The sequence below is a fragment of the Haliotis asinina genome, chromosome 3 (assembly GCF_037392515.1).
Source record: "Haliotis asinina isolate JCU_RB_2024 chromosome 3, JCU_Hal_asi_v2, whole genome shotgun sequence".
Classification (NCBI taxonomy): domain Eukaryota; kingdom Metazoa; phylum Mollusca; class Gastropoda; order Lepetellida; family Haliotidae; genus Haliotis; species Haliotis asinina.
The window spans coordinates 34,051,457-34,123,545 of record NC_090282.1 but is presented as its reverse complement, the minus strand read 5'-3'; the positions used below and the strand labels follow the sequence as shown (position 1 = coordinate 34,123,545).

The window sequence follows — 72,089 nt, the reverse complement described above, 5'->3', positions numbered from 1 at the left end:
CTGTTTTTCGTTCGATAGTAATCGAGAGTTAAACAATTGTGAGAAGAGAAGGCAGATTATCATTAAGATTTTAATCACAACAAAGTTCTATTTACACCCAATCAAACAGTAAGGAACCTGTTTCAGCTTCACCCAACGTTCCTCACTAGATAGTGGACAGTTTATACACGTAAGCGTTACCCTGAATAACCTCCAACTTCAGTGTCTGTTAATCCACAGTCAGGCAACTCTTAAAACCCGCACATGTACGAGTAAGAGTCCGTGCCTGTAAGTATAATATATATACAATGTATTATGATATTATCTGGTATCTCGTACCTTTCGTAATCTGTATCATTGGACCTTGCTCTCTTGCGCACACTTGCTTGTATGGCACAATGTGATGAATGAGTGGCATATAAAGCGACTCATTCTGTGTCCACGGTGCAATGACCAGTCAGTCGTTGATTTCAAATTTGTGCGCAGCAAATGAAGAGAGCACATTTTTGTACATTATGTTTGTTATGTTCTTTTCACACTCAATTTCAAAGTTAAGGACTGGTCGTAATGACATTTATTTCCAGCAAAAAATAATTTCCAGTATTTACCGATCAAACTTTGATTACTAAAACAAACAATTACAGATTACTGCGTTTGAATGTTTCTGAACAAGTTGAGGTTTCAAACAGCGTTTTAGGCTGTCTTATGAAAATCTATCACATGTTGGATGTAACTTCTGATGTTGTTACAGTGAGACAGGGAAACGGCTTGACAAAAATGAATGGATACTAGCTTGCCTGCATGCTTATTTGGAACAAAACAACAAAACACGTGCAGGGATGCACATTCTGTCCTGAAAGTTTATTTACTGACCATCGAAACCCGTAACAATGAAGTGTGCACTTCCCCTTTCCCAAACGTTTTCACCCCATCTTTCTTAAAAAAGCTGTATCCGCCCTGCTCACTGTTGCCATTGTACAATCTCCCATCTTTACTTGTATCGTGGCGTCCCACAATACTTACACCTCCTCGCAGTCGCTCTCATATTACCTCATTTTATCAAACCAAAGCTTAAGTATTGCTTGCGGAATCAATGTAAATATTTTCCCCATTATATTAAGTAGAGACATACCCCTGTAATTATTCGGGTCATCTGCTGATTCTTTCTTATATAATGGAATTATCATGCCAACATTCCGACTGCTTGAACATGTACCTTTATCCAAAGTTACATTAAACAGAATTTCTAATTAAAATAAGGCATTATAAGTTGTGAGAGATTTCCTTAGTAAATAGAATTTATCTGTTGGTTTTGCTTAGGTTAAATACTAATCATGTACTATATTGAACATAGCGCAAAATGTCTAAATGTCTAAAAATATGTGAAATATTCTTAAAATTGCAGTTTTGTACAAGACTGCCATTGGACTTTACAGGCACCAACAATCACAAACATCTAGGTTCATGTCACCAACGTGGAAAGTCCCACCATCCAACCACCATGCCATTTGGCTTACCTTGAACTGTACGATGGTGAGGTTTATTCTGTGAGAATTACGCTCGTAAAGCCCAAAGCGCATCGTGCAAAGGTCGTAGATTGTATTTGTATTCTTGATACGGGTTTCATCATTATTAAGCTCTGATAACGTTAACGTTCGTCGGTTTGTTCTAACACAAGAGTGTCACGTTGAAGCCAAACGTCTCATTTTGGTATCAACAACGACAGAATCGAAAATAAATGTATGCACTTTGCCTTGGAAATATTTTACATCTACAGAAAGTTCACCACTTTAATCCTCTCAATGCTACCGTCGAACCCATTCGACAGGACTGCAGGATAATGACATCTCCAAATAAAACTTGCAATAATTATTCAACGAGTCGGATTTACGTGTCATATGAATTATGTATGGAGTGTACTAATCCTCACCTTTTTAAATATATAATGTTCAATACGTTTATATACCTTAAAACGAAACGCCCGCGAAATAAAAATGAGATCGCCGTATTTCTCGGCACGCAGTCGAAAATAACGGCCATTGTTGACTTCCAGTGCACCACGTCGTGTGGTACCCAGACTAATATTTTTTTCATAATGAAATATGTTTTGATAGTTTAATCAATATTTTTTGTTCCCTGACGAAGAGAAAGCCCACAAGTTTGCCATTTTCTAAAAATTGGTAACTTTCGGCTCAAATAATTATAAACAAAACCAATCTCAATGTTACATCATCGATTGGACGAACAGGAACGATCATGGCAACGGCGGTAAACAAACAACTCCACATGTATCGTGATGCCGAAGAAAATGTGCCATCCTTTTGACATATCCAACTATTTTATCTGGAATTAATTACACGGTGTGAATAGGTAAATGTTAATGTCTCTGCACAGAAATTACCAGATTTAGCGATTTTATTTTGATTTTGTTTGATAAACTTTCCAACATTCACAAAGTTGACAGCCGTAGATGACCCGAAAGGGCGTGGCCAAACTCGCGGTCTTTCTAAGTGACAAGATACGAAGGATGTTTGAAAATACGCGTTCATAAGCAGAATCTGAACACATATACATTGAAAGAAAACGACTCAATACCTATATAATGCAGATCATGAAACAATATCACAATATTTGTAATTGTACCCACCCTTGATGAAACCGGAAGCACGTACACGGCATGGCACTCGTGGAAGTAAAATATGAACGAGTTGGAAAACGACCATTGATGCATTTTCTAAACTGATTCAAATTCCCATACTATACACCAGAATTACCTTTCAGTCATCCTCAGTTATTTACTGTTAGTTGTGTTCAATAGAAGTTGTCATTTGTTGCGTGTGTTGTAGTATTTTTCAAGTTAGCCGTCGATGTGTTGATCTTTACTTTAGCAAATCCGAAGTCGATGATTTTCGCGGTCTATTTTTTTCAAAGAATGTTCTGACACGGGGAGACTTATAAATTGTCAGTGTGTCGTAACAATAACATTACACAAGAAGTACAATTTTGATGATTGAAGATGTCATGAAAAAAACACTTTTCCTTTTGCAGAAACGAACGAAACCAGAGCTAGTGTGAGAATGTAACGTACAGTAATTGTATTTCATAAAAATTAATTACTGTTTAGAAAACAACTGTCATCGTCTTTGTGAATCAGTATTTAATTTAGACATTAAAACAGCTAAACATCATATCTTTTGTACACGAATTTGGAGCAAAATTGAAATTATTTTGTTACTCCAAACAGCTGAGCTTTCGGTGTTAATTCTACCTATTATAATGCAGGTAATGTTTCAGATCAAATTGTTTGACGTGTGTGCATATTTGTATAAAAAAAATCATGTCGTGTGGCTCAGTCCGTGGCTCCATGCAGCTTTTAGATATTGCACTAGTGCAATCTGAACTGCAAAATGTACCTCATGTTTATGACCATACTTTTTACCTACTTGCAGTGTCTATGTTCATGTTTTACTATTACAACAGACTTCATCTGGGAAACAGACTGATGATCCAAACTCTTGGAGCAGTGATTACACTGACAGTGATTGAAAGACAGACTCATTTTTTCTTGTGATGAAATTTCATGAAGTAATATGAAATTATCATACCAGACCTAGAATAATTTTGTTGTAGTGATGTTTTGAATATGGAATATCAAAACTACAAGTGACAGATAATTAAGTGTTGAGCAGGAGGTGCAACCTGTGTTAGTCTGTGGCATCAAGGTAATCATGTGGTGGCACCAGGGACAAGTAGATTTCTTTTTTCCTAATACTGAGCTCTGCAGTGAGTGTTTTTTGTTGTCCAGTTTGGAGCTATTCATTATGATTTCAATTTAGATTTTTTTCATTGCCATATTTTTATAACAAAGACATTTATATCAAATGCTTCCAGATCTTAAACGAAAGACTGCTCTGTCCTTGGCATTTTGCTATTCAAAGAAGACTGGTCTTGATGTTTCTTGTTTTATGATGGTTTAGGCTATTGAACACTAAATAATTTTAGTATATCACCATCAGACACTTCAGCAAACAGAAACAATCCTTGAAATTTCGATAGACTCATTTCATATTGTGACATTGCTCCTAAACCCAGGAAAAGACAATAAGGTAGAATAATATATATTTACAGAATATGGAGCCTGTTTACTTTCACCAGAGACAATATAACTTATTATGCGTATATGGTTTCTTTTTTTATCAAATGATAACATTTTCAGATAAATATACTGTACTGCAAGAACATAAATGACATTAGTCATGTATGATTCAAAATAATTCAGTAAACAAAGTGGTACTGTTGAAAACAAAAAAAAGCTCATCACCCATTTGTATTTAATTTACATTTTGGCACGATATTATAAAGAAATAAAATACACAAAATAATATGTAACATCTATCCATATATTTTATGGCATACATGTAGTTGTATTAAAGAATTGTGTAAAATTGTCAGTTTTCAACACTACTGAAAGACATTAATTAAAATTTGGTTATTTACACGCTGCTAATGCATTGACAGACTTTAAGTGTCTTTGCCCTTGTCTATTTTGGAGAGAAAAATAATTGTCATATTATTAATATCAATTAACATATGAAAATACATGAAAAGATTTAAAGTTGTAACCAGTTATGAAACATAAGGCATTGACAAATCTATCATAAATATGCAACAAGAACGTTAATTCATTGCATAAAATTATGAATGTAATTCAACTTGTTCTGGATTTTTCCAATCGTAATATGAACACAATATTTATCAAATCATCTCCGATTTCATGTGAAACTATAACTGAAAATATATTTTAGTTTATAAAACATGTATACTGCAGTTCCTACTACACTAAGTCGTCACAAAAAGAAAAGCATGAATGTTATTTTGAAACACAAATGCCACGCCCATATCCGCGCACCTGTTGTTGAGAATGATGTTTGTAAACGTTTTTGTGTCGGACCATGTGAAAAAAAGAATAAGCTTGGATCAACATGCATCACACTTATATCTTTGCTATCTTTATATTCAGTGGACAATAAAGTAATGTGCCTAATATGAACAAAAATTCAAATAAAGATACTGAAAAACTTGCAAGTGCAGTGTTGATCGACTACTGTTTCCGGGTCACGGGAGCATACAAGGTCAAACTGGTTCGGCTATGTACGAATTATATAGTCAAAAATACACCAAGAAAATTCTATGAGCTCTGATTAATCATTTAAAACAGTTATTTGTGCTAAAGTTGGGTTTGTCAGACGGAATATCTCCAACTTTTCTGTTAATATTCAATAACAAATGAATTTCATCAGGCAATCCCTGTCTGTGACATCACATCCGGTGACCTTTGCATTTACTAGAAAACAACTTAAATTTCACGATCTTAATTTTCGTCTGTTTCTCGTCATACTAAACGGAAAGTGATACATGGAACACTTGTAGAATCAGAAATTCTCCCTCTTTCGCCAGGTCTTACACAGAAGAGTTCTGTAATGTTTCTTCTGACCAAAAAAGCTATATTTTATGTAGGAGCGCGCCATGTTTGTTTTTCGTACGTGTAACGCGATCTAACACGGTCTTTTTGCGGGTTTGTGCAAAATTTATTGAACCATAAGACTTGAAATTTGCACTCATGAATGTTTATAAATCATGTATTTTATTCTGCTATTTTCATGACATGACACGTTTGAATAGTGCCATTTCAATAAGACCTGTCATGACATCGAAAATATGATTTGTTTACGACGAACGTTTTCGATTATTTTATTTCAGAATTAATTTTTAAATTATCGTCGCGCGGATATCTGCTGATACAAATATACGAAATTAAAGTCAGATACTTATGAAATATCAGTAGTAAGAATATTGAAATCGGTTTGCGATAACTGGACAATCTATACGGCTCCTAATATAAAACGCATCCGGCTGTCAATCGAGCAGTTAAGTTAAATTCAATAAAATTTACTTTATTTATGTTTGTCTTGTAATTAATATCTGTACGTTTAAAATTATCTGGATATTGTTTTAAAATAATGTTTATTTTTGTATCTAGTATTAATGAGCTGAATATTTTTTCAGTTGTTCCTTATTTAATGACACACTGACTGTTTGAAATCACCCATCCTCTTTTCAGCGGCTTATGCTGAAATTAATTCAGCAGGCTAAAGGCTAAAGGATTTTTTTGTACTAAAATGTATAACAAGTTAAGAATAATGAGTACTACGAACTCATTGTCGTAAGTATGAACTTTAGAATTTCCGGTACTGCAGTTGCACTGATAATTTTATGCGTCTAGGTGACACTACTCTAGATAACAATGTCTCCACTACTCCAGGGAGGTGGTGTGGGATATCTGACAGTCAATGCGTCAGTTCAGGAAACTACAGATATGATGGATTCTCAGGCCTGGACGCATCAGTGGTAATGCAAAATAGTGTAGACTGAAATCAATGCAGGTTTAACGACGCTAGGAACGTTTCACATGTGTGACAGTGTTATCAGGTTATAGATAGCAGAGAAACTAATTAAACCACCTTCCGGATGTTTAACATTTTGCTGGTACGTGAGCATGGTGCTGAAAAACAAAAATCACAATCAAAGCTTCAAACCTGTGCTTAAAAGTAGCATAAGCAAGTCTTCATAACCTACTTTAGATCCAAGAATGTACTGGAATGTCTTCGTTGTGTTCACATTAAACAGAATCTTAGCTCGAGAAAGTGAAACTGTTTCCTGTAATATAGATACATGCATACAGATTCCATTCAAAGCGAGATATATTTTGAAACGATCATCCTCGTTTTTTATTATTTTTCCATACAGAGTTTGGGCTGCTTCTTTTCTCAAAACACGTTAGGTCGCTTAATGTTTCAATCCATTTCATTTCAGAGGACCCTATCTTTCCAACAGAGTAACCGATGTCCATGTCAATGTTTTGTGCACAAACATTTCGATGGGTTAGTAAAATTTGTATTTATGATTGTGAAATGATTTTATGCGTTTGTGGTCAGACTCTATGACTTGGTCGATACATGCCATTGTATCTCAGTTGTGTAGATCGATGCTCGTGCTGCTGATTACTGGATTATCTGGTCCAGACTCGATTATTTACAGATAGCCGCCATGCAGCTTAATTACTCATGATCCTATAACATTAATTTCTTAAGGTCTTCCTCCGCCCTTTCGATTTAATGAAATGACATTCAAGATCCCAAGCTTTGAATCCAACACGGCATATGGTGTACTAATCCGATAGAGTTATATCTCACCGTCAAGACGCACTACAGATGCGTCCACAACTAGCTGATGCATTGCAGGAAGAATAATGGAGATTTTCCAGAACGGAGATTTTGATCATTATAGACACCACAACCAATATTCACATTTTTCGTCTTCATATTAAGTGAATACGTTTTATGATCATGCGTAGAGTATGATATGATAACCTGGCAACGAATATCCAAACAAAGGTTTTGTAACTATCGCTCGAATGTAAGTTTTTCGATATATACCATTGTCACGGTTTAGACATTACCGTGATAAAAACTTGTGAGTCCCCGTCAAACCAGCAGAAAATAACACAGACGAGTCCATGATATTCAGTTGTACTTTTTTACATTGAATATCAATACTTGTGTGAGTTATTTTTAGATTTGTGATCCGATTTATTGTATTAGAATTCTGTACTGCCATTCATTGTAACCTTGTTATTGAACATTGTTGAAAGGTGTTGAATGTTCAGTGTTGACGACTGGCAGGTCTTTTTGGTGAGACGTCAATGTTAGCAGTCAAATGAGCGTAAATCCAAAGCAGTTCCACAGAACTTTAGCCAGGCTTTTTAACACTACGACCATTTAGAAATTAATGGCATCCCATAGTCGTACACCGGAAGCAAAACAAAGGAAGGTAACGCCAGCCTTCTCTAAACAAGTGAAATTACATAGCCTAAGTTTAAGATGAGAATTCAAAAACTGAGCGCTTTAAACGTGTGTAACCCATGAAAAACTAACAATTAACAAATATCGCATAACAACCAACAAAAACACATCCTCATAACATTGTAATTATACATAGGGAAAAAGGTTAAGCACCCCCAGAAGAAAATAGATAAAATGTCGTGTTAGTACTAAGCAATTGAAATATCACTGACTATATATACAAGAACAGTCTTTGGGCAGCATTTGACCTGTATGTTCATGGAAACGGAGCATTACTACTGAACACTTCATGTACATGAAGCTGAAGACCCATGACTTTTCCTACTTGCAGTAACAATTTCACTATTTAATGGGTTGTTCTGAGATGGTTTATCATTTACCTCAACAGGATCAGAAGCACAACGATGGCAAATTAACGGTCTTCGTGCAGCAGGAATGTCCTTCAAAGCAATCTCAAGGCAGAGTGGCGTCCGTTACACAGTAATAAGCAGATTAATTCGATACCATGCTCAAACCAATGAAGTCATGGACTGTCCATGCTCTGGACGACCTCCTGTGACGTCTCGTTTTGAAGACAGAGCGCTTATATGGCTGGTGCGACTTTTTCCATTTGCATCAAGCACAGTCCCGAAACATCAGTGATTACCAAATCACCTATTGAACGCTAAGAGAATCTACTTAAGGCTACATGACGTGCTTCTCGGAGAGTTATCAGGCGTCCCCAGTTGACAGATGACCATAAAAGACGGCGACTGATATGGTGTCAAGCGAGACGGTACAGTAATCTAAGGCCGTGCAGGAGGATCCATTGGTCCGATGAAAGTCGGTTCATGCTTCATGCCAAAATGGCCGAGTGCGCGTTTGGAGGCGTAAAAATACCGCCTGTAGTGTCAAGAACATCCTTCCCAATGTTCCTTTCGGTGGAGGCTCAGAAATGGTTTGGAGATGCTTTTCCCACGATTGTAAATTGGACCTTCGGACCTTCAGGGCAATCTCACAGGTGCAGGGTACATCCAGGAGGTGCTCCAGCCTCTCGTCGTTCCTGATTTTGATAACCACCCTCTGGCCTCAAGACTTGTGTTCATGGATGTTAATGCTAGGCCTCATCGATCTATCGCAGTGAACAACGTTATTCACCAGAATGCTGTTGAAAGGTGTGACTGGCCGGCTGTGAGTCCTGATCTCAACCCGACCGAGCACATTTGGGACATTATCGGACGACGTATGCAAAAGCGAGATAATCCTATACTGAACCTTCAGCAATTTTAGGCAGCACTGCACGAATAATGGCAGAGATTATACATGAATCAGTTTCAACTTCTTGTTAGGGGTATGGGTCGGAGAAGAGAGGCTGTCATCCGGGCAAATGGAGGATATGCACGTTATTGACTGTAATTTGTTGTAGACACCAAATGTGAGTTTGTTGACAAATGCCATCATCACATGGTCACCAACAGATATGCCAGCTTCATAGTTTCAGCCCGCTTTCACTTTGATGAAAATTCCGTCGTTAATTGCTATGACCTAAAAGCAATAAAAGGATTGTAAAGCAATCAGTCCAGGGGTATTCGCAAATGTCTGCTCTTTCATTGCTTGTTTGAGTCTCCTACGCTTCACATACCATATTCACTCAATAGGCGTTTATATCTTCCTCAACATCTGAAACACTAGGGGGTGCTTAACTTTTCCCCTATATGTACAAAAGTCGTGGACGGTCAAGAAAAAGTATTTACTACTATTTACATGACATATCCTTTCTGGAGGCAATCACGTGTTCGACAAGACGTGCTGTTAATCAAGCGTAAGCTCTGTCCAAAGACATCTTAATGGGTGATAAATCTCTACTGTGTGCTGGTTATGGTAAGGTGATTATATTCTCCTATGGAGGTACATCAGGAACTGTACGAGTACTGAATGCTCTTGGATAATCATCCTGAAACACAAAACAAAACCCAGACACAGATGACACAGAATATATGCCAGCATAAACATAGACAAACTCACAACAGATAACTCATAACTACAGTCCAACCCCATTGTCTCGAACTCGGTTGAGACGAATTCTCGGATGTGTCGAACTGACATCTCGGTCCCTGCCGATTTCCTTATATTTATCATTATTTTTACCCTGATGTGTCGAACTAGATGTGTCGAATTCCCGCTTGTGTCGAACTCATTTTAGGGTCCCCAAAGGCTCTAACAAGTACAAATTTACCCTTTTGTCTCGAACTGTCAAAGCTGGTTGTTGCAACTGAAAACTTCAGTCGCGCAATCGGAAGTCATCCTCATAAACGTGCTACCTAAAGATCAAAAGTAACGATTAACGGACTCAACAATCAAGTGACATGTTTAGCTACGCATCTATACACACATTGTCAGCACACTGTGTACGTTGTTAGAAAAGACGTATAAGTAGAGAAGTGTCTTAAGACAATGAATGGCTTACGAAAGACCATATGCTTTTATAGATATATTAGTATAATAACAACCGTGCTCGTGCATTTCCCTCAGTTATCTAATCATAAGAACACGTTTACCTACACATCACACATGGTTTACATAATCATAACACCCGGTTTGCCTAATCAGCACACAAGATTTCAGTAATCATAACCCATGGTTTTCCCAATGTTCACACCAGGTTACCTAATCATAACCCATGGTTTACCTAGTGATCACATCAGGTTTACTCAATGATCACATCAGGTGAACCTAATCATATAAACCTAAACTCTTGTTTTCCCATAATAACCGCATTTGAGTTTTTTGTTTATCAGGAACAGGTTTTACTTTCCGCTAGAAAGACCTCTTCCCAGGTTTTACTTATCGTCGGTAAGACTTCTTCCGAGGTTTTGATTTGTGCAATTATCTTTTCTAACTTTAAGTGATCATCAACATTCACATGATGTATGCATGTTTGAAATCAACCGAAAAATATCGTTCAAGATTAAGCTCAAAGTGCAAATGTTTTCCCTAACAAGATTGGAACTGCAATGCTCTGATTTATAGACCGACGCTCTATCATTGTCACTGAATTAATTAAATTGATTTTACGTGCGGTTCAGTTACTGTTATGAAGCTTCATTGAATGATCATCTGCATTGTAATTACCCATCGCTGACAGTGTATATGTTAGAGAAAACACTTCTCCTCGGTTTTGGTAGACCGTGTAAAACCATCGGGGTCGGGTAATCCCCCCCCCCCCCCCCCCCCCGGTTTTACACGGTCTAGCAAAACCTCAGAGGCGTGTTTTCTCCTGAACATAACCAATAATTTACCCAGTGGTTACATCCGGTTTATCTAATCATCACACCGGGTTTAGCTAATCATCACACCGGGTTTAGCTAATCATCACACTCGGTTTGCCTAATACTAACCCGGTTTACCTTATTTTCAGGTTGATTTGATGTGATATTATCAGTATGGTATATTATAAGTGGGTTTTATCCATGTAATTGACTACTAAATTGTGATATTTCCACCTTCACATCGTCAGAGCTAGGTGGTGCTCTTCTGAATGTACCCATCTCGTGGTGCAAACAGTATATTCAGTTTCACATCCACCCGTATTAAAGTACATGGAAATATCATGGAAAACAGAAAAAAACTACTCACGTTTCCTTCAGTTCCTTGTTAGAAACCAAATCTTATTCAGTGATATCATCCGCTCATTTGGGACAAATTTTAAAGTACTTAACCTTAACCATTCTGGGATTTCACTTTCTGAGTAAAGTACTCACACGACCGAAAGCTATGATTACACGATGCCATTTAGAAAGTGGTCAAATGCAACATGTCATATTTGGGGTTTCACTTTCTCAGTAAAGTACAAATTCTAGTACTTTTTTAGTTGAGTCCCATCCGGGATTCGAACCCGCACCCTCAGAGTCAGGCACCTAATCGCCAGCATACAAAGTCAGTCGTCTAGCCCGCTCAGCCACCGTGACTTCCACAAAAATGAAAGTCGGACAACTGGTAGTCTAGAATGCGTACTTTGTGTACCCCTCTGATAAGCGATAAGTACTAGAATTTCTACTTTACTGAGAAAGTGAAATCCCAAATATGACATATGTTGCTTGACCGTTCAAAGAGAACTTTCAGCCAAATTGCATAGTGTTTATAAAATCACGTCACACGTATTTCGATCATGTTTCACACATTACATCACAGCAATAATGAAAAACCACCTGCCTCGTTCGAATCCTTGAATTCTTCATATAGTTCAAAATAGATTTCCAATGGGTGTTTGTTACAAATACCGTGTGTCGGTGTGGCTAAAATATCTGATGCCGCGTTGAGAAACGGCCACTAAGTCTTGTTTGAAACGCAAAGCCAATCTCAATCTCATTTTACAATGTGTATCATTTTCTCATACTGTGAGAGGCCCGTTCGTCTACTCGATAAATACACATTCTCGTTTGTCTTAGAACATGCATGGGAATGGTATCGGAGCTAGAGATAGAAGTAGGTCTAACCCGATCATTTTACAAATCAATTCAGCACAATATAGTACAGTTTCCGTAAGCGGACTGACGTAAACTCGCACACAATGATGACGGTACTCCTCCTCATGTGTGACTATTTCCCTTAATCACAATGAAAATAAAAAGTAAACAACAACTTATTTCGGTACAGTTACATGTGACATTTATGCATGTACGCTGTTTGAAACAACGAAAGTTTCCTTCCTAAAATTCTGCGTACTCGATGTTGGTGAACACACCATTTTCATGCGTAGGTGAATATAACTGTACTTTTCATGTATAATGCTTTTTCGTCAACAGTCTAGAATTTTATAAGAAGCACGTTTACCAAAATCGATACTTAAATGAATATTTAATTTGTACAAAAGGTAAATGAATGCTTCAGGACGTAACAGTACCTTATTACAGGGGCTTGTAAATATTCACATTTGTGTTGGTACGATACACGCAGTCACGAAACAGTGTTATAGAGACTTGGAAATATTCACATTTGGGGGGTATGATGTACACAGTCACCGAACAGTGGTATAGAAACTTGTAAATATTCACATATGGGTTGGTAAGATGTACACAGTCACGAAACAGTGTTATAGAAGTTTATTAATACATGTGTATTCACATTTGGGTTGGTATGGCCTACACAGTCACCAATCAGTGTTCGGCAGGCTTGTTAATATTCACATGTGGGTTGGTATGAAGTTCGCAGTCACCAACGCAAAACAATCTTGTAGTGGCTTGTAACGGGGCCCTTGGTAAAATTCAGACCCGTTATTGTATACAACTCTCACATCTCCCTTACATGATTTTGCAACATCGCTCCTCGCTTTATGCTATTCAACGGGTCATAGAAGTCGTCTCCCCAGTCAACACTAGTACGAGGGACATAAAAAAGTTTTGAGTGAACAAGCAAAATTTTGGAATTCATACTGCTTTAATTTTCAACATAGTCCCCTTGCAACTTCACACACTTCTCCCATCTGGTTTGCCAATTGCTGATTCCTGATCTGAAGAACTCCACATCTTGGTCCCCTAAAAACCCTCCACATCAGCGAAAAGTTCATCATCATCCTGAAATTTCTGGCCCTGGATGTGTTTTTCTTTCGAGGAAAGAGGTGGACGTCGCTAGGGGCTAGGTCTGATGAATAGGGAGGGTAAGGTAAAATTCGTACCCGCACTCGCGCGCAGTTTCCATTGCAGCTCGACTGGTGTGGACTCGCGCATTGTCCTGGTGAAGAAGAATTCCTCGACGGATCTTTCCTCGCCGCTTCTCTTTAATGGACTGGCGTACCTTCTTCAGAAGGTTAGCATAGTAATCTCCATTCATTGTCGTACCATGAGGCAAGTAGTCGATGTAGATAACACCTTTACTGTCCCCCCAAAATAGTTGCCATAACCTTCTTTAGGGACCAGGTCGATTTGAACTTCTTTGTCCTTGGAGAGGTGACATGTTCCCGCTCCATTGACTCCTGCTTGCTCCCAGGGTCATAATGATGAAGCCAGGTTTCATCACAGGTTACAATTCTAAAGTGAAAATCTTCTGGATTGGCATGGTAACGAGTCAGCATCGCGCCACTGACGCTGACCCGAGAAAGCTTCATGTCATCAGAAAGCATCCTTGGGACCCATCTTGCACACACCTTGGACATGTGGAGATTGTCATGGAATATGCTGTGAATGGATCCGTATGAGAGCCCGGTTGCATCTTCTAACTCGTGCAGGGTGATACGACGATTTCCCATCATTAGTTGATGCACTTTGTCAATGTTTGCTTGGGTGGTACTGGTTGAGGGTCGCCCTGTACGGGGGTCATCATTTAAGCTCTCTCTTCCTCGCTGAAACTCTTTCACCCAACGTTTCATGGTTGCAGCAGAAGGGGAAGACTCCTTGTAAACAGCAGTGAGTCGCTCTTCAACCTGCTTGGCTGTGTTGCCCTCCAGGACAAGAAACTTTATTGAGTCGCCCTTCAACATGCTTGGCTGTGTTGCCCTCCAGGACAAGAAACTTTATTAACTGCTCTGTATTCAACCTTTTCCATTTTTCACATTCACTAGGGGGTATATCTCCTCTACAAGGCACTGCCATTGAAGAAATGCATCCAGCTATGTGATCCTACCGGGAATATGTAACCAGGACATTAACATGCGTAAGTTGCCGTGTCCATTACTATTTGTCAAGTATAAATATGCAAGGCTCAAAACCTTTTGATATCCCCTCGTATCTACCCTAGCCAGGTTCCCAGGGAACACAAGACAAACGACCTCTCTGAAGTTTGCAATAGATGCGGACACGCGATCTCTACATTGGATGTCTACAGAACAGAATCGTATTCTAAAAACGCTACAAAACAAAACAAGCAAAGAAACAAACACAACACAAAAAGTAATATAGAGATTTATCTGAACATACAGATACATATACGATTCGTTACCGTTATCTGTACAGACAATTGGTACAGTGACATCGTAATTGTATCGGTACAGGTTAGCAGTCATGGTGACAGTCGAATAGAGATAAGGTAAGAGAAAAGGAAGTCTACACCGAACGTAGATACGCGACCTCGTTATTTTTTGGGAAAAATCAGAAAACGTGATATCCGTCCTCTGATGGAAAAGAAATGTCAGGGTCAAAAGTCACACAAATGTGTCAATTTAGGCAAAAAATTAGGATTTAGAATTATATATAATTACACGTGGTATCTATATTGATAGAAGTAGTTTCCATTACATAGCTAACAATTGTTCGTGGCACATAAAGCTACTATACATTTCAGATGACGAGGCTTAGGAAAACTTTAAATAAGCACATGTACGACTGATTGGCAAATTTAGACCGTGTCAGCATGTAACTGTCATGGATATGATCCCATCTGCATGTAAGTGATATTATCTCGTGTCTCGTAATCTGTATCATCGGACCCTGCTCGCTTGTGTACACCTGCATATGTAGCACAATGGAGTGAAAGAATGATATATCATACGACAATTGCTGTCCGATTAAAGTTACTACATGCATACCCGGTTTGTGTTCACAGCACAATGACCAGTCGGTCATTGATTTCAAGTTTGACCATAACATATAAAGAAAGAATATTTTTGGCTATGTGTTGTTGCATAAATATGTTAGGAACCGCCGTATTGTCTCACTGAGCTTCAAACTTAAGCAATTCTGTCGGGACCATGAAGAAAGTCTTAATGACATGTTTACCAGCAATGTAACATGTTATTGATATTTACTTACCAAAAGTTGCTTATTTAAAAGAACAAATAAACAAGGGGTGGAGGGAGGTGTGTTATGCATTGGTGGCATTAGCGTACACTGGTCTTCATTGAATAGAATGTTAAGTACCAATGCAGGATATATACCATCGTAAACCACTCCCGTGGTAATCTCGGTTAATGAGAGGTAAAATCCAGCTGGCTTACTCAACCAAACACTCACCTGTTGAGTCATCAGGTCCAACGCCAACATCCATTACGACACTGTTAAAAACTTACTGCGTTTGAATGTCTCTGAACAAGCTGAACTTGGAACAGTGTTTAGGCTGTCTACCACATATTGTATTAACTTCTGATAGTGTTAGAGTGAAACTGGGAAACGGCTGGACATAAATGAATAGTTACTGGAACACACGCATGTTCATTTGGACAGATAACAACACAGAAAACATGCATTTCTGTTTCCAGTACATGAACGCATCGTGCAAACGACGTTATTATCGCATCTGAGTCGATATGTCAAGTTCGCTGTTATTCAGGTCGCGGTTTCGCAATCACGACTACATAACACTGCAGCGCTTGGTTCACTGCAGTAGCTGTTTGCTGGGGACACACCATGAAGTTAGCCATAACATCAGCTGTACTCCTAAGTATTTTTTCACACGGACTAACCGCCCAAACAGGCAAGTACATGAGAAATGATGGTTGGTAGCTGGGGGTGCGGGAACACTGTAAATATGATGTGTGGACGTAGACAGACAAATACTCATCTTAGCCACAGCAACACTTAAGGCCGGGCGGGACAACTTAGGAATGGCCAGCGAGTCCTAACTTGACATTTAAACAGGTTAAACGACATCATTTAAAGAAAGTCTATATTGAATTATATAACGATTGTGTTTAATCTTATTCAACTAAGATAATTCTGGTAGCGAAACAAAAATATCAGATCAGTTGATCACGCTAAGTGCTTATTACTTGGAATAAACATGAAACTACCACTAACGCAGCAGTATCATTCCTTATACTCTCTAATTTTGTTAAATTAAGATAATTCTGGAAGTGAAAGAAAACATTTCTGACAGAACTTTCTGCAGGAAAAAAATGTCTTCCAGGAATTTGTGCGGGGAAAAAAATTTCTGCCAGAAATTTCTGCAGAAATGCATTTTCAGAGCCAATTTGTGAGCTTATTAACACGTGAACACACTGGCAACTGAACTTTTCGTGTTCATCTCCTCGAGATCTTTCCAATGATGTAAAATATGTCTTTGTAGCTTGCTCCCTTCTGTGTGTCAAGTTAGGACTCGCTGGCCATTCTTAAGTTGTCCCGCCCGGCCTTACTTCTGTAACAGACAGAGTTTGTAATCCGGGAATCCGAGAGATATTTGGTCAAATTGTGTTTCATTGTCCTCACTGTTCCATTGTTCAAGTTTCCTTCGTTATTTTCATCGTTATTTGAATCGCACAATGCAAACATCTTTACACCTGGTCGCTTCCCCTCGCACTATGAGGCCTGGCATTATTCCTGGTTTTCCAACGTGGAATCACATCTCTTCACCATCTTCACATCTCATCACAACATCATTATTAGATTGCTTCACAACACCCTGACGCCGTGGCCTCAATCCATTCAACTCAATAATAAGCATAATCGCAACTACTCGTGTCATTCCGGCAAGCCCCACTCCCCGCCAGCCATATATTATGATCGGCCCCTTATCCATAACACCCGTTCCTCCAGGGACCCTACATGGGAACGTTTAACTCTACCCACTCAATGTAAAACGACACTAACATATAAAAAACGTATGTTGATGTCTGCAGTATATACATCTCTCACAGATGCATGTTTCAAAGACATCCAACTTCCAAGGTACGGTGTACAAAACGTAACATCTCCAGGATTCCCACATCCTTTCGGTCCGTAAGTGACAACATTTTCCTAAAACAGGGTTGCAGCAGAAACTACAACCGTGAGTTAATTATAACAATGTTGAATTGTCATTTTAGTTGCCTGGGGATATTATGTAAAGCGAATTGAACTTTGCTTGTATTTAGAGCTAAAATACACCCGTATGGTTACACTTCTAAAGTAATTTGATTTGATACTTTAAGAACGAAACAGAATCGTTCGCACAAGACAAACAGCTCATGGGTATCCTATTTTACTTTTGGAGCAATACTATACAAGATTTTAAGAGTTCATAAATGGCAGTCTTTAACACATTATAGTTCACACAAGCTCACACAAATTACTTTCTACAAAGTGTTTCGGAAATGGCTAATGGTTAAACAGACAAAATCATTTACAAACAGAACAACTCCAAGGACAACTTGACGGATAAAAACAGTGACATGTAAAACGCCAACATCAGAAATCTCTCCTTGTATGAAATAGGATGCAACTGGCAAAATTAGAATGGTAGTTACATGAATGGATCACTGAGAATCAGTGCTGAAACAGGTGTCCCTACAAAATTATGAGCAAAATCGGAATAACTTCTCGAAGTTCATCTTATTGTTTCTTCACTCTGTTTTTCTAGCAACGTGAGTTGCGGATGGAAGATACGTGCCTCTTCAAAGAATCATCTTGTGGGCGTTTATGTCGCATACCTTCACCTAGACGATTCCAGAGACTGCCAGCATGACAATTTGTCCTTCTTTAATGGTAAGCTTAATATCCACAAATAAATAGCTGGCTACAACACAGTAAAACTTACCAACACGGGATACAACGTATGTTTGTCGCTGAATGCAAACAGTGAATGAGTCTAACAATGAATTTTAGGAGGTGAGAAGCCAAATAATTTTGAGGCTTATTACAGTCGAAATCTTTCACGTTTGCAAAATCTGCATTAGTATTATTAATATTAATTTTAATTTAGGTATTCGAATAGGCGTTACGTCTTTGCACATTTGACACCCTACGACACAATTCTTCCACATGCAGAGATGCTAAGGATGCCTGTATGCCGTATATATTCACACAAACACTAAAATATACACATACACACACATATACACACACATATACACACGCACACCTATATGCACGTCTCCCTCTGTTTGTGATGTTGTATGTGAATATATGTGTGTATGTGGGATATGACTTTGTTAAACAAAAGCACCTTTTATGAGCAGGATCAGATACTGCGGGTGGCATGCTGTTGCAACTGTGTGGCAACGAAACAAAAGAAAGCAGTGTCCTCAGCAGCGGAGACGCCATGTACATAGAGTTTGTTTCCGGTTCTGTCGCCAGAGGAATAGGATTTTCCCTCTCAGTCATCGACGTTGAAAGTAAGAACATGATTATGATAGACCCATGAGCACTAACAAATAAATAGTGCAACATAATGTATTTTCATCCACACCATGCTAGGCTATGAAGATACAACATAAATTAGATAATTATTAGTATGATCCCTCACCTTCTCAGAGTCTCTAGTGCTATGAGAATTGTTACGTAGTGCTAAATCTGTAATATCGGTCAAAAATGACCACCGACAATATTGCAAGAAGGATTCTAGTTCTAATGTAGCAGGTACAGAGTCCTATTCAACAACTCGTAGCTCAAAGAATACGACATTTTCAGGATGCGGTGGAAGGGTAACAGCCACATCAGTTGTGGGGAACTTCACCTTACCGGGGTATCCTTACACCTACTTCAAGTAAGTCGGTTCCATCTTGTCTCCGCAGAGAGAGAGAGAGAGAGAGAGAGAGAGAGAGAGAGAGAGAGAGAGAGAGAGAAAGAGAGAGAGAAAGAGAGAGGGGGAGGGAGAGAGAGCGAGACAGAGAGAGACATGCACATAAACAAAACATCACACACATATATGCACATAGACACAATATAAACTCACCCACTCACCCCAACTCATTCCTGATACTCAGTGCTTACATGTGCCTATCTATCCATGTATTATGATTCTATAAACATGAAGAGACTTTCAGCAAAGTACCTTTTTCGTGATCTGTTCCTTAAGGCATATGAATAGGCATTTCTGATCATACTGGCACTGGCAAAACGGAAACATTTCAAGGAAATGTTGAGTTTAACATCCAAAGACTATCATCATTTATATAGAGTTGGAATATTGCTATAATACCAATATAGCATAAACTTATGAAACTATACATAGTATCAGTTAGCACGATGAAACATACTGGAAGTCAAATGAGCTGTTAAACGTGTTTGAAATTTGCCTGAGCTAGATCTCCTATGGCTGGAAATACGAAAAAGACGACCATGTTCCCAATCTGTACTGACGATAGGTTGCATACACGTACTGAAACATGTCACTGCCTGAAGTACAGAGACGACAGAACTTTACGGATGATCAGATTTACTCTACATGTCGATATAGGTTCTTATACCGTTTTCAAGCATATGGGGGTTCACCAGTTTACATACAAGATAAGATAATGTGGTAACAAAAGCAAGTGTGAGAAAAAAAGCACCAAAGAAAGTTACATATTGGGCTCAACAAATTTAGTAGGATAGTTCTCAAGTTGGGTGAAAACCTGCCGTTGGTGTTTAAGTTCCGGTTGAGAGGCGACAGGCGATAGGTTAAATTTGAACGGCGGGTAAGATTGGAGAGAGTCGTTCTGAGAGAGTGGTTAGAGTCAAAGTGGATGTACTGGTCACTGTAGGTGGGTTTGCAGAAGACAGAGTTTTGGATAGTGTTGTCGGTAGTTCGAGTGACTAAGATATCAAGGAACTTAAACACCACCCACACCGAAACGTCGTAACGATTGTTAAGATATAGAAGTTGATCATGCATTAGGTTGTGTCATCTCTGTACTAGCAGCTTCTAGAATGCCACTAAACAAATTCTAAATTTCAGACAGTAAATTCGTATAGTAAATAGGGCCCTACAGCTCAGGGAAGGCACATGACTATTATGAATGTTGTTTCTTTTTCAGGAATCTGACGTGCATATGGATTATAACAGCAGAAAACCAAAACAATACTATTGCTGTGGCGATTGAAGGTGACGTTTCGACTGGCAACGTAGTTCGTGTATTTAATGGAAATACAACTCAAGGTATATTCTAAGCATTTTTAAAAATAATCCAATAATAGTACTGGATTTTGTTACGTTTGTAATACAACAGGCATATTGCGTCTTGAAATCACTTGAAATCAATTAAGTCACTTGATGCTTAACTCATTTGAGGTTTCGTGCTCACCTTTCGATTGGTTCGTTTTATATTTTTGGTCCTTTGGAAGTAAATGTAGCCATGATGCAAGTCGTTCAAATACCGTTTATTGGACGGAAGGTTGTCTCATAGTTTATTAATCGCCCTTTCAAGATACCGAACACTGCCTCAGAAAGGGACAGTGTCTCAATTTCATACACAGCAGAGTCATCTTGAAGATTTAATCGCAACATGTAACATATGTCCATGTGCATCTAGACACAATCCCTATTGCCAAAGAAGCATTTATGCATCCATTCCGTCGGACCTGTGACTTGTCAGAGTGCTACACAAATTATGTAATATACTATTACAATATACTAATATACTAATACACTAATACACTAAGCCTCGGTGGTTTAATTTGGTTAGATCCATATCTTCGTGTGTTGGCAGTCACATGTCTTAATCTTAGAGTGTGGGTTTGAGTCACCAATATGAGTCAGTCAAATAAGAACTAGAATCTGTACTTGATGGGAACATATTTTAACATAGAATCTGTTCTATCTGGGTAGACAGATTAACATATGTTGCATCTGACCAAGATATGTATGTGTCCACTGACTTAAACGTATGTCCAAGTCCTCTTCTGGTTAGTCACTGTACCTGAACGAAATTAAAAATTTAATTTATTTAACTTAATTAAAAATATAATTATTAAAATGTCTGTTTGCACACATGTACATGTATTTGTACGTTTTAAATAATTTAACAGAAAACATAAAAGTGCCTAGGGAAAAATCGATATAAGGATTGCATGAAATGCACAATCTTTCAAATACATCTTACAGAAAAACTCTCATGAACTATAATTATGTATTTGGCCACAAATATTCTGGATGCCTTTGATCAACCACCTATAGCAGACGACGAATTACGATGCATCTGACCTTGCACTTCAGAGGACCAATATCTTGGTGAACTGGATGAATCAATGATTCGAACTACGTTCTACGGTTCGAAGGATTCATTGTTGATAGAGTTTACAGCAGATGGCTCTTCAACTCGCCATGGGTTGAAGGTGGAATATATTGCGAGACCGGGTAAATGTGCCTTTATTTTTATACTCATATATGAACTTGATCATCGTTTATAAGATTCAACATATGTTCTCTTTACTGTTTTGAACTGAATGTGTGTTAGTTATCTGAAAGCGGGACTGCCGCAAAACATGCATTTTTGTGCTGAGAAATACGATTAACGAAGACTGATTGCAGCTTTGTAAATCTGAATAACTGTGGAAAATAGAACGGAAAACGAACGTGATTCACATTACACCTTCTTAATCTCACGTCATCTGGTAAAGTTGACATTTCTCCAAATCGTGACACATGAACGTTTTCAGGCCAGTCGACAAATGATATATTGAAGGCGTGTCAAATGTGACAACACAGTGATACAGTGTATTCTACTGTCCATATAGAGTATACTGTCAAAATCAGCACAAATATTGAGCTCTGCCATCATAACTGAATTGCCAAATGTCATATACAGAGAGCAGTTGTCATCGGACTATATACATGGACGAGAGTCCCAGATACGTTGTCTCACCTGGATACCCCGATTCTTATCCCAGGTAAGTCGTGGCTTATCTCTGTACACCTGTATCTCCCGGGCTATACCTGTATAGAATCCACGGATTCATTACCATGGTCATTGCGATCTCATTCATTACCATGTAACTTATGTAACTGGTAACTGGTTTGAATGGTGATGCGTTTACAGAATATGTTCCATCTACAGGTATGTGCCTTGATGTGTTTTGTTGTGGTTATCGTCACAATATTTCAGCATGTCATTAAACCTCTGGGCCAGAAAATCCACAGAAGAAAACCATGTACGTCGATCTACTTTGCGATACAATGACATGCATCATATCTTACAACCTACAAGGATTGCATAAGACCAATTCTGACACGGATCTCCACGGGTCATACCTTTGTCCTATTGCTGAGGAAATTATTACACCATTCATGTCACTAGTATCTCAGCATTAACTGATCCAGTTATGTTGTTATATATGATGCACATATCTCGCTGATGGTTTGATACCTTCAAATTTTGGCATCGTAGTGTTCTAAGAGAAATGTTTTGTTTTCTCTCTACCTCAAGTGTACAAATATATTGTAACTAAACATTTAATGGTTTAATTTCCCTCACGCTTACATTGTGTGAAGCCCATTTCTGGTGTCCCACACTGTGATATTGCTGGAATGTTGCTAAAAGAGACGTAAAACAGTAATCCATAATCCTACAACTTTTTTCAGCAATCTTCACTGCGAGATGTTGTTTGTTCCTATGTGGTCAGGGAACTGGAGGCTTGACGTCTTATCATCAGACATAGACGGCGACTATCCCCAATGTGATAATGACTCTGTAACTCTGTCTACAGGTAACGGATGTGGATGTTATGACATACATACTTTTTTTCAACTTGAATCATGTGTATACATTGAAGGCTGTCTACCCGCCAACTGGAGTCCAATGTTCTAGCAAGTCCAAGGACCAGCACGACCACACACGCTGCCTTATCAGAGCTAAACCGTCTACACAATGCCAATGTTTCGGAATTTTACAGAACTTTCGGTGTAAGGTGGAATACACTTGTAAATATTTGACTCTCTCCCTTGAGATTGTTATTTCGTTTATCTGCGAGCACGGGGGAATGTGACGAAAAAGGGCCGGGGTGAGGGTTAAACGCTATTAGTTCATACATGATGGCCTGCCATCCCCGTGACGTTTTTGTAGGGCTATATTAAAGCTGAATTGTAAAACAGGCACATTTTTATCAAAGCAGTAACAACTACAACAAACGACTACATAGTTTAATAGTATTGTTATTAGTAAAGGGGCTTTGTTCTTTGTTCGTTTATGTGTTTATATGTCTATATGTTTGCAAAGTGTGTTATAACCGACCTGAGAGGCAGACGATGTACGCATGAGAGTTTATTGCTGAAATGTTACATTTTGTTTCTATTTGTGTCTACCAGAATATAATCATGAACAAGTCATTATCGGAAATTTTTGTGGAAATTCATCAACATCCCCAGCTGGTCCCTACTATTCTAACAGACTTCGTGTGAAATTGGTATTCAAAACTGGCAGCGATACCAGTGGAACGGGCTTTCGCCTCCGAGTGTCTCCAAGTTCACGTAAAGGTGTGTGCCTCAATGCTTGAAGTTGTAGGTGACGTTTGGTATCTTTTGCTTGAGAGATTGGTAGGCCTGGAATGTAAAAGTGCACTCGCTGTAAATTTAATTCTATTTTTTCCTGGGCAACGAAGAAACACCTCCCATTTAAAACATAATGAGATATACACACTTGGTTTTTTCAGTGGTTCCACCTGCTACTAAAGTTTGTGGTCCACGATTTCTCAATGCCACTACACACCCAAACTTTCTCCAGTCTCCCGGATACCCAGTTAAATCTCGGAAGTAAGGGTCAACTTTTTAAAAAATCTATTTCTTATGAAATTATAGCTTTCTTTAACGAAAATGTTAGAAAATACCACACATCACATATGTTTTATAATTATCAAAAAAGCGTTGAACCGGACTCAAGAACAATATATTTGACAAAATTAGTTAAATGTATAGAGGTGAATGTGAACGCATTGTAGACCATCACGTCTAATCGTAAAGTGCTCACAAATTTTATAGTTAAAACTGAAATAAAACTAAAGATAAAAGACATACATGTAACACCGAGTTTGTGGGGTTCACTTGACAGTTCTTGGTTGCAGCGATATAGACTGTATTTGGGTAATCACGGCGTCAGATCCCCAAATGATGGTGCACATCGACGTCATTGACTCGGACGTACAGACGGAGTCACAGCATTATCTCAGCTGCCAAGGTAGCCGCGTCACAGCCTTCAATGGTAACTCATCTAGTTTACAGAAAGTTGTGGGAAGGTTGTAGTTTGGTAACGTCATGAGTGAGTGAGTGAGTGAGTGAGTGAGTTAATATGTAACGTCATATCGGCAATATTGAACCATTAATATCATACATAAAAGAGAATGGTAGAAAGTCTTGTCAGCGAAGGACAGTAAAACAACAAGACTATCACAGATAGATATTCCAAACTAGCAACTAAATCTAAAACAATGTAACTATAGAGGAAGATAAATGAAACAACGGGCTATAGACCGCCAAAAACTGAAGGTAGATCACCGTACCAGGGTCCATGGGGACTTACAGTACCTTTGCTATATGCATGGACCCTTTATGGATTTACACCATCCATTCAGCCGCTGGAGATTTACGAAAGTTTAGTTTTTTAAAGGAACAAATATACTACGTTTAAAATCAGGTAAGCAAAAATTAAACCGTGACAGTTTTGAGACACACGTACCCTCTCAGGAGGAGAATAATTTTACGATACTTTAACCACCTTTGAGGATACAGTCACTAACAATACCACAACGTTGTCACAACGTTAGTATTACGCCATTTCATAACGTTATGTCACAACGTTCCACCAGTGTTGCAAATTTACGTTGAGGAAACGTTATGCTTTGGGCTCAAAGTTTCTTACATTGTCACGGTGGAGTTTTCTGTAAAACATTCCACGTTGAGATTTCTTCGCTGTTCAGGTACAGATTCAGGAAAACACGACTAGAGCAATATGCAAATTGACGAATAAATATATTGAAGTAAACTTGTGTTTTGTTTCTTGCGTACTGTTTAAATAGTACGCTAAATAGAACTTTAAGACAACGTAAAATACGCCAGCATCAAATAACTTTAGCTTTAGACGACGTAGAATTAACGTTGTAACAACGAAACGTCATGGTGTGACAACGTTGCGACAACCCGAAATTGTTTGCTGTAAATAGCTATTGCTTAACATTTGACTTTAACTGATCTGTTTGAGTCACATTACTGACTTCAAATGATTCAACTGATTTTTTAAAACTGACATCAAAACAGTAAAATAAATACAAATATAACTCGTAACGATAATAGTAACCACGCATTAGTGTATCCGTCAAATCACGTGACTCACACACTCCCAGTCAGCTTCTGTACTTGTTTTCGTACATACTGCAATGTAATAGGTTTCTAAATGTTCTCATGTCTCCATATGCAAAACTGAATGTAAACGTACATTGTCGGTGCACTCCGTCCTGAATTAGCAATATAATTGCATTTCTTGAATATGCTCTTTAGAAGTCCGTAAACGATATGATATATTTTCTAGTCGAATTGAATTAGTTCTTAGCTTACAGCCATTGCTTGATTGTTACAGGACCTTCCATTTATAATGATACCATTTTATTCTGGTGTGGTCTGTCAAGGCCTAGTCTCCAGAGTATTGGACCAGCCATGACAGTTCGGTTCACTACACAGAATTCAAAGGACAAGAGAGGCTTCAAACTGAAATATTTTGAAACTAATGGTAAGAAGCGTCCGTTTGTGCACATGATTAGTAAAAAATGAAATGTTATTTACAATTAATGATCACATGGAAACAAGGTTCAGTGTTATCTATATGATGACACATTGGTCGTTTTGATCACATGTCGTTCAGTATATTTTCATAATGATAATTCCAAGAAACTATTCATCGTTCATTTGTTCTTGTTGGTATGTTTGAGTAAGTCACAGTGCGCACAGTGATATTGATACACGCTTCAAAGTCAAATGGTTTCAAGCATCAAAGAATGTCATGTGTTGTTCTTGCAGAGACATTTAGGTGCGGAAGAATAGTCAACGTCAGCACACATGAGGATACAATCGTGACTGGGCCATATGGGCGGTACGATCATGTTTGTTTGTAGTTTATGTATAACTATACATAAAATATTAAAATAAAAATAATCTGCTGGGTTTATTACATCGGATACTAATGTAAAATACTAATCAAAGCGCAAAATGTGTAAACGTCTAAAAATGTATGATTTCTAAAAATTACAGTTCACAAGACTGTCACTGGACTATATATGCACCAGCAGGCACAAACATCCAGGTTAATATCACTTACGTGGAAAGACCCGCCGAACCAACATGTTATTGGACTTATCTAGAACTTTACGATGGTGAGAATATGTGAATGACCCTCGCATTTACATTTACAGTTCCCCTGCATTTGTTAAAATTAATATTGAGCTTTTTGTTATTATCCAAGAGTGTCATGCAGATGTCAAACGCCTCAAATAGTATCAACAACTACAGAATCGAAAATGAAAATATGCACTTTGCCTTGCAAATTGTTTATATCTATCGGTAGTTTACCACTTTAAAGGACTTGGATATCAGCTGCAGCAGTCGCTGTATCACTTATCCTTAATGTAATTATTGGCACTGATTCTTATATGCATCTAGGTGACGATACTGTAGGCAACAATGGCTCCACTACTCCCGGGAGGTGGTGTGGGATATATGACAGTCAATACATCAGTTCGGGAAATGTCATCACCGCAAGACTGCACATCGACGTAGACGGTAGAGTCGATGGTTTACAACTTTATCTCAGAGCTGGCCACTTCAATGGTAATTTAAAATACTGTAGACTGAAGTCAATGCCGGTTTGACGATACATAGAACATTTCACATTTGTGACAGGTTACAGCTAGTAAAGAAACCAAATTATAGCATATTAAAAAATAAATAATAAAAACAAAACAAAACATACAGTCGAGTGAATTAAGATTCAAAACTCCGGGTCCTCAAACCAAAGGGAAACAACTCTTCATAACTAACTTGCGATCCTCAAAAAAACTGGAATGCTTTCGTTGTGTTAGCATTAAACAGAATCTTAATGGCGTACTCGAGAAACAGTTTCCCATAGTATTGGGCCTGCCACATCATACAATTCCATTCTAAGGGCAACACTAGAGTAGTGATACGTTTATGCCATGCAAGTATGGGACGATCTATTAATATGCTGTCTTGTCGACATACGCATAAACACAAATTTTGTACATTGCTTTCCAATACTGTAAATACTTCTCCAGCAGCTTTGTTCTCTGTTTCGTTTTCAAGCAATCATCATCGTAAATACTATGTTTTCCAATACAAAGTTGTGGGTGCTTCCTTTCCTAGACAAAGATTTGGTTGCTTGATGTTTAAATCCAGTTCATCCGGCAGTGGATCCTGCGTTTCCCAAAGAGAAGCCAAGTGCAATGTCCAGCAATTTTCGGGGATGCCACAAAAATCCCCTTTGACTCAGTAAAATTTGTATTTTTGATCGAATAAATGATTAATGAGTAGAACGTGTCGTGTGAGGCTGCTAATGGTTGTTGAGGCTCGCTGACTTGGTCGACACAGGTCATCGTATCCCGAATGTATAGATCGATGCTCATGTTGCTGAGCACCGCCGTCATACAGGTGGAATACTGCTTACTGCGTCGTTAAACAACAAATAACCAATTAACCGACTTCATTTCTGGTCCAAATCATCCTTAACGTATGTCTCAACCAACTCCTTGACCAGGGTACCACCAAGCCCTTCGACTGCATTTGATCTTGGGATATTAATTTTCTTGAGGTCTTTCTCTGTACTTTCGATTTAATAAAGTTACCTTCAAGATCTCAAGATCTGAATCCGATGGGGGATATACTGTACACATGTGATAAAGGAATACATGTACTTCTCTGTCAAGACGCATCACAGATGCTTGCACAACTAGGTACTGGAGGAAGAAAGACATTTCCACAGGACATTATGAGTCTGTGCCAAATAGGATTATTGATGACAGCGATAACAATGATAACAGCGACTTCAGGATGTCGTCCTTAATATTAGATATACAGTTTATTGTTTCGTTAATATTCTTTATTTCAGTTTCATCGACCACGGTTCTTTCAGCTTCAGTTGTGACAGATTATTTTACGTCGCCAAATTATCCATTCGATAGCCCGAGGTATGTATCATCAAACGATGAGGTTTAAACATAAGTAGAGAATCGGTTGGGAACCCACCTCAAACTGTCAACCCTTCATGCACTGCTATCAGCAATTTATAAATGAAAGTATACATGGACTACTCATAAAAGGACAACTGAAACATATACATTCTGAGATTACATTTACAAGTTCAGTCATTTATAAAACATTACAGTCAAAAGGCTAGAAGATAATCATGATGGAGAACAAAGCTTTAAACGCTTCAATAAATGCTCTTCAAAAAAGAAACATGGCATGCTGTTTTGGTGTCACTTACTGAGTATAATACGTGATCACAATTTTCCAAAACATGATTATCCAGGAAGTGGCTGGTAAAACCAAAGAGCTGTTGAAGTCACTTGGTCAGAGTAAAATGTCAATATATGGTGTGACCACCATGAGTGTCGATATCAGCCTGTCAGCGGTGACCCATAGAAGAAAGGAGATGCCGAATGCTGTCTTGAGGAATGTTTTGGTGCACTTGCTGAAGTGCAGGTCTTGTGGTGTCTGGGGTGGCGGATTACTCTGGTGCAAGCGTTGATCAAGAGTATCCCATAGATGTTTAGTGGGTGACAAATCGGATGATCGAGAAGGAAAAGGTAACAACTGTACATTGTCCTTCTGGAGGAAGACCTGTCAAACACGTGAACGTGAGGTCGAGCATTGTCAAGTTCTAAAGATCACGTTGATGTTGGGAACGATGTGACGCTGAACAGGTTTTCTCCCAAAATGGCTGGCTTTCCATAGCCAATGGGAGATTCGGAGCAGTCCAAGGATGTGGATTGTTGTGGGTGATGCGGCCGTGGTGTTTGAACGAAAATGCCTCAACCAGATGTAGCGATACTGGGCTATGGTGGTAACTCCAGGTCAACCCTGACCTGGGTCTGTCACTGACACATTTAGTGTTTTTGTATCGGGTTGATAGGTTTGAGATGGTCTGTATGGACACGCTAAAGTGCCTTACCATATCATGTTGAGATGTCCGTCATTGTAAACGTGTCGTTGAGCTTTTCATTCTCTTGCTGTATGTAATGGTTTAAAGTAGTGCATGTGGAGTACCAATAATCTGGCTTTTTAAAGCCTACAGTCATAGACTTCAGCTCAGAGGGTGATAAACAATGTCATGATGCTCTTGCATTTTATGAGCGTGGGTCTTACCGAATCACTATAGACGTGAGCAACGTTGCCTTTTTGTTAAGCCTTTTTCTTTTTCAAACATATGTCGTCGGTAACCATTCTCCTGGGATGCACCATGGATTGGTTTGTGCCAAATATTTTTATAAAATTCAAATTTGTCAAATTTTGTAAAATTAAGAGTATATATGTAAACTCCGTGTAGGTCTAGATAGGCATGGACAGCGCGTCCCATCGATGATGTAAACCTCGAACGTTTCAGTAACACACATTTCTGAGCAGGTTTTTCGCTCAAGCCGAACGCTTAACAAATTCTTCGTTTTGGTGGTGAATTAAAATGATTTATCAGCTTCTTACAGCTTCGGGTATGCAACTAGACCTCCAATCCCTGATATGTATTACTGTGAAGTCTCATCATCAGTTTGCCACACTCGCAGACAATGAGTACGTCATATTGTTTTTGTTTTAGGCTCACAGAGTCTACGTGGAAGATTAAAGGTGATAGCGTCCTTAGCATCCAAATCGCCGTTCTGAAGTCAATCCTAGACAGTTCTGATGGGTGTCGAATGGAGTACGTGGAGGCGTTTGATGGTATGACTGATCATTATGAATATCGCAACCAATATTCATATTTTTGTCAGCTTTATATAGAGTGCATACGTGGTTTGGTCATACTATGGCATGACATGATGACTTGACAACGAATATTCCAACAAAGATTTTGTGACTACCACTTGAATGTAAGTTTGTCGATATAAACTATGATTAGAAAATGTCGTGGGTGGTCAAGAAAATATTTACAGCAATTTATATGACATCACTTGAAGACAACCCCATGCTGGATTGATCATAATCTTAATCAAGCTTAGGCTGTGTCCAAGTAATTTCAGACATGTTCAATGATTAACAAGGCTGTACTGTGTGCTGTTTGTGGTAAGGTGGTTATGTTCTACCATGGAAGTACTCATTGACAGTACGGGTACTCGTGCTAGTTATAGTGAGGGAGTTAAGCTCTCCTATGAAGGTACTCAGGAACAGTACGGGTACTGTGTGCTGGTTACAGTGAGGTGGTTATGTTCTCCTGTGAAGGTACTCAGGAAAGGAGTTCGGGTACGATGTGCTGGATATGATAAGGTGATTATGTTCTCCTACTGAGGCACTCAGTTACAGTGAGGGGCTATGTTCTCCTTTGGAGGTACTCAGGACGAGTACGGGTACTGTGTAATGTTATGGTGAGGCGGATATGTTCTTCTAGGGGATATTCAGAACAGTACGGGTACTGTGTTCTGGTTATCAGGTACTCAGGAACGGTACAGGTACTTTGTGCTGGTTATAGTAAGGTGGCTGTGTTTTCCTATGGAGGTGCTCGGGAACGATGTTAGTTCTGTGTCTACTGGGTACGATGACACATAATAAATGACCGTGTAAACAAAATCAGGTGACAGTTGGAACGGATAACTCATATCTTCATTTTCAGAAAAGACATGTAAGTGTCCAAGCAGATAAGCGTCTAAAGCTAATAACTCCTATACCGCTTAAGAGACCCTTGGGATGCTTTTGTAAATATAGTTACTGTAGCATTACATGCGTCCTCGTGTTTTCCCCTCAGACGATCTGATCATAACACGTGGTTTACCTATTCATAACACAAGGTTACCATTGTGTGATATCACGGACATACAAGGCAGCATTAAATCAAGCATCAATCCGTCTGGTATAATAGAAGTGAGTTCATGAATGTAATTCAGAACTAAATAGAACCCAACCATTGATCACGTGAGCAGGGTAGATCACTCAGTGCTGTGGATTTACTAATTCCACTTTCACTCCGGACATGGCTAACAATAAGTGAATGTTCGTAGGAATGGATGAACTCTGTGTTCAGAAAAGCAGCTTAAGGACTAAAACGTTGACTGTATATATACTATGAATTTGGAATTAGTGTTTAGCATATAAACTGTTATTCATTTTTGTCAGGATGGAATGTTAATGTACAGTATACGGTGTGTTCAAGATGTCTCTGGGGTCTCAGAACCATCAAATAGTATACGTGTACAGTTGTTACTTTTATCACACTGACACGCTGTGGTGTACATTCAAATGAATTTTTTAATATGTTTATTGTGTGGTTCTGTTTGGTTTAGGCTCTGACTCCAGTGCTTCCTCGCTTGGTCGCTGGTGCGGAGAAAGCACACCAACTAAAACAGGCTTCGCTTCTTCTATGTTCCTAAAATTCAGGACTAATTCAAATCACAATCCCGGCAGAAGATTCAAGATAAGCTATTATTTGACATCTACTCCGCAACCAACTCATACCGGTACGTCTCTAATGAAATGCACCTGTTAATAATTAGCAAGACTGCTATATTTACGTAGCTTGCTAATGATTGAAATACATGTAATACAACTGAAAAAGCAAATGAATTAGGGAAATTCATTTCCAGTTAATTAAACATTTATTACTGTTGTTGATCACAGTTTGATTTGGTGGTATTTTGCAGACAATGTTAACAAGTGAGCGCGTTGCTACTAATGCATTTGAACCCATTTCAAAGTATTACTGTACATTTGCTTGCATTTAGTTACCTGGTGCAAATGTGTGAGTATGGGCGATTAAGGACCTCAACAATTTCTTGCTAGATTTTTAAAGCCAAAGTTCACCACTTACTCATTTGATTGTTTCCACAGGTTTCTCGCTTGTTGGGGCAATTATCGGGTGTTGTATTGCGGGCATAGTTATGGTGGGAATGATCGTCATAACTATCTGGCAAAGAGCCAACAGGAAAAGACAGCCACTGATGACCGAAAAATAATACAAGCCGTCATGCACACAACGTTATCCAGTCTTCCCAGGACCGATTACCATATAGAGATCAATCTCAGTTTAGATCTTATGCCTAGTTGTTCTGTGCAGTGTGTATGAATAATAAATAATGGAGCTAAATTTAACCTAATCGTTTATGTTGAAAATAATTTCGTCCATTACAGTCTTTTCGCATTTTTCTTGTTACAGATGTATATTTTCAATGCAGTCAGTTTTGTTTGTAATACAGAGTGAGTATCCGCTTAAATGGCACTGGTAGCTGTTGTGTACATACTCAAGGAAAAAACCCAATGCTCTGCAATAATATATAAAAGCTTCACATATCAAATCAACAGTCAGCACATACTAAGGCTAACATGTGAAGCGACAGATCACTTTTTGCAGCAGGCTTATGCAATGCATGCTTCTGTTTGTAGAATGCATCCTATATTGATTGCTAATATATTGTTTCCGTGCTAAATAGAAATGATTATGTATTTGTATCTGCTTTGATTGATGGGGCGGTGGGGGTAGTCTAGTGGTTAAAGCGTTCGCTCGTCACGCTGAAGACCCGGGTTCGATTCCCCACATGGGTACAATGTATGAAGCCTATTTTCTGGTGTTTGAACATTGCTAAATGCGGCGCAAAACTAAACTCACTCACTCACTTTGATGAGAGGGGTATGTAGCTTAATACACCAATAAATATAGATTCGTAAATGAAACAGATCTTGTGTTTACATATCAGAGAAAAGAAACAATAACATGATCGGTAGATAGGTAAGACTGTAGAGACAAAGGCAAAGAGCAACGTGGTATTCTTTTGTGTGTATCCTCGCGCAAACTGTATATTCAGTTTCACATTCACTCGGTTTGAGGTACATGAATATCATGGAAAACAGAAACACCTACTTGTTTCCTTCAGTTCCCCGTGAAAAACAAAATGTTGTCACGTGGTTTATTATAATCGACTGTGGCGTTCGTAAAACTACAGGTGTTTTGTGGTAAACAGGGATATTCATATGACAGCCATTGGGGAAGAATAACAACTTTGGTTGTTTTTAGAAGAGTAATAACTAGAGAATTGCCAAAGGTTTCATGGAAACGAGGAATCAACCAGCCAGAGAGTGTACGTCAATTCCAGAAAATACGGTTGAACGTTAACCGGTTTCAGCCTTTTGTCAAACTAATTTAAATTCAGTTTAGGGTCATATCTGATATTGCTTCCAATACATACTTACCGTGTGATCCACTGACCTTGACCATATCAGGCAGACTTATGCTTGGGAACAGCTAAAACATTCACACGCCTAAAACATTCCACTTTTATTGGTGCTCGTAAAAGTTTTTTATGACCATTTTTTTAAAACAAATTTTTTGACTTTGCCGCTTCCCGATCGTCCATTTGTCCACTATAAGAATGAATGTCTGTAAGAGCGACTGAGACTGAATCTACACCTCATTAACAAGTGCTAAACTTTCCAAGCTGTATTACTGAGAGAGAAAAAATAAAAAATGTGTTCCTCCCTAGTCAATTTTTGGATCAAAAATTTAAAAAAATAAATCTTACTTTCCTCGTCACTTTTGACAAAAATATGCCCAAAAAAATATAGTTTTTATGCAGCCTTTTTGAATTAAATTATAGCTGTAAGTGATTAAATTAGTACTTTAGTTCGGTGCCCGTTTGTGAGAACACTAATAAATACAGTAAATGCTATGATAGGAACATAATTATGAAGTTAACTGGAAACAGTGTGTCGTTTTTCGGCACATATTCATCAGTATGAATTTACAGTATGAATTTCCCAGTAAGTAAATACCGGCATTAAAACTATTAAAACTTGCATTCAGATTGATCGTAGAGAGAGTTGTCCTTATGTTGAAAGAAGCAGACATAAAATCCTTGTTTGGCGATGCTTGGATTGATTGAGGGGGAATGAGTACGCTTCACTACATGACTGATGAAACGATACAGTACCGGGCTCTACCTCACTCTCCCAGAGCCATTATCTTGTTGGTATACTATAGATGAACCTTTGTTACGTAGTGCACACACTATATTATGTTCTGTGCATATTTTTGTATCTCGTGCGCACGATACAAATTTTCCTACCCATATCGCTTCAACGCTTCAGTAAGACACTGGTACATAATGGTTAAAAAAGGTAAGTTCCATGCCTTCTGAGAAGAAAAATCAATTTACAACTCAATTTATCAGGTGAGAAGAGAAACGGTACTTCAATCTCAGAAAACAGAAAACTGCTTGTGGGCAGAACAACTGTGGACTCAAACCCATATCTCAAAGGAAAGGGCTCGTCAAAAGACTGTACCAGTCTGAACAAGACTATTAGTGACCGTCGTCGTGAATCTTCACATTCGTAACCAGTAGCAATACTAATAGCGCCATACTATTCAACATCCATCATCAAGATTATTGCACATCTGTTGTCATTTCTGTAACAGAGAGTATTTCGTCCTCATTTAGGAAAAAGAGAAAACGCATTCTTAGCAGACGTCTTAGTGCAAGATGGCATTCAGTCAGTCATTCTTTTGATGTTATGATCTTATATTTTATAAATGTTATGCACATTTTGTCTATTGAGAGAAGGAAAGAGCATTAACCGTTAGGCCAATTGTTTGTATATTCGATGTTTATCACCACTGCCTACTTAAATGAAATATACACTCACCTGACACAAAATAAACTATTTTGTCTGTCTGGCAAGTGACTACCAGTTTACCCTTTGTGCCGAAACAACACTAGTTTCTATTGACCTTTTTAATATAAAAAAGCTAACCTGTCCTAGCTCATTTTCCTGAAGAGGCGACTCGTGTTGACACCTGAGTCAGGTGTCTATCTGCTTGACCCATTCAAAGTTGTCACAACACACACCCTGACATTCCTTCCCGCATGAGTCAGGCAGGGTCTTAAGTAAGCCTTCCATATACAGGCATTCATTAATACGCTTTGTTGTGGCACAATGAATTCGAAGGGTCGGCTGGTTAATTGCATGCGTGCTGCTCAAAAAAGAGACGATGAAGCTTCACATTCCTTATTAGATTTTGTATACCTACAAAATGCTTAATTACCAACAGATGTCTAAACACAACGGCCCTATTCTTCAGTCACGTGAGCTCTTTCATGCACATCAATTGCCAGATGAACACTTGCCAGACGTGGAGGTGACTTAGCACGTTCTCGTTTGTTTGCCATTGCTACGTCTCAAGACAGGAAAACGCGCTGACCACAAAACGAGGAGGCTAAGCATTCGCACCGACAGACTTGTGTGTTGTCAGATACAATAATTATTACACATGGTATCTCATATAATATGAGTTCGACAACATTAACAGTGTTTAATTACATTGTATGATTGCGGTTACTCAAGTATTTACTATTAATCTCAGCTAGTATGATATCATGGATATATTTGCATATTATAGGTTACTGCATATTACATATTTAACTGGTGCAGGTGCTGGAGAACTTCTAATCTACTAATATGATTTCGCATTTCAAACATATTTAAAAGAAACGTGCCCGAAACGAAGTTTGTGTTATATAAAACGTAAGCAAATATGAAATACAATTGTTCATTACAGGAATAACACCAGAGGTCAAATGTCAGAACCAGTGACAAACCCATGTAATAAGACAATTACGTTGTGGATCAAGAGTGTTTATTTTTGGTTTAGTTACAAATTAAGTTACTGGACGTTCAATATTTCCCTTAAACTCAAACTATATTATTTGGGAGATAACAGATCAGGATAAGTAACATCAAATGTGCAACAATACAGTAGAAAAACCAATAATATGTAATTAATAATGTCGTTCCATTTTATGAATTATGTCCACTGTGTCGTGGTACAAGAAAGTTGACAGGAACATATGGATCGCACTCATGTCACTTTAATAAGTAGGATACGTATCAAATTTACATTTTAGTTTCAACAAAGTTCCTAAAAATTCCGGATGAAAATGAAAAAGAACATTCAAAATTTGGGCTTTTCTGTATTGAATGTATGTCGCGTCCGCCACATTTGTTTGCTTGGTGCAAGCCGCCATTGTAAGTCAATGTCTGGGTCATGACGTATTGCGCAAGGGTAGCATACTAAGAGAACAAAGGTGATTGCGCTTCCCTGAAATGACAATTCAGAAAAGGAGATGGCATGTTGCGAAAGGGTAAACAGAGTACTCTACGTGATATATCCAGTCTCATCTAAAAATGTTCTCATATTCGATACATGTTTTTAGTTATCATGCTCATTTCATACTCGAACAACACTAACACAACTACAAATCATGTCTTGACGTTATTTAAAATACATGTCTTCCAAAATGTTTCATACCTAGATGTGAGGGTATTACATTACAAATAACTTAGTTTTCAACCCATTAAAACATTCTATCCATGAATCATGTAATTTTGCATGAAAGCATTAATTCGATAATATTCCCATATATACATATGTGATATCGAGCGAGCGATGCATATGTATGTATGTATGTATGTATGTATGTATGTGTGTGTGTGTGTGTGTGTGTGTGTGTGTGTGTGTGGATGGATGGATGGATGGATGTATGTATGTATGGATGTATGGGAATATTCGCGAATTAATGTGTGTGTGTGTGTGTGTGTGTGTGTGTGTGTGTGTGTGTATGGATGGATGTATCTATGGATGTATGGGAATATTCGCGAATTAATGTGTGTGTGTGTGGCTAAAATGGTGGCCGATCTATTTAGTCGATGAATATACGACTTTGTTTATAAGCAAACACCGAGGGTACATCAACCCATACCCCAATCGTGACCCGTGAGCAACTTACATTGCCCTGTAATTCTGAATGATTGCAATAACTACTCACATAGATATATGTAATATATCCTGATGGATAATTATTTACTCAATTCATTAATCACGTAAGACGCTAAACAACCACTAATCATTATCAAGACCAGATCGGTAATACGTAGTAAGTCTGCCTCATGTGCATAGTTTGAAACCAAAAGGTCTGCGTCATGTGAAGCCACCTTTCTATGACGTTGCACTTTCATAAATACGTATGGGTTCTATACGTATACGTACATACGCACACCATAGTTCATATGTCACTTCACAATTTGATAATCATCGATTAGCAGAATTGCTAGGCAACAACATCACTTTTAACGACAAATACGATGTCTCATTTTATCTGTCAATACACTTAATATGTTATGAGAGAGGTGTATTTTGTCTAGAATGTAACACCACTGACAAGGTGATAGTTATTATAACAAAGTTTGAGTGTGGGTCGTGGTTGACATCTCACATGATATATGACAATATATCGGAATTACGTTTAGGAAGTACCTGTCCTTGGCAACCTTTTGTATTTGTTTTGATTTCCAGAAAATCGCGAAATATTTTGAGAGGATAATGATTGAGCTTAGCCTTGCTAGAGTGCTCGAGAACCATATAAAGTCAGGTTATTGACTTGTACGAGGCGACTTATCACATGAGTGGATATATACATATGTGTATGCTGCTGCTCACCGCTTCAAGACTGACTATTCAAATGCTGTCATTGTAAACAACTTCCATTCAGTATGTTTGTTCTCACTATAAATGTCAAGACTCTGGTGAGTTAATATTCTATGTTTGTAACCCAGTAATTTTAGATTTGTGACTTCACTGCAGTGTACTAGAAAACTGTATTGTCAATCATCGTAGTGTGCTCATTGTTTGTTCATGATATGAACATGACTAGACTAGACTATTCTAGACTTGTCTTGTACATTTTTGCTGGTTCAAAGGGGATTCTTAAACCTTTTGTCACTTAATACGCGTATATTGAAAACAGCAGATACTAAGAGTGAGTGAGTTTGGTTTTACGCCTCTTTTAGTAATGTTGGGGCTTTAGAAATGGGCTTTAGACATTGTACTGATGTAGGGAATCGAACCCGGGTCATCGAGGAAAAAGACTCTACGCATCATTGAATCTTTCAAAAATCATGTAGGCACATGAAGGATATTGCAATGATCCCCTATACTTACCTTTATCACGTTCCCGAATCTTTGAACAGCCTTTGCATGTGTTTATGACTGGTGCCACCGGTTGGGCAGGATCCCTAATAGTGTAGTGTTAAATGTATTATTCTTTTACGTCAGCTATTGTTTTATTATAAAGAAGCTGAGTCTAATTTTAAAATTGCCATTTAAAAAGTAATTGTGATACAATAGGACTAAACTGCATAAAGCATTAGTTTGTTACAAATAAGCCGCCTTGAAAAATCCGCATTGCTCAATTCAGCACAGTAATTCTCCATTTCCTATCTCACTTCTACTGAGACAGTAGTTAGACCAAACTTAGTTTAACAGATATTTCACACTTCACATATTAACTTACATAAACCGTAGTTATAAATGTGAAAAAAACCACTGTCCCTTCTATTTACCACAACACGTTACTTATAATAACCAGTAGGTATTAACTATACGTAAAAATACAATTCAACTATTTTCACAGAAATACTTAATGGTTACATTTTCTTTGACCATACATTTTCATTGATCTTCAGAGAATCGTTATTATCAACTGAGAGGGTTAACGCTCATATATCCCCAACTGGAATGATACACCACACCACCCAATCACACCTCACTAAGCATCACAACACAAGACCACACCACATATATATGGAACTGATTGTGACTTCTATTCAGTCAAGGGAACCGGACGTGTATGGACTATGACAATCGCGAAGGATTTTTTTACTTTCTGCCAAAGATTCGATTTCTCCACCTAACACACCACTATACCAAATGACAAACTTTAGGAAGATTTTACTTACTTTAAACGGTAGCTATTTATCAAACATATGTAATATGTGAGACGTAGCATCACTGCAATGATCTACATTGCCTACATATTAACTTGTGAATACTCTTCCACTTAAACAACAAAATTAAATATTTATCTCATTTGAAACACATAATGTTGGATTACCCGACGTACCATACCGTCCTTTTCGTATCGCTACCAAGAATATTTCAGAAATGAGAAATGCTGTGCCACATGAAGAAACAAGAAGGGAAGTATACACATTCACCATATATCTCTGAAACAATTCCTGTCTGAATCGTGTTTCAACATCTGAGTTGTCAGCCATATTGAGTGCATTTCAAAACAGCTGCAGTGGTCGGTTGAAATTAAATACTACATGCTGTTATTTCAGTGGAGTACTTGAGAATATTTAATCAGCAAGATTTAAAGCCAGTCCCTTACCCAAACAGATTACAGTGTTTGAATTAAATTCATTTCGCAAAATGGCCTAAACGCTAAATCATTTCACGAAATAATTGAATGTTTTAGTCGTTTCACGAAATCACTGATATCACAATCTGGCCGTAACATGTAGAGAGTAAGTGGCTGAAGCTTCTCATCGGTGATGCCATTAATATCATTGCAAAGAAGTAAGTATTAAGAACACATAGGGAAAGGCCATTTTATACTTCACTTCTTTACTAAATAATAGTTAACAAATAGATACAAGTATGTACAAGAGAGATCGATGACCTGATTGATGAGTAAGGTCCTATTAACAGAGTTTATACAAATAATACATGTAACATCACATCGAATAACTTATACATCTATATAAACATGAATTAAATATCTAATGATGTATCACTCCTTCAATAAAAGCTGAAATGAATATAAATTATATAACTGGATATAAAACAACTACTGTCGATTGAGGTTTCTCCGCTTAAAAAGAGTTTGATACATGAGAGTACATGAAGGATGAGGAATAGTTTCATAGATATAAAACTTATTTATTCTGCATAGGCAACGTTTCCACATAGATTCTAATATTGTTGCCAAGCACAGAATCGCTTTCTTACGCCTGGCACAGAACATTAGTACGAAAACTAACATAGTTGACATTTCGTTTTGTTACAATACAAACAATACAAGTAAATGTTTCACTCAGTGAACAACAGCTGCTCCATCAGATATGTATAATAATATTATCTTTGTGATGCATTTTCTGCGTAAAAATATAGACACGATCTCGCCAGTCGCCTCTGGCGAGCTATATAGGTTGCTTGCTGGTTAAGTGCATAATGATATCTCAGTCAGCTATGGAATTCAACATAAAAAAACATCAAAATACCACATACATAATTTCATCACAGGGAACTGATTATTAAACTAGGACAATAAACATATAACAGATATCATTTGACAGATATGCAACACTTTGGCTATTTATCAGTTATTCTTTGGTCTTCAAATTGTAGTACTGGCGTCTCCTTGTTTTCTATATATACATGAATTATTTCAGACTTCTGTGAAGTTTTTACTGGTATGAGTGGGCTATGAATGGACGCCCGCGTTCCTTTCCCACCATAAGGCGGCTTACGTTTCACTAATGCCCACGGGTATTGTTATATCCTGCTTATATACCGACCAAAGATACATAATTTAGATATAATTTCAACATTTCCTAATCAATGATCAAATCAATGGGATGAAACTCTCAGCCGACGTCTCACCATGCACGCGCAATGCAATTGCGACGCACGCATTCACCGTGCCCTGCACGTCCGCTTCCTGCACTACCTGTGTTGTGAGAAACACAAGGTTCGTACCGAGAAACAATCTCATTCTTCACCGTGATGCTCCGTAGCCTAGTGGATAAACCACTAAGCTTGTACAGCGAAGGGTTATGAGTTTGAAACGAGATATCGGCACTGCATGTTGAAAAACTGTCGATAATGTCGTGTTTTACGATCATATTCAGTGAAGACAAAGTGGCATCAGTCTTCAAACAATTAATGAATCAAAGTTCCGGAGCTGAGACACGTTATTAAGATAATGCCCGAGTCAGAGGTACATTATTTAGATAATCACCCGAGGAAGCAGAAATTGTATCACATTGTAGGAATATTACGAAAACAGTGTCCCTCGAGAACAATATGATGACATCACCGGAGGTAAATAACTTCACATTGTACATGTAGCTAAATGTCATCTTTAGATAATTCTTTTATCAAAACCCACCACAAGAGCTGTGTGTCTGTTTTATAAACACAATTTGATCAAGACTCAAATGTTAGTCTCGAAATTGTTCGCAGGGTATTGGTAGTCGTGACGAGGAGGATTTCTCTGTGTTATATCTGAATAATAATTTTTCGCTTGTTCCGCAGGGACCGTCTGAAAATTGTCATCTACAGGCCCTAGCTGAGAATAGACATTTTCCTGTTTGGACTCTTCGAGAGTATAATTCTTCTCTGGAATATGTTCTGGTTGGGAATATCCATGTGCAGGGACTTCATACCTTGACCCTCGCTGTTGCATGTGTCCACTGTAAGCGTTATTGTCGTAAGCATATCCATTAGGGCTGGTGGATGCTGGAGACATGTACACGTTTTGCATCTGTGGCTGATAAGCTACAGGAGGAATGGCTTGATCCGATCCGGGAAACCTATTCCCGTTTTTCGACCGAGGTTTCCGGACCACACAAAATATGACGACGACGACGGCAACGATTACAGCCAACAGTACGAGGCCACCAATGACTCCACCAACAATTGCTCCTATGTTGGCACTTGGAGCTCCAGTATCACCAACTGAAATAGATTAAAAATATAATAATTCAAAGCCCGGCTAAATGGTGTAGTTCAAATTGAGGTGTATGTGTGTCTCTGTGTGTGTGTGTGTGTGTGTGTGAGAGAGAGAGAGTGATTGATTGAGTGAGTGAGAGAGAGAGAGAGAGAGAGAGTGAGTGAGTGTGTGTGTGACACTATGCCGCAACAGTGTGAACCCGTAAATGGGATTGACTAGAGATTGACATAGCTTAACTCCTCGAAAACCTCGCAAATTTTCACCCAGGACAAAATGTTTTACTCTACGTTTGTTCCTGCTCAGGAATAAGGAAATTATTTTTCAATTACTGTCTGTTCAACAAGAACATATGTATCAGGAATATTAAACATTCTTGAACTTACACCCATGAATATTAATACAACTTGTTGCCATATATTCCATCTTTCTCAAATCAGGCAAATCTTCTTGTTCATAAATATGGTAAAATTGATTTAACACTTTTTATGTTTTCAAAACCGTGTCATCAGTTTCTGCAACAGACACATGAGTCATCATAGTACCTTGGCACATGTAATATTACTTCAACTCGTGGTTACAAAGTACCTTCTGCTATGGGCTTGGCATCACTCCAGTAACTCAGCCTGAAGCCACGGTCAGACTCGTCTTCGTTTGTGTGAAATACAATGGTCAAATATTGTTGAGATGTCTGTTGTTTTCCGGTTGGTCCAACACCCCGACACCATTTACCTAACTCAACGCCAGTTGCCTCCGATATTCCTGCGCAAAGATAATATAATAAGCAGGAAACTGAACAGCCACTTATGACATGCAAGTTCACATCCTCAGATGCCATGGTATATTGCACTCGTAAATCATGAATGATATTCATAGTGATGCCTTATACGGCTGCGTCAGTACAAGAAAGTGATGTTAACTTATAATATATCCTGACAAAAAGTTAGGGATAATTGTAAATTTTGAAAATTTGAATAATGATATATTCGTTCCTGGACATAGTGATAATATGTAAGTCATAAACATACAAATATACCTAACCTATTTTGACCAGTATATGTGAAGAAATGTATATCCGTATATAAGGGAGTTAGGCTGCCGATATGTTAAAACATCCGTCCACATTCGTTTCGATTATTTTTGCTGGTGTTTTTGTTGCTTACATCACCCATTTGTATAAGTTATCTGGCATTTTGCAACGACACTCACCATCATATCCTGCCAGATAGTCATCCGCGCAGCCGGCGGAGTAGAATATGCTTGCTACCTTGATCTCAAAAGAGACAATTCTGTCCGCGCTGCCACTGTCGATGAGCCACGTGCAGTGTAGGTTCCTGGTGGACATAAAACAAAAAAGGAACACCTAAATTTTACAAATACAACATCTTGTGTGTCCTTTTATCGACCTTCAGGCTGAAGATGTATGGCAACACACTCTTTACAGAGCGAGTGAAGGCGGGGGTAGACCAGTGGTTCAAACGTTCGCTCATTAAGCAGAAGATTGGGGTTCGAATACCCACATGGATGTCTGCCACCGTAGTATTGCTGGAATATTTCTAAAAGTGGTGTAAATCAAACACTAAATGTATTTATAAAATGGACACGTGGGAAAATCAAGATCTTCGCAGTTGTGAATTCGAATATATTACATTACGAATATATGGAGGATATTTGACATGTTTTCCCTTTAATCCCCAGACCTCACGAATTACAATTTTAGGACGTTGAGATTTTGGTGAAGACATTTTCTTCAACAAACAGTGACAAAAGACACGTTGTCAGATGGCATTGTTATCTCAAAAACGTTACAAAACAGATTGAATTGTTTGCTTGCAGAAAAATGTGTAATTTCATTAAAATAAATCTATAAATCCATCATATTGCGTCGTATATTTCGCTTACACGTGTATTCGACACATGCCTCTGTCCTACAACTGACATACACTTGCTTTGAGTGGGGACCTAACCACCATGAAGTCAAGAGCCATCATTCTAATTTAATTTACAATTTGCCGAAATATTTAAATAAGTATTTCAAGTATACGTACGATGCATACATATCGGGATAGGAGGGAGACTGAAGGTAAGATATTTGACTTATAGCCCTGAGATTCCCTCTGGTACATCGCTCTTCAGTCGCTGAAAACATTGAAGTCGTATTTAGTACATAAGGATGAAACATGTCGATACACACAAAAGATATGTGTGAAGGGGTTTGGTTCCAGAATTGCGTCACATCATCAACAACATAATTAAGGCAAATATACTCACTCGAAACAAAGGTGACCGGTTTCGTATACTATGTCATATTATTTCACTGAGACTGTTGATATCTTTAATATATTCTCCTAAAAGTGCAATGGCCCATCTCACTCCGTCACAGCAATGCCATAATATTGCAAGAATTAAAGGATTACGTGTTACAAAGTACCTAGAAATATGTATTTACTGAAGGAAGAGAGTTTTTATAGAAGCATCTGGCTTCTCCATCAGGTGAATGAATGGTATGAGGAAGGCAGGTTACACATGCACATGAGGCAGGTTACACATGCACATGAGGCAGGTTACACATGCACATACCACAAGAAGAGAAGCAATAAGGCGATAAAGATGCAGTCTGAACAATGGAAGCCAACTGACGAAATGCCATTCAAAGAACTCACAGGTATTTACGCATATACTTAATAATTTTCAAAACATAACCAACAATGAAAATGTATAAAAACTGTAATACCTGTCAGAGAAAAAGCCATGCTATTGCGACAGTATCAGTGAAGGTTTTTTGTAGGTGACTAGTATTGGCTTGCTGATTAGTTGACCATCGCATCTGGCATGAATGGCATTGAATATAAATACCAGTTCCACATATTCAGACAACTGGGAACAACTGTATTTTGTGGGTTAGATCGCTGATTCTTGAGTTGTGCGTATTCAGTACCCGAATATTTAAAAAATATATTTTAAGCTGTACTTTACTGATAAGATTGATTTAAAATATGACATATCTTTCTAAATCGCAGTCATTTACTTTATTTTAAGCGTCTCTGTCGCCATTTGTCAGATGTTATCGTTTTTTAAATTATATTATAGTATATTAAGACATGCGATGGACTTACATGCTCTGTATTCTATACTGAAACCATCTCCTGTTGGGGACACTCCTGTCACAAGCTTGACCATCATCTGCCCACCGTTTCCAATGTACATTTCGGCCGACTTGTATCCACAGAGTGAAGCAACTCGGGCACTTGATTCTGAGTTACCTGCATCAAAAGAAAGACATTTTCATACGTCAAGGTACTGCTATGGAGTGACGGCGGTTTGATGCATTTACTTTAATCAGTTTTCTTCCACAACATGCGACAGGTCAAAGAAGAGAAAAGAAGTTATATAGTTCTTAATCAATCAATAAAATAAATAAAATAAATAAAATAATAATAAATAAAATATCACTCTTTCAACTCGTGTCCATATCGTGTGGGGAATAAGATACAAATAAAATTATTTGACAAAATATATCATCGCACTTTCTTACCATCATATATTTCTACACGATCGGCGCCACATGTGCCGCTGCTCTGCACCCCGACGTAAAAATCTGTCAATTTCAGCCGAATGTAGGTGTTGTCTGTTGCCCTAGTAAATATCCATTTACATGCAAGGTTTCTGAAAAAAATAAATAAAGGGAATGTTTTTTTTTCACTATAAGTACATCATCCAAAACACAAACTAAGCGAGTTACTTTTCATGATGTTCTCCACTCATTACACCACAAGACAATGTATTGATGGTCTCCTCAAATAATGCCATGTAAGGTAGTGTTCAGAGTACGTTGTCAACTTCCTGGACACTCAACCGCCTGAAAAACTGTTCTTTCTAATTTAGTTTTTAGTTTTTATTCTTGAAACAACATCACGATAACCCATAAATTCTCAGATCTGCACCAGTAAAATAAGTGGTATCATGAGAATGTTCCAATGCCAGCCACGTCATCTGCGGCATTTTACGTCAAGCCTATAACACACTCACGGGCGAACTGTCTGTCTGATCTGTAAACTCGTCGGTGATGCTGTGAAGGACCCACCACACGGCAGTGGATCTGAAACATTGACACTTGTTGTATAGAATAGTTTCAGTGACTGAAGAACTAACCACTACCAGAGGATGCTATCCAGTTATTGACCAAGTCAAGACGTACTATTGCATATGTTAAACTGATGTTAAGATATTAATATGGACCGAGAATTTGCTATAATATGGCTGTACATTTCAGATTGGAAAGTTGTCAGTAAGCACTGACTGAGTGCCTGAAAACGCATTTTGTTTCAAATAACTCTTTCATGGGATGCTACCTGGCCCTGTGCATATATAGCGCCTAGGTCACTATCAGCTGAAGTTTAGCAACGTTGGTCGCGGATTGTTCTTGGATGGATGACCATGTTTGGCAGCTTCTGAGAGTTTTTAGGACTTCAGTCCTGCCCAACAACGAAGCACGTGTGATACGCGAGGCAGCATCTTATCCAGGCGAGTTTGTTTAAAACAGCCTCTGTTCATCCAGCAGAAAATGGGTATCCGGTGAAATAACTTTGGATTTAACCTTCTAACTTCTAACAGGCAGCCTGAATTATCCGGGGTTTTAATGATCAAATTATGCACTTTGAGGATATCTAGCCTGGACAAGGTACGTTATAAATATTCATGATCATTGGTTTCAGAGACATTTTTCAGTACAGCGAATTTCGACGAGTGGAACATTCATGTAACCTGGCTTATAGGCCCCCTTTTTATTTTGTAATGACATTACAAATTACAGGTTAGTCAGTAAAAGCTAGTTGAAGGATGAACAAAAATATTCTAAATACCAAGCACTACACAAACATTATTTGATTTCAAATGCCCTAATATGCAAAGCAAGTATCAACTAAATAGGTGTTCTAGGTGTACCAGTTGTTTCGAAAAACAGGAAACTAAATCCTCTTCCTGAGTAGCTTCCATCCGTCTTCATAACAATCGTAAGAAGGTTTCCTGTTGACTGAAGAGTATCAGAGCCTGTTCCACATAACTTTTCGAGAAAGTTGGAACTATCCTCTGCACCTGAAAAAATATGGTGCATATGTTTACAAGTTTAATTATTTCAGAAGAAGAAGAAGAAGAAGAAGAAGAAGAAGAAAAAAAGAGAACGGTTTATTTGTTAAAAGCTCATACGGCCCATGGTAGAATTGAAGGTGGCACAAATAGTGATTTTGGTTACAATTTTCACACCACAACGGTAACATGAGCAGAATGAACATGTTCTTAGAACTTGACAAAAGTGTCATAGAATGCATAGAACAGTTGTTTATTCTTTCAAAAAACACACATAGAAACATTTTTGTGTCACCGACATCCTGTGAATTCCAGGCAGTACCAAAGCCAAAAGAAAACAACGAATCGCTTACATACCGAGTCCATGTGGGACGTTTCCCGATTTTCAACAGATAACAAGAATTGATTGCTATGATATGGGTATCTACTTTGATGCATTCTTAATAATCAAAATCAACATTAAATACATTTGACACAATTCCCCATTTGCAACATCAGTAGATGCAAACCTTTCGATGGGCAGTTTCAATACTCTCTCTTTTTAAAACCTGATATCTCAGCAGCATACATTAGAATTAGAATTAGAATTCTTTATCTCAAAAGTATGAAATCCTTCTGGGAGTGACATAACGTACCGGCTTATAAATGACTTGATCAACCCAAGTGCCGTAATTGCTTGACCAGAAAATGTTTATATAAAGTCCTAGATGTTTATAAATATTGATAGTTTCATTCAAAGGTCGGCACGTTATGACCACTCTTCGTGTTTGAACAAGGGTTCACCCATTTGCAATTATTTTACCTTTATCTATATTAATCTTTGCCACATTTATGGGATTGCACATGTAGGATGTCAAGGCCACGCTGTTATCTAATTGTTATCAAAATCAAATGATTTGCTAATAGCAACTTCTTCAACTTCTACTCGGCGACATATATACCATCATCAAGCTTATTTTGTAAGGTCAATACAAGCCCATTAATATATACAGGAAACAGCAGCGAGCTAAGGACACAATCTTAGTGAATTCCGCAGGTGCTATCAACATATTCAGACGAGTTACTTTAGTATCATACTCATAGGTTATAGTGGCCTTGATGTTACTATACAAATTGTAAATAAACTCGGAAAAATTATCATGGATTCCAATGTGTAAAAGAACACACACTAATTTAAACCTATTCACGGGCCTTGCGAAAATCTATGAATACAATGTATGTATGTATGTATGTATGTATGTATGTATGTATGTATGTATGTATGTATGTATGTATGTATGTATGTATGTATGTATGTATGTATGTATGTATGTATGTATGTATGTATGTATGTATGTATGTATGTATGTATGTATGTATCTCTATACACACACACACGCATATATACACATATATACATCCAAATATCTCACGAAGTTCTAAAGGTATCTCACGAAGGTACTCCAATGATTTACTTACGACCGAAACAAAAACATTGCTCATTACATTCAGAAGAAAGATCCCCTGCTATTCAATTACCCGGGTCAGATCTACTACATTTCTTTTGTAGTGGGATATTAATGCCAGATGAGAGTATCTTGGTGAAGAACAGTAATACTAAGTAATGTACTATATTACGTTCAGAAATGTTGTAAAAACTCTACTGGAATACCATCATCGTCAGGGGATTTGTTACATTTAAGTTGTCAGATAGCATTTATTACATCCTAATCTGTAAAGTCACATGGCAGAATGTCATCGTCATTAATACAATAAATACATGTATTGAAAACGATGGAATAGAAATACGGAACATTCATTTGTTTTAATACCTTTGCATTCGACGAAACCTGTATACAAAATTAAAGTTTTTTTGAGGTTACTGACATACCATCGTACACGTTCAAAAAGTCTCCACCGCAGCTACCACTGGAGCCCCCGGCGAGAGAGTAGTTACCAGCCAGTCGGATTTGGGTCGTGTTCGAGGTCGCCCATATTGTCCACTTACATACCATATTGCTGAAAATATAGTGTCAAATGTATATGAATCGGCAGTGCCAGGGAGTAAGACGTCTCGATGAGCTTCCGAAACTGAATCCATTCTATATGACAAAGTAGTAACGAAAATCATACGAATGGATCAGTTAGAAGCATGATCACACCACCTCTATACTTAGTTCACCTTTATCCGTGCACATCCATTATCTACACTTATTCATTTGGCTACGAGGGTCGATGTTAGATTCTGTTTGACACATGCATATTTTCATGTAACAGCCAATAGTGATCGTAAATGTGTTTTTTCAAGACCCATAGTCAGTATTGCATAATCTGCCTGTGGTAATTATGATTAGAGGATAAGATGGCCAGTATTTATTGGAAGTGATACGTGGGCCACATGACTCTAAACTGATTTTAATCAACACTTTAGACTGACAAACCCCGGAAGCAGGTTAACATTCAAAGTTGGTAGAACTGACATGGTTACTATATGGCCAGTTCCACATTTACAGGAAAACCTCTTACAATTTACCATCGATGCAGTTAGTCATGCTAAGACGCATTCATCTTATATGTAGAACTTATGGCAATGTCATTGTCAGGTCATCTTAAGGTCAAATAGCTTGAGGAAATCACACAAACTGCATCAGTCTCTTCCACATTGGAGACTGAGACCTGCCATTTACCTGCCGTAGTTTCCTGGATAGTTTGGTGAGGAGATTGTGGTTCTACTTGATGTCGCTTTGTACATGCCGCCACACGTATATGGATATAAATCTGTAACAATGACACAAATGAAAACAGATTTGTGTGGTATTCTTTACCGCAGTCAGCTTAGCAAACATACTACAAAGAACTTGCTACAATCCACATGGACCACACGTTGACGCTATACATGACATCGTGTGATGATGGAATGATAACATGCCTTGCTGGAATAGTCATTCGAAATGGTCATGATGTGCCGACCTTGTCATCAATCAGACAAAAGGGTACAGACACGTGGGTGGATCCCATATGATGACGGATGGATGCCATGTCATGTCATAATAGATGGGTGGATGCCACGTCATGTAATGATGGACGAGATACATGTTATACGATGGTGGATGGATGGATATAATGCAATACAATGGTGATGGATGTCATGTCATAATGGATGGATGACTTGTCATGTCATGATGGATGAGATGCATGTCATGAGACAGTGGATGGATCACATGTCATGAATAATGTGACACATGATATTCATAAATATTCCAATGATAGATTCAAAACTAGATATGTATGATTGCTTAGACTTTGAGGTACAATGTATATTTGTCCAAAAACATACCAGTGAAGTTGCCTTGCTCATACATTAGCACAAAGCCAATTCTTGCATGGTCATTAGATGTCGTTGTTTTGTACACCATGGTCATGTAGTTGCTGCTGCTGACGAAAACAGGGAGGTCAAAGCCACACCAGCCCAATTCCCCCGTGTTCACAGATCTCAACTTAGAACTGGTTGAAGATGGCCCTGAAAGGACAACATACTGTGTGGAGGAATGTGGCACCACTGGATGGTGTTTCGGTTATATCACTGCATGTCGCGTTAATGGGGGAACACACGAACATATGGTAACATTTTGCTGAACATGAATCCAGAACATTAAATTCACAAAATTAACATCACAAAAATATATGGTGTGAACAGAACAAAAGTGTAGGTTTATAGGCGACGTTTCAGTATTATCTATGGTGATTGTAATTTTACCGCTTAGGTTGTTTCATACAATATCATGTTATGGAACGTGTTATGGAACGTGAACGTGACAAAAAGCTGCCGCTGCATTTGAACTGAGATGGCCAGTGAACAGTTTTGTCATCATTACCCAAGTCAGGAACAGAAGCGGCATATGCTGGGATTTTAAGTCTTTAAACACCTGTTTTGTGAAGCCTGGGTTATCTTACCGTCATAAAGCATGACCCTTTCACCGATACAGGCGCCAGTGAGAGTGTAGTAACGAAGGTACGATTCAGTTACTCGCAGTCGTATTCGTAGTTCAGGATCGGCAGTGAAGATGTACGTGAAGGTGATGCCTCTTTAAAATTCAAGGGAAAGGATAAACATCACAATTACAGTTGGGTGACTGTATGATGCAGTATAGGGCCACTAGGTAGCCTACGTTTTAAAACTTTTGTTGGCTCAATGTAGTACTGCCTATTTCTGATATTCTCAACCATGATATCGTCCGATTATTGAAAGTCAACCCACTCACGCATAAATGGACTAAATGGACATAATTATCCAGAAGAATATGAGAGATCATTATGCACATTATGCACATACCGAGGGAATCGTTTTTCAAATCCGGGTGAAGTCAGGTAGAGCGGAGTGCTTCGTGTGGGCATTGTCATTTTCTGGATCCTACTAGGTGTTCCTGTTATTGAGAAAAGGTGGCAATGTAATAGTTGCTCCTGTTGTCAGGCCAGTATATGGATTATTACAGGACATTATATACGAACATGAAGCACATTTGCCATTTTGTAACACTCAACAATACATCATCCCGATAGGAAATTGGAGTCCCGTTTTGCGTCGTTTCTCGGGTACTCTTCCATGTTAATGTCTTTCAAACACAGTTCAAATTTATTCCATTTACTTGTGAAAAAAGACGATTACACCATGGTACCTGACATAAATAGTTATATTTCTACAGATACTCAGTATCACACACTAATCAGTTAAATAAACACATGCAATATCAGCTCTCGTTGTAATGTTAATAAAAGGTAGTGAATGAACACTGCTTCAAAATAACCTTTAACCAAGTAGTTTTGATATATCTACATATGTACAAATGTAGTAGTCGAAATGCACTTAATAGCTACAGTAAATGGATCGAGGGATATCTTTTGTCGATGGATATCTCCAAATATTACATCACAGCACAAAACTGTAAATTAGGTTTGAACTGGATGGCAACCAACGCTGGTCGCCAATGTTTGTTGTCTCTGATAGTGAACGAACAAACGCACGGCACTTTCGTAGTAGGATACAGGTATCATTGGTATCCAAAAAGCATTTCTGTAGGTGATACCTACCTCTGACTGCAGAGTACTTGAGGGAGAAACCTATTCCGTTGTTGGAGTTATCTATTATGTAGGTGACAGTTGCCTGGTTTCTCTGACTGTTCACAACTTCTCCAGTCCTTTCCCCACACCATAACTCATTTAGTGTCGAAGAACCTGAGACAAGCGGTAAATTGGGTCTTATAGACAAATGCCATTGTACATTTGAAAAAAAGAAAATAAAGAATTATGTATTTAACCCCTGCATTAGTTTTGCAATTAATTGTCAGATACGATTGCAATTTGAAAGTGATTTAAACAACATCACATTAGTTCCGTGCCGCTGCTACGTGACTAGATTATCTATCATGGCGGGTATTAGCTCTGTACTGTAGGTTATGACAGAAGAACGCAGATTATTACTAAAAAAATGTATTCTATATTATAGACTTTCTGTAATAAGAGTGTATATCATTTTTTTCTGCGAGTCACATGGTTATATGTGTATCACCTTTATCACAATATTGCATACCGTCTGATATTGTCAAGCTGTCAAATATGCAGCGTTTGCTCAGTTCAATATCAAGATCGTTCAGAGTCATTCTGATGTAGTAACCACTTGGAGCTGTGATAGTGTAGGTGCAGTTTTGCGACCTGAAAAGAACAGGGAGGTTTGTGGCAAGGAAAACCATGGTGGAATATTTATGTTTTGTGTCATTATTGCCTGAAGCACAAGTGAAAAATCAAATTTGGAAAAATTGAAGATTAGGTATTTATCAGTATCTTAACATTGAAACCACCCGTTAGATTGAAACCACCCGTTAGATTGAAACCACCCGTTAGATTGAAACCACCTGATCGACTCATTTAACGTATCATAATAGACCGATCCAGTCTGTCAATCAAAACTGGCGCATGCATTAGTTTCGGCCAATGAACAGGCCGGTCGCGCTTTGTGGATTTGCCAGACGTATTTTCGGGGTCAAGCGATGCCTCTAAAGCGACGTGCTTCGAATTATGCCTTTCACACTCACTGTTTTTAGTTGACTATTCATGTAACTCGAATGAATATTGAAACACATACTTAACCAAAATTTCATACAATATTTCATAGAAATCATCAGCTTTTAAAGAGGTTACCAATATTTGAGGACCAAACCAAAGTAGTGTTTGTTAAGGTGTTGGTTTTGGACAATTTGTTCAATGTTTGTTGATGGTTATTTTGAAAATGAGCTTCATATTAAACTGCACATCGGTTTGCAGTAGGTATTTGCTTCTGGGTACGGCCAGGAACATTCATGGAAACATACTGTTTACAAGCTCAGTCACCTTTTCCTCATTCCCAAATAAGAACAAATAAGTCCAGGCTGTGATTGATTTGTTTGTTTGTGATAAATGTGTACAGACAAACAAGGTACACGAAGTAGTAGAGGGGAAATAATTTTCTTGTTTTGTTCATTAAAAGGTAGAAAAACATGTATTCACATTAGTGAGTTAACTAAATTTGGAAAAAGGAGAAATAAATAAGGGCGCCATGCGCAGTGTTGACAATGCATTTATAGTTACAGAAACGATCTACAACTTGAACATGCACGTAGTTGTATTCACGGTTTTAATAACATTAGAGAATTAGAGAGAAAAAAGACCAGGCAACATAATTAAGTTATCCTTCCTCTGCAAATATCTTAGACGGACGTGAATTGCCAGATGGATATTTTTCATTTCACTCATTTTCACTCATCAATTACGATCTGTCAACAAAATTTTAAAACTAAAATACGTATAGCTTTCTTATTTAAATACCACTCACAAACGACGGATACCAAAGTACTACAAGCAGAATTCTTCAACACAGTTCTCGCTCACGTACATTTCGCCGGCGGTGACGCCATTGTGATGAGTCTGTGGTTGTCCCCGCTAGCGTCAAAAATGAAGTGGACGGGGCTTATCGGCCCGGACTGGGTCGGCCTATCACATACACATATGTAGATATATATGCCTAGGATGATTTACTTTCGAACCACAGACCAAACAGGAATCACGATCAGAAGTGATTCATCCCGTATACAAAAATAAGACATTTGAAAAGGGCCAGTCATTGCATTAACATGGTCCTACCATAGAAATTCTGATGGCTGAGAACCCAAGTAAAGACTTTCTAATTCACGTCTAGGAATAGTAACATTGAGACTTACAACAGAGAGATGTGTGGATATCCCGGGGACGTAAGAACCTGTTCTCTTTCGGTTGCAACCAAGGTCTGATCACACGAGGCCGAAGTTGGGTTGGCTAAGATTTGAAAGAGACCCACGTAAATAGGCATCAAACAGCAAAACAGAAAAAGATTAAATTGCTCTGTGTTTACGACATGCTGCTGTGTGTGACAGAGGCTTAAACTGAAGGGCATTTTCCTTTTACCTGTTGGTCTGTGATGTGGTTCAGCTGGGGAGGAAGGACGTTGGACCCAGTCGTACAATGCATCTGACTGGATTGTGCATATTAAAGAAAGCTGTCGAGGTGTTTGAACTGATTCACATTATCCCACATCATTCAAACACATTGTGATGTTACTGGGCGTCAGGTCAGCAACGCTTGTGACCGACTATTAAAAGTGAACAGTCAACATTATCTCTTTCTGGTGTTGGTTGTCTATGCCAGTAAACTTTATATGATATTTTCGGAACATGACAGAAGGTCACTGTGAGATGATATCTGCACTAAGGGCTTAAGCGAGGAATATTCTTCGTTAAGTAACGGTTACTGTGTATTTTCACCAGATATAGAGAACACCTACCTTGTACCAGACGATATCTGACATAAAAACCTTGGCCTTCGTTGACGTTGTCTGATGTGAAAGTGATTGACAAAGTGCTACCCACGCTAACGAACGTTTGTGACGGGGCGCTTGAACCGCATATCACTTCGTTTGGCTTTGACGTGTCTGCAAAAAAGGTATCGAAGGGACATGAAAATAATAATAATAATAACAATAATGAGAAAGATTCATCATCCAGTGGGGGCTGACCCGAAGCTGGTTTTCTTACTGGGTTACAGACAGCCAGGAGGAAACTTTCAGTTCACTTTCGCAGCCCAGTCAGCCTTCTGTCGGTAGTCAAACCAATCTTACTGGAGGTGGGACTTGCCCCAGGGGAAGGCACAGAACCCGACCAAAAGAGAAAAGTAAAGAGAGAGAAAAAGTAATGCAAACAAATAACCAGAACAGTTATAACGAGCCTCTGCAGACCCAGAAGACCAAAGCTGTCCTTAAACGTTAATAGCAGAAGTTAATAGTCTCATGCCTTATTCCATCGGGTACCCATTTTCTGCTGGGTGAACAGAGGCAATTTTGAACAAACTCACTTGCCTAAAGTGAGACCACTTCTATCGTATGTGCATCGTATAGGGACAGGACAGACGTCAAGTAAACTCTCAGGAGCTGTCACAATCGTAACCCATCTAAGGACTTTCCGCACCCACTGTTGCTTAACTTCTACTGATATGTGACCTGAGTTTGTGTACAGGATCATACACCACCAAGAGTTGTAATATAAAAGAAAGAGACACAAAACAAAGAGTAGTAAAACTTACCAAGATAATCCACTTCAAGTCTGTCTCCTTCACAGATTGGAGGTGTGCCTGATATACCCACTTGCATGACCTCGACCTCTACAGTCCTTTGAGGATCATTACTCGATATTGTCCAGCTACACGCTAGGTTACTAAGAAGAACACATTATCATGAATCAAAGGCTCCCTCGGAAGGTGCATCAAGTTATCAAAGTCATACAATTATGACATATGTGAATTTGGAGTCGTTCATTTACTATGAATCATAATTCGTTCAATTTGATGGAAAGTTATGATTTTTCAAAGTGGATTGCTTATAGTGGATCTAATATGTTTTTATTGATGTATGGTTATAGTAGGAATCAGTCATTCAGATTTACAATTTTGTTTATCGACCACATCAGTACGACGTGAAGAACCTATTACTTACCTGTAATAATTCGGATAACCAGGTGATACAAGGTAGGAATCGACATTAGTCGCTACCAGTTTCTCATTTCCGCAGTCAGAATCTGGACATAAAGAACTAGCAATGAAAAGTATACATATTGTGTTTTCACACACTCAAAACCAAAAATGGCAATGTTGGGTGTAGTGTTGAGGTAGTGCTATAGATACATCCACTTATTTCACAGAACGTCATGTTTTGAGTTTAACCCTGTAACGACATGTATACGTAATTTTCTACACAACTTACAAAATTAACATTTAATGTCAAACTCTTCACAAAGACTGGAACAATGTACATCAAAGTCTCAGATTTACTAACAAATTTTCAGCTATTAGCTTCAACTATTACATGTCATCAGAACAATTATTTTCATTATATTAGACTTATGATAATATACAAAGACTACTAATAGTTCATATGTACAATGCAACACATCACACTTTTGATTCCCAGTTTTCTGAGAGACTGAAGGTACAAGTGGTCGCTAGAAGCTAAAAGTGACGCTAACATTTCACCCAACCCTGTTACCACTCACTCCTGTGTTTAAATCAATAGAATATGATGTGCGATATATTACTAGCAATACCAAGTTTTATCAATCACATATTTTCTTTATTTGTGGGTAATATCAGCATAGAACATCATAACTATTCAAAATTAATTTTATACGTTAAATTCCTATCATAGATACATCCATTTCATACATCATACATAAACCGAACAATTTGTCTGTGGATAGCATAAAATGTTCACAAAAACTGGTGAAAAATGAATGAATTCGGCATACTCACACGGAATGCTCTTGAATTTGATCATAAAACCCTTGGTTTCCTTGATACGGTTGGAGTTGAACTTTATCTGTAACCTCGAACCGCTGCTCTGATATGACGGTGTCATTTGGCCACAAATTGTCCCCAGATCATGGTCGCCAAGATCTGGAGAAATGTCATTATATTAGTTGCGATGAAGCTCAATGAAACTTTGTAATCTTGAATCATTTATGCTCAGTTGCTAGGTATAATTGTTTTGCATGTTGAGGTCCTGCAGGAGAGGTATATTATGAATGTGTTTTTTCAGACCTGCTGCGTATACTGTGGTTTATATGTCTATTCTTGATAGGGCAAAGAGACTGGACACGCGAGAAATAAACACTGAACCTATTATCAGATATCAAAAGTCAGGTAACTCCAGTCTATCTTTACTTATTAAAGTACCCCAAACACCTACTCTTTTCATTATGTAAGAAAATTCAGTAATCATTCTGTTTCTTGTTCGGACAACATTTCAAACATGTAGGTATTTTTTCAGAATTTTTTCAAAATATTTCAAGAGCCTACTCTGAGAAGCCATCAAGAATACAGTACACAATTTGATTTCATTGCATTAATTACTTTGCACAATATACTGTTACTTTTGGATTAGAAATTAATTACTAGTACATCTCATCCAACTATATGTATCCTGTATGCATAAGTTCGTTTGCTAATTTTATGTTCAGACACTACGGAAATGGTGTACCTTTTCAAAAAGATACTTTGAACACAATCAATGGAATGCGTGTTTTATCAACGGTGTCTACGGTCTCTTTACAAAATTGATAGCTACATTCATTTTCTTTATTTTCCGCTAGTATTAAGTATGGATGAGGCTTTAAGTTACTTCAATGTGAACACAAGTTTTACATCTTGTCCCCACATCATACAATATTGCTTTATATGGCTTAATGATCAGGCCCTCTGTCCACACCCACTTTCAGTCCCACAAGAGACACAATGCAGGTCCAATGCAGGTATAGTTATTAGATACACGCGTGTAGAGAAGAGACATGGGATACATCCACGTACTGGGATCAATGATGGTAATATTATCGTCTTCACAACTGATAGAGTTCTCAATATGCATGTCGACCACGTCTATCTGTATCCGGTCAGTCGATTGCTCTGCCTGGATGCTGTAGGTGCAGGACAGGTCACTGAAACAGTCACAAACAAATGTATTTAGGGGCTGGCCGGTTATCATGGGAAAGGGTCATGATACGTTCGATACACGTCCTAATAAAACACGCATATGTTATAGAGTACCAAACATATCCTGACACCACTATAGAGTCGTATAGAAGTGTGTATAGACATAGCTGAAAGACATACTGGAAATATCCAATGGGGTACCCAGGTGATATAATGTTTTGGAAGGTACGGTTAGCCACAAGATCACGGTCACACGGTCCACTGCCTGAAGCAGAAAACATGAACACTGGTACACATGACAAAAGCCAAGCAATGGATGGAAAATAATAGTTTATGATATGATGTAAAAGAGCAAAAAGAAGTCAATGTATTTTAAACCTGTTGTTCGGTGTCTATTGTACAAATACGTTAACTTTACATTTGTCATGGGAGCTATCAAAGAATCATTTTTTTATTTTAATAATATGTAGTCAAAGTTAAATTTATAATTATGTAAACCTATCAATCAATAAATTAACTAACATTCGGTCTTGTGTTGTGAAAATCAATTCCTTAGACACCATATATTGAAACGGGTCTCGGTTATTCGGGTGTACACATTTCCATAATTTATAGTGTATACTATGGATTCTAAGAAAGATTTGGGTTTGAAATTAACCTATGAAAATACACTGACGTAGCATATTATTCTCGAGACCTAATCACATTTAGTGATGGCCATCCTATTCATCCAAAACGGCTCTCATTTTGGTACAGAGATGTACAGAATGGAGAGTTTCCGGACCAATCGCTTCTGAACATAATAAGTTAATTTACTCGACTTGCAATATTCTGATGTACTCACGCTGTCCTTGGTAATAGCGTACTTGGAATCCTCTGTTCTCGAACTTTGAATCAGTGCGGAAGAACAGGAAGTAACTGTTCGAATCGGCAGAGTAGTATCGAAGATCACTACACCATTTGCGTACCAGCCTCGCCTCAGTAGCAACTGGACCTGTAGGAATAAATAGACGCATTGTCAGTGGGTAACTCTTTACATCAGAAGTGACTAAAGTTTCGTCCTACACTACATGCATTTAACTGTCCATGAAGTAATTTTGATCATACAACAGGTCACGTCCATGTCGATAGTAACTGAGGACTTTGGAAAATATGTCAATACTAATATAATGTCAGTGTGCTTAAACAGAGGGAGACAGAAAGTATATGGCGCTTATCAACGAGACACCATTGCTAAGGCCAACCCACGATCTGCTAACACGCACGTATCCCACATTTCTGGAATCATGAAACACAGTGTAAACACCTTGATAAAACGGGCCTACAAATACGTGACGACAATGACTTAAAATATGAAGCAAAGAAATTTTCAACAAATGTACCTTGTTAATGTCAAATAATATCAATCGTTATCAATCATGCTTAAAATCTATGTATCATAACTATTTCATTCACGAATGCAGCAACAATATTTTGTCTCCTAAAGAGGCATCAAAGCAGTCCTCAGACAGCTGACGTCGTGACTATTCATATTACTCTGTGTGATTTATCTTACCTTCAAACAAGGCAGCAGTGTCTTTATCGCAATCAATCGTAGCATGGATCATGGAGTCCAATGTTTCCAAGACAACCACCTGACTTGGATCTGTTGCGCGAATATGCCATGTGCACTGGAGGTTTCTGCAAACAAAATGGTTTTACACGATCAACCATAATCTTTTTATGTCAACCTTCCACTTTATCCGAGAACCGTACGTGGGCCTTTCACTTAGCTATTGATCCAAACTGTCCCACATGTTGTTTTTCCAATAGTGGAGTAAGAGTTCTGACATAAATTGTCTCACCCATAGGATACGATACATTTAGAATGTGTAGGGCAAACATGTGTCACCACGAACCTTGATAATTAAAATAACGTCAAACGAAAGAATGACCTCTTGGTGTTGATATTTTTTCGTTTATTTTTTCTATTATTTTTCAGCAAACAACTATCATCCTGTTATTGGAAGAATAAACGCAAGACTTGACATGAAAGTGACGTAGATTAGTATCGTACTTGTGAAAATATTGACCTTACAGATGAAATAGCGTCTGCTTAATTGACAATATCCCATGTATGTCGCAACGTAGTGTATATCACATTCACAGTCCCTGAACCAAACTATTTCCCCTTTCGGCCAGGTCTTTCTGTGCTGAAGCAAGTCTTGTTTTTCTTCAGGTTCAGAATGTCCACCCATTATGTCCCATTACTGACAACCTTTTCTGACTGTAGAAAATGTACGAATTTGGAACACATTTTATCTTGGTGATTTCCAGGTACTGGTACAAGTTACTATCGTTAGATATTTGACATACTCACGCAGGATATTTCAAGGGGTATCCTGGCGAGGTGAAAATCTGGGGAATGTCCGTTGCATTCAGGGTTTCATAGCACTGTGCATCTACATGAAAAGAAAACAGTTTTAGACAAGTAACTGGTACTGCACATGTACATGCCATTCCTCAGCTGAATACAGATTGAAGAGTGGGTGAGTGAGTTTTACGCCGCACTCTGCACTATTCCAGATATATGGCGGCGGTTTGTATGTAATCGACTTTGGACCAGACAATCCAGTGACAAGCTGCTGGAAATACGAAGAGGATGAAGTGATTAAGTGAGTTAGGCAGGATATTCCTGATGCATTACGGCAGCCTGTAAATGTGACTGAAAAAATAAGCAAGGCCAGAATCCACACCAGTATGGTAGAATCTTTTCCATAGTCATAAATAATTCCCACTGTGTGATTTCGAATATAGAATATGAAGCATTTGTCTATGGATAACAAAGGTGATGACAGCTGACGTTCTCTTAAAAGCAAGCTTACCCTGCTCCCGACACAAATACATGGAACTGCACGATTTCCCGAATGATTTTGTTGTCACGGTTACAGTGGCGTTGGTATGTTTTTTTTATGTGGAGATTGTAGGTAGAGTGCTTAATGAAGGAACTTGTCTTGTTACTTATAAAAACATGAGTTAATAGCTTGTGCACACGTGGCGACAGCATTTATAGACGCAATCAGCAAAACTACAACAAACTATCATCCCAGCATATAAGAAGCCGTATCCTTAAAGAGAATCTCTTGTACATATGTATGTACCTGAATGCAACATAAATTGAGTGTGAGTAGGATATAGAACATTAATATTAGTGCAATATTCGTGTATGCACGTGTATGTGTGGGGCTGGGTTTGTATCTATCTCTAACTGGCAAAGTATCATGCTGTAAAGGTTTGTGCAAACTGAATGTCAATATCACTAAAGGTTATGATTATTACAAACGGAGGGAAATTAACCAAACCAGAAATCGGGTTCTGTAAACATCGGAAGCGCTGTTACATCGTAACAAAGTCACACAGCAAGCGCAACAGTTTATAATTGCTGTTTTACAAAACGTATGGAAACCTATTCCATTGGAATCATTAGGTTTAACACTTTTCCCCAGATTTTCGACTTTAACATTCGTAAGATTTTGCTTTATGATGCTGAATTATGGGGTTTAGAAAACGGTGGCACAACAGAGAGGGTGAAAATAACTGGGTTTTGTATGCCAAAACATACGTCTGTCTTTAGGGTATTATTTCCTTTAGTGAGAACAACGTGTGACTATATGAGATCATTTCACATATGATCTAAGACAAGGGTAACAATATATGTAGTCTTACATACATGGTAAGCTTAAAAGCTTAATCAAAACTGTTAATATAACTGTCACCGTTCGCATGTAGTTCTTATAATATTCTGATAAGAAAACTCGAAACTTTCATATGAAGCTAATGCATAAATAACAAGTAAACAGACATTAATTCCCCTGGGACGCCTGCTACACAGCTTTAAAGCACATCCATCCTTCACCACGTACTTAAAACAGATTATTGGCCACATATTACACTCAAAAAGTCGGAATACCTACTAGTCACGTTTAAACAACTCCATTTGTAAGCCCACTCGAAAAGCAGGTCGGGCTTGGAGGAAAATAGCTGTGTTGCACAATGTTGTGCAGGTGAATAATGGTACGTGGATGAACAGGTCACTGATATTGCAAAAGACCACAGACGTCTTGAATAAGGTTTCTAATGAACAGGGTCTCCTTTTACGAAGCAATCTTTACTAATTTTAACCTTAACTCTCATTCTTTAACATTGCACGACAGTTACCTTAACGACTTCCGATCACCTTAGTCCTGTGTGAAAGAAGGCCCTGATCTTTATATTCCCCATTACACCTGTCTTCCAGAGGGACACACTTGTGCAATATGTTATTTTTTTCTGCAGATGATATCTGGTGTATGATATGTTATGCTGTGCACAAGCAGGGAAAGTTATTAAATCATTGAAAAGTTATCCTCAGTTCACGACAAGAAAAATGTGGAGGCTTAGGTGCAAGAATGTATTATTCGTTTAGGTCCTGCTATTATGTTGTCCACTAACGGACGTGTGCTTCTGCTAGAAGGTTGTGCCTGCGTGTGTCCGTCCGTCATCATAAACATGTGCAATTGCTATTCACTTGCCCGCATGAACAAAATTGGCAACGCACAATATAGGTCAACATCAACATAAAAAATTATTTTTGATGATGCATTAAATTTTGCAATGTGTCTACCACTTTATTTCTGAAAGAGTTTAATGATGCATCCAATACTGCTTCTAGATCGGACATCTTCTGAGTCGCATAAAACCTTCGTAAAGGGAGAATGTTCAACTACCTCAAACGTTGCAAAATATGAAAACTGAAGTATGGAGCTGTTGGAATATCTCTTGACGTGAAATGAAAGTTGTCTACTGGAAAGTTGAAATCATTTCTTTGTCTAAGAGCCTTGTGGTGAGTTGCGTTGTCACTTTGAATCTTAAAACATAGATTTATGTGCGAAAAGTTGAGGCAGTCTCACTTGCCTCCTTGAATTACAGTTGAGTGGGTAAATTTGTGGAAGGTAACTGCTAGTTTGAGGGTTATGAATGACGCTAGACCATGGAAATACCTGAATCTAAAATTAAACTTTTGGCCAAAATACCTTTGTTTTTGCTCAACCAAACGGAAAATATGATATATATGTTTAGACCACAAGCAGTGATAGTGGAGATGCCGACGTCTGAATCTTTGTCAGGGGAAGTTAAACATTTCACATGATGTTCATGTGTGGTTATTGATAAATGCAAGAATAGCTGACATACAATGTATATGGTAGACATGCTGTTGCCGTGGTCACCCGTTTGAAAAATGGTATTAAAAAACCACTGTTTCCATGCACAATATGACAATACGTCATGATTGGTAGACTATATTATGGCTCGCATAGGGAGACGTTCTCTGGGTGGTACATTATGAACTGTGTTTGAACAGGCTGCCTTAATCATTTGCCCATCCCTACATTTCAACCTGGTTAACAAACGCATAATGTAGAGTCATGCACTAAGTCGTTATTTAAGTTTATAACCCGTTTACCAGTTCGGTCATTTTGATTAGTTGAAGCATCAGAAAAGGCCTAACAGCAGATTTAACAAAGAAACCAAAGGCTGTTTTAGCCTACGTTATGCTTAATTTGAACTTGAAAACAATCTTTTGTTCCCGGGTTAGATCAGATAGGCCTTAATGTTTGTTTCTAGTTTTGTTAACATCACACGTGTCTTGTTGATTTCTGCAAAGTCATTCAGGTATTATCATTTTATCACATCAGTAAATAGGTAATTTATGTATTTTCCTATCCATTTCATCCATCATTCCTTGTATGTATATATACACCCACTTTAAACACCTCACTCACATGTGGTCATTCTCGCTCGTGTGTTGTCAGTATGCCTTGGGACTTTGCACTTGTGTTTCTACTATTGGCTCTGTGTGAAGAGAAAAGAAAGAAAACCTTATTGACAGGCAGATGAGGGTGTATAAAATGGTTCACACCAAGGGTCTGAATTTATGTTGAATGAAAGATAACCAGTTTATGCCAAGTCCCTTATATTTACATTTCATATAAAATTTGCAAATGAAGGCGATGCTGTTTGGCGCTTTGATTGATGTTAACACCTTTTGTTGTACATCCCATTCTTGTCTAAGTTCTGATAACCTCAGAACTTCCCAACAGGAAATTATATTCTCTCTAACTAAACCCACGCACAGTGGCATATAAAAGCACTATAATATACAAATAAACGCAAATATACAGTCAGGGTGCTGAATACTAGGTAAATGCATTATTATTATAGCACAATTCATTAAAGTACAATTTCAATACATCTGACAAAGTCTTTTAAAAATAGCGATCTTTTCTTTTCTTTATTGAAATTAAAGTCATTCAGAGATATAACCTGGGATATGCATCCTCCGCTGTTGAAGGAGAGTTTCATATTTGAAAAGGTAATGGAATTCGTTCCCAACAGAAGGATAATCACAAAGTTACCAGAGTCTGCTTTCTCTAAGGATGTTGTATCAGGGTCCTGTTTCGATCAGTATGATGTGATGACTTAAATCTGAGAATTGGAATAAGCACTCTTTGGGGAAGGGAAAAGGTTGTTTTCAAAGCATAAATTGTTTAAGACTTTGATATAAGTTTCCTTTCCAACAAGAGGCCAGTTCATATGTTTATAAATATTGATTTTACTTTAAGTATTGATTCTACTCTTGAAACCAATAATTCTGGTGAACATGGGAATGGGTAATCATGTATTTCTGAGAATCGACAACTATATATATCTCATCAAACCAATTAATTATTGTTCTTGAAAACCTATGTAATAATGATCTATGAGTCTAACAAGCTTATTATATTCAAGTTTTTATCTCAGACCACACCTTCAGGTTCAGAAAATGCATTAGACTGTCATAGTCATCATCATCATCATCATCAGCAGCAGCAGCAGCAGCAGCAGCAGCAGCAGCAGCAGCAACATCAACATCAGCATCAGCATCAACAAGCATTTGGAATGTAACGTCTCTGAAGTCAGGTCTGATTTTTCATAGTTATTTTCGGGTGTATCTCCTACCAACAAGCCCCCAATCGCTACAACACTCACACCCTTTAACTCTTTAACTCTTTAAGTACGCGAGACTCATTCTTAACAAACTTAACATTAGATAAGCTAAACAGATCAAATGAACTATTGTGTACGGTCTCAACACAAGGTCGGGTATGTACGAGTATGTGCCGGGTATGTATGTAGATATTCCCCTGACGACGACACGGGTGTGTATGGCAATACTAGCCACAATCTCTACAGCTGTACACGTCATTGAACATTTGAACCATTTACATGAACATCAACCATTAGAAACATATTACTTGTAAACAATTACATTCTACACAGTTGTTTTGTGCATTGCATTTCATTGCCTCTTCTGAGGTTTTACAACCAATTAGTACTTTCCAAATGGATTATTCACCACTAACTCAAACACGCTTCCCACATGCCTAATGCGTTTTGCTGTAAATCTGAAATCACCCATTACAGTGGATTTTATATGAATTTTAGGTTCCAGATTTTGTGACCAGTGCCAGTGACAGTATGACAGAAAATCCTAGTAATATGCGTTCTTTCATATTTGTCGATATCGTTTCATATTTGTTCTCCTCTTCATCAAAATGTTGTAGCTGATCAACAAGCAGAAGCACTGGCTGATGTCGGTACAAGGACTTGGGTTGTATTGAACCATCTGTCTGCATAATTGACCTATCCAGTCTCTCAATCAAGAACAGGCGCAGGCGTCGTTCGCGAAAGTGGTATAATTCTCTACATAACACCACTGAACAGACCTTGAAATTTGACAACAAGGGTTAATTAAGAACGTTGGTTACATCCCTGTTGTTCAAAATGTTGCAATAAAACTGATTTACTTGCGCTATTGTTTGTTTCGCTGGAGACAATTGACTTCTGGACATTTACAACAGGTGTTATCACTTTAAGGATTTGACTGTTGTAATATTTAAACAACTTTAACTTATGTTAGATAACGATCAGTTAGTATCCCCGTTTCGCTTATATTGTTTTTATATCATCAAATTAAATGTTTGTCAAAGCAATATTTATTCGGCATGCATGGGATACGATTCAAAATGTCTTACTAATTCCAGGTATCAGTGAAACCGATACTTGAAACTAAATACATTACTTTCAACGTGTAAGAAATAGTCATCTCTGCTAAATACAGGCCGCTGGAAATGCGATGAGAATGAAGTGAACGAGTTGTTTAATCAGTTGGCTCAGAGAACCACGGCATTTTATACATGTCCTATTTTCAAGGAGGCAAATCAGTGACATCAATAATGAGCAAGCTTAAGGATCCACACCAAACTGAAAGAAATATTACTTTCCCCATAATCAGATACAATCTCCACTAAGTGACTTTGGATACAGCATAAACATATGTCTGCGGATAACAATCAAAGGTGATGACACCAGGTGTTCTCATAAGAATGAGTTTAACGTGACGTAACGGTGGATCCCGTCACAATTACAAGGAACCTCACGATTTCGCGAATATCATGTCACCGATCCGAACCAGTCAAAACAATCACAACAGAACAGCATCAAACGTTTATTGTATAGGCCTTCACCTGCATGCAGATTGTATACCCTTCTGGATGACATTCTGAATCATTTAGATCAACGTTTAAATCAACTGTCTATCTTAAAGAAGGATGACACATATTGATTTCTCATCTTCACCAGTGGAAAAATACTAGTATTGCATCAGCTTTTTTAAAAAAAAACAACACTATGGTTTATCAAACACATGGTACAGCGCCATGATCTGCATGCATAATGAAGGCACAAGTGCTTTTGGCATGGTAACAATGACGTTGGTATACTATTTTGATATGGAGATTGTGCTTTATGAAGATTAGTAGCCTCGGTCTTTGTTAGGAGCATGGCATATCTTGTTACTTATAAAACATGAGTCAACAGTCTGTGCACACATAACGACGGTATGTATATTAGCCATTACAACTGCTGACACCATCAGCAATACTAAATAAGGCAACACACTGATAAGACGCATAACAAATCTTTTAAATATGCAGAATGTCTTGCACACGTCGGAGTTCAACCTTAAGCGTGTGTGTGTGTGTGGGGGGGGGGGGGATTTAGAACATTCACGTATTCATGCAATATCTGGTTGGGGGACACAAGCTTCAACACTACGTACCAATAAGTCTAACCTTACCCGTCGTTTTCAGTGAATACTCTAGACACTTAGCTATCCCACCACCCTATTGAATAGTGAACACACCAAGTGTACAGGTGAAACCTCACAACAGTGGAAATTGAATGCCGGCATCAATAAGATAAAGGTTACAGTTATTACAAACGGAGGGAAATTATCAGAACGAGAAATATAGTTCTGTAAACGATAGAATGAAGGCACTGTATCGTAAGAAAGCAACACCGCAAGCCAAAAATATAATAATTACTGCTGTATAAGACTTGAAATAAAATAGAATTTGGTCTTCCACTTTCTAACTTCTAAATTGCATTCTACTCCAGTCATTACAAGTATAAAGAATTATTAGTGATTATTAAATATTTGTATAAGCCTTGACTTATCATACAATTCTTTCAAGTTTGCTTTATGGTGAAATGTGTCCTATACTTTGGCATAGCGTGGACATCTAGGGAAAGCTTCTTTCGCCGTAAGAACAGTTTAGGCTAAATAAAAAATGTGAAATGTTTCTCGGGCATCGGCGCGTGACTTTTATTTGTGCGCGTAACACTTTTTTTTATTTCCATTTGAAAAAAAATGACTTTGCCGCGTGCAGATCATCCACTGTAGGAATGAACGTCTGTAACAATGAGTGTAACTGAATCTACTACTCATTAACACATGCTAAACTTTCCAAGCTGTATTTTTGAGAGAAAAAATAAAAACGTGTTCCTCTCTCGCTACAGTTTTTTTTTGTCTCAAAAATTGAAAAAATTACTACTGCCCTCGGCACTTTTGAAAAACATGTGCCCGAGACACATTCAAATTTTTATGCAGTCTTTTTTATCTGACGGGAAGAAATATGTTGCAATACATGTAATTCAGCAGCATATGGCAAGTGTGGTAGATTTCCCTGAAATATTGAAGCAAATTGATATTAAGTACTGGTTAAACTTATTGAGTGTGGTTCCAAACATATTTCCGAACAAATGTTATAATATCATGAATATCTATGACAGAAATGGGGGAAAGGATTTCGGTGAGAAACCTGAAAGAATCAGTATTTCTGAATGGATTTGGTAATTCATGGCATGAACAGGGTTTACAGTCTCACTCATTACTCTTGTTATCAATTACAAAAAGGCTTAAAGATATGCCCATGCAAAAGAGGAATGAAAAGTGGAAGGAAAACCGTATCGCTCTGGTTTAAATGTGAGAAAATGAAAAATAGGACTCCCGCCCGTATTTAGGTTTTATAAAAGAACATAGGATGTGAAATGTGTAATCTGAATGTAATTGAAGACGAGTACCATTAACACGTGTATATATATATATATATATATATATATATATATGCGGTGTTGCTTTCTTACGATACAGTGCCTTCATTCTATCGTTTACAGAACTATATTTCTCGTTCTGACAATTTCCCTCCGTTTGTAATACCTGTAACCTTTATCTTATTGATGCCGGCATTGAATTTCCATCATTAGTGTTTTCACAAACCTTTATGATAAGATAGTTTACCAATCAGAGATACCTACCTACAACCTACCTAGCACTACTTACTTGCATGTCCATGTCATTCCTGTTTGTGTACATAAAATTACAATCCCCATAATTCAATGTTCTGGAAAATATGGGCTGATTAGTTTATATATTTGCAGTGCTTTCTGATTTTTCACTCCTTGTAAATTACAATGACTGTTTCGCTCATTACGAACGGTCCAAACCATAATGCATGTCAATCTCCATCGAGTTTTTGCATGATTATTGGAATTGAAATACATCAGCCACATGCATGTATAACATACATTGTCTGTCAACAACTAGCAGGTTAGTATGGAGACACGGAATATTATCTTCCGCAGGTACCATTGAATGTGGGAGGAAGATGAATAGTTTGGGAGATTCATTAAAACAGTGGAAAAATATACAGTTGTGAAGTTTCACCTGAACACTTGGTGTGTTCACTATTCAATAGGGTGGTGGGATAGCTACGTGTCTAGAGTATTCATTGAAAACGGCGGGTAAGGTTAGACTTATTGGTACGCAGTGTTGAAGCTTGTGTCCCCCAACCAGATATTGCATGAATACGTGAATGTTCTAAATCCGCCCCCCCCCCCCCCACACACACACGCTTAAGGTTTAACTCCGATATGTACAAAATATTCTCCATATTTAAAAGATTTGTTATTTGTTATGCGTCTTATCAGTGTGTTGCCTTATTTAGTATTTGTGGATGGTGTCAGCAGTTGTAATGGCTAATATACATACCGTCGTTATGTGTGCACAGACTATTGACTCATATTTTATAAGTAGCAAGTATATATATACCTGGATCACGCTACCACATCCAGAAAAAATCACATTCTTAAACATTCTACTAACTGACCACTTGTTATACATCAAGTTGTATTTCTGTAATGTAGGTCTCTGACCTCCTGAGTGGGGAATAAATTTCATTGGGTCATTTCATTTATATTCGAAGACAAGGACTACGATATAATTATGTATATTTAAGCAAGGTTATTAAAATCATTACTTTTTATTTAAATCATTGACTGAAAACATAGTTGCATAACGTTCCTAACAGCACTGTCCTGTTTCAGATCTCACGATCTCAATCCGATGCAAAAAATGAAACAGTTAAGGATATACATGGAAAACCGGTTGTGTGAATATTGCACTTGCTATGAGACAGAAAACGAATATCAATCAGAAGGTCTTCTCACAAAATAAAATGCTATACAATATAGATGTGCTATTTTCTAAGATATGTTTATTTCTGTTGTACTCACTGCTATGGTATGTGTATAGGTAATTTTGGCCTATGGTATTTTCACTACTACCGTATACACGGAGTTGCTGACAAAATACAATGACAGTAACTATGTCTATGTCTGACTACAACACTGGTTGTTAACAGATTCCTTATGCTACGTGACTGTAGTAATTGGCTTCGCATAAATATGGAAACTGTTGGCGATAGTACATTGTGTATCAGTGGGGACAAACGTGTCGGTGGATGTAAAAACAGAATCTTAACCTGTTTCTGTTCCGTTGTTGTGACACGTTCACATTTGCGCATCGAGTTGATGTATAAGTAACAAGTAAACATACAATAATTTCAGAGGAGTTAAATCGTATTATTTTCGATCATGCCGAAATAAACCAATGACAGTGGTTTAGATGTCCAATGCCCTCAGATGCCACCATATCACGGTTATAAGACTTATTCAGAGCTACAAACAGACTGGGGTCACTGTAGATAGACCAAGAAGTCTACGTTCAAGCAGCATAACGTAAATAGGTACCTCAATAATTAATGAAGGAGAGAATCGTTGAGAAATGCTTGGCATTTGTTTGTAGCAAACGAGACGCCTGAATAACCCAATCACAAAATCGTAACAATCATATCACAGAACATTCAAATACATGTGCTGTGGGCAATATAACACTGACACCTACCTGCTGTTCGTATTCCACAGAAGAGACAAACAAATGTCAGAAGCACACTGCTTAAAAGCACATCCATCCTCCACCACACACCTGGAAACACAGATTATTGGCCACGAAGAACACTCAACTAGACGGGTCGAGAGTGAGTCGGAACAGCCCTATTTATAAGCCCACTCGAAAAGTAGGTCGGACGGGCAGGTAAATGGTGCGTCCCAGATATTGCGAAATACCAGAAGCGTCATTAAGGGAGGTTTCGAGTGAATAGATATTTTGCAATCGCCAGGACACCTGTACTGAAACTGGGACATACTTTACATCTGGAGCGTGAAATGTTATTCTATATCTGGTTATCATTGGTTCATGACAAGAGAAGTGTTGAGAATTAAGTGACAGTGGGTATTTCTTTTAGATCATTCTATTACACGTTTGTACTTATGCTACAAGTGTGTGTGTGTGTGTGTGTGTGTGCGTTCGGGCGTGCGTGCGTGCGTGCGTGCGGGAGGTTATGTATGTGTACGTATACGAACTATACACATTACGAAATGACACATTTTCATACTGACGTTTGTTGATGAAATGATGACTCCTATAAAGACTTGTACAAATACCGTTTATGTTCACATAGTGAAGCAATTTTATCAGTGAGGAATTGAAGCATTTTTTCTCGCGTGGTTATTGATAAATGAAAGTATACCGAACTGACATATACAGTACACTCACTGTTGCCATGATCACCTTTTGTAAAATAAAATAACAATGTTTAGATTCACAATATGGCGATACATCATTGGCTGAATGCATTACGTATGTCTGGCATGGCGACACGTTCTTTGTGTACTCTATACGAGGGACGTGTTTGAACAGCGGTGTTGACCATTCATTGTAAGCACATTGTCCCCAGATACGGCTGCGCAGTCCTTCATTTGAACCTGGGGTCTTTCCCTGGGACAGTAGGTCATCCGTGTCTGTTATAGCGAACGCATGATATTCATTCAGACTGTCCTGAACTGGGTCGTTATCGTTGTTGTGAATCAGGTCGAAGGCGGTGGATGGAAATGCGATCGATACAGATAGGTAATTTGTATATTAATTGGAGATGATTTCTTCTTTTTG

The 72,089-nt window shown here is 38.1% G+C and overlaps 3 protein-coding genes across 3 annotated transcripts; 1 reads left to right on the top strand and 2 right to left on the bottom strand.

Annotated features, from left to right (window-relative positions):
* Positions 1-13,749: 13,749 nt before the first annotated feature.
* LOC137278838 (protein GVQW3-like) lies at positions 13,750-14,355 on the bottom strand. Its single transcript, XM_067811346.1, has one exon. The coding sequence runs from the start codon at positions 14,353-14,355 to the stop codon at positions 13,750-13,752; it is 606 nt and encodes a 201-aa protein (XP_067667447.1).
* Positions 14,356-16,170: 1,815 nt separating this feature from the next.
* LOC137277849 (cubilin-like) lies at positions 16,171-33,347 on the top strand. Its single transcript, XM_067809813.1, has 20 exons — positions 16,171-16,283; positions 17,443-17,524; positions 18,144-18,268; positions 18,742-18,897; positions 19,193-19,268; positions 20,521-20,642; positions 21,699-21,839; positions 22,291-22,372; positions 23,064-23,188; positions 23,787-23,954; positions 24,131-24,230; positions 24,539-24,675; positions 26,047-26,196; positions 26,484-26,556; positions 26,715-26,836; positions 27,123-27,290; positions 28,585-28,663; positions 30,289-30,410; positions 31,964-32,137; positions 32,508-33,347. Exons 1-20 carry the CDS (start codon positions 16,217-16,219, stop codon positions 32,630-32,632), a joined length of 2,394 nt encoding a protein of 797 aa, XP_067665914.1. The 5' UTR covers positions 16,171-16,216; the 3' UTR covers positions 32,633-33,347.
* An 8,316-nt stretch (positions 33,348-41,663) lies between these two features.
* On the bottom strand, positions 41,664-71,079 carry LOC137277845 (cubilin-like). The gene is made up of 26 exons (XM_067809810.1): positions 70,986-71,079; positions 60,702-60,783; positions 59,898-60,022; positions 59,187-59,336; positions 58,523-58,607; positions 58,220-58,347; positions 57,167-57,310; positions 56,355-56,436; positions 55,946-56,076; positions 55,152-55,298; positions 54,553-54,646; positions 52,890-53,011; positions 52,391-52,534; positions 51,636-51,726; positions 51,257-51,387; positions 50,640-50,822; positions 49,990-50,080; positions 49,194-49,321; positions 47,183-47,332; positions 46,268-46,337; positions 45,774-45,904; positions 45,355-45,501; positions 44,287-44,377; positions 43,448-43,572; positions 42,827-43,000; positions 41,664-42,246 (listed from the first exon to the last, which is right to left on the bottom strand). The coding sequence occupies exons 1-26, from the start codon at positions 71,050-71,052 to the stop codon at positions 41,723-41,725; spliced, it is 3,537 nt and encodes a 1,178-aa protein (XP_067665911.1). The 5' UTR covers positions 71,053-71,079; the 3' UTR covers positions 41,664-41,722.
* Positions 71,080-72,089: the final 1,010 nt, after the last annotated feature.

Coding starts and splice junctions, on each gene's coding strand:
- LOC137278838 (XM_067811346.1), bottom strand. CDS start 14,355: ATGTTGAAGGGCGACTCAATAAAGTTTCTTGTCCTGGAGGGCAACACA.
- LOC137277849 (XM_067809813.1), top strand. CDS start 16,217: ATGAAGTTAGCCATAACATCAGCTGTACTCCTAAGTATTTTTTCACAC. Junction 17,525..18,143: donor TTCCCACATCCTTTCGGTCC/GTAAGTGACAAC, acceptor CTGTTTTTCTAG/CAACGTGAGTTGCGGATGGA. Junction 18,269..18,741: donor CAATTTGTCCTTCTTTAATG/GTAAGCTTAATA, acceptor TTTTATGAGCAG/GATCAGATACTGCGGGTGGC.
- LOC137277845 (XM_067809810.1), bottom strand. CDS start 71,052: ATGGATGTGCTTTTAAGCAGTGTGCTTCTGACATTTGTTTGTCTCTTC. Junction 45,502..45,773: donor TCGTGTAGAAATATATGATG/GTAAGAAAGTGC, acceptor CTTTTGATGCAG/GTAACTCAGAATCAAGTGCC. Junction 43,001..43,447: donor CTATCTGGCAGGATATGATG/GTGAGTGTCGTT, acceptor ATCTTTGCGCAG/GAATATCGGAGGCAACTGGC.